Raw genomic sequence first — 62,204 nt, 5'->3', positions numbered from 1 at the left:
TTGGAGGGAACTTCCCCTTGCTTTAGTTTTGTATCATATATTAGAAATAGGCCACAGCAACCCCAAAGCTATGCTGATATGACTGGGTACTCTTTATGCAGTATATATATACTGTTTTCATCCCTAGCCAAACACCTTTGTATGCTCATTGCTCCTTTTCTCATTCTTTTTCTCATGTAGAATTTAACAGTTAAGACATTATTGCTGAACTTTTAAATCCAGAATATCAGAATGGGTTTAAAGTTAGGCAACAGGGTTTAATCACCCCTAACTTTAATTCCTTCCTTGCCAGGTGCTCTATATGTTTCATCCAGTCCCATCACAAGCCCATTCAGTATTTACATTTAAAAAAAAACTGATTTTCCACTCAGATTATGATATCCATACTCAGGACTGACTATTCATAGTGTGAGATACTATTCAGTAAGAATGCTTGTGGAGTAAGATACCACTCAATACAATCTGGCCTTCAGTGAGTTTAATTTAAACATATTACTTCTGAGGTAAGATTGTTGCATTATTTAAAACCACATATTTTTAAAAATGTTAAATATTTTCTTAAACACCCAGGTAAGGTTCAAAGCTTGTTTCCTTAGAAGATTTATAGGGGGTACTGTGACAGGTGTCACTATTTCTGCTGGTCGAATCATGCCCATAGCTGGCTACACCCTAATTGGAAGACCCAGGATTACAAGATAAGGAGAGTATTAAGGACTTCCTTTAAGCTTGTTGGAGATTCTGAAGTCAAGAGAATTATTCTACCTGCTATGAAGTATAATCTTTGAATGACCTAGTAAATTACAGGCTCTACATGAAAGACAAATGCCTTTTTTCCCTCTATCTATATGAAGGGAATAAGACTATATACTACAGGCAAGGAAAACCTACATTTACCTGGCACATTGGTGGAAATCTCTGAGAATGCTCAAGAGTTGAATTAATTTATCAGGGACCCAGAATGAGAGAACATCTCCATTAAGGAGTACCTTTCATCCAGTGCCACAAGGGCTTTTTCTTCCTATCATTGTCAATACAGCTGTGCAGCCATTTTGGGGAGAGTGGGGGAGGCAAGAAGGACTCAGTCTGATGTCCTGTTAGCTAGGGTTACCATATTTCAGCAAGCAAAAAAGAGGACGGGAGGAGCCCCGCCCCTGTCCCGCCCCTGCCCCGCCCACTTCCTGCCCCCCTCAGAACTCCCAACCCTCCCCCCCGCTCCTTGTCCCCTGACTGCCCCCTCCTGGGACCCCTGCCCCTAACTGCCCCCCCCAAGACTTCACCCCCTACCTAAGCCTCCCTGCCTCTTGCCCCTGACTGCCCCCTCCTGAGACCCTCCCCCCATCCTAACTGGCCACCTAGGACCCTACCCCCTACCTGTGCCCTGACTGCTCCAACCCTTATCCACACCCCTACCCCCAGACAGACCCCTGGGACTCCCATGCCCCATCCAACCACTCCCCAACCCCTGACAGCCCCCCCAGAACTCCCGACCCATCTAAACCCCTCTGCTCCCTGTCCCATTGACTGCTCTGATCCCTCTCCCCACTCCTGCCCCCTGACAGCCCCCCCCAGAACTCCAACCCCCCCCCCTGCTCCTTGTCCCCTGACTGCCCCCTCCTGGGACCCCTGCCCCTAACTGCCCCCCAGGACTCCACCCCCTACCTAAGCCTCCCTGCCTCTTGTCCCCTAACTGCCCCCTCCTAAGACCCCCCCCAAACTACCCCCCAGGACCCTATCCCCTACCTGTACCCTGACTGCCCAAAACCTTATCCACACACCTCCCAGAAAGCCCCCCCAACTGCCGACCCCCCCCCGTCTCTTGACTGCCCCCTCCAGAATCTCCCTGCCCCTTCTCCGACCCCCTGGCTCCCTTGTCGTTGGCCTTCGGTTCGCCTAAAGTCTCTCTGGGAGCTTGCTCAGGAACTGTCTGAGCCGTTCTCCCGGCTCGCTGGGCAGCAGTGCGGGAGGAGCTCCAGACTGCCGGAGGCGAATGCAGGGAGGGAGGGAGTGAGCTATGCTGCAGGGGGAGGAGGGACTCTCTCTCGCTGTCGGAGCCACATGTAAGTGGCACCATCCGGCTGCCCTGTTAGCCGCATGTGCTCTGCATGGGGGGGGGGGGAAGTCCGGACATTAACAAATTCCCCTCAGACGCTATTTTTAGTTCAAAAATCCGGACATGTCCGGGGGAATCCGAACGAATGGTAACCCTACTGTTAGCTATTACGAAGCAGCAAGGATGAGGTATTAGCTTTCCCCTCAATAAGGTTTTTCCTATAATAAAACCACAAAAGTGGCCATTAGCTAGAATGAATCGGTTGAAGGAGGTTTTGTTGTAGGAAGTGGGACTAAGGCCCTCTAAAAGGAGATAAGAAAGCAAGAAAAAAAAACTTAGATATTGAGCAGGTAGGAGCTGAGGGCTGTGGTAATGGGAACTGAACTAAGTTGGTAAGCTTCCTAGCCAGGAGGGGTTGTGCAGAAGCCCATGTTCTGTTATGCAGAGACAGTTGGAGCTGGTCATTGAATAAGGTCTGTTTCAAGCACCTTGGACCCACAGTAATTCCTGAACACTACATGTTACCAGGAATAAATTGAAATTAAAGAAAATAACTTGAATGGAGCAGCTAAAAGCTCCAGCAGAGCAGAAACTCTCTGGAAATGTGGGAGACAACTGTAGGAGATTTAGTCAATGCTTCATTCTGTGCCTGTTAGCAATTGGTGCCAGTGAAAAATAAGCCAATTAGAAGGTAGCCTTATTTCTGAAAATAGCAGGTTCTAATGCACTTGATGTGCTTGACAGTTTGCAGGTAATTGAGGCAGAGGAGGCCAATATGAAACAATTGTGTTACAAAAATTTGAGAAGTACTGCACTCCAGGTACAAATGAAACATATGAGAGGTGTTTCAGAGTGGTAGCCATGTTAGTCTGTTTCAGCAAAAACAACGAGGAGTTTTGTGTCACCTTAAAGACTAATAAATTTATTAGAGCATAAGCTTTCATGAGCTATGATCGACTTCTTCAGATGTATGGAGAGGTGTTTCTACCTCAGGGTACAAAAAGAAAGTGAAACTATTGAAGAGTTTGTGAGTAAGCTAAGTCTGAAAAGCTAATTTTGGAAGGCTGAGTTAGGGTTGCCAATTTGGTAATATTTAAAAACCGGACATTCCAGCAGGAGTGCCAGAACCTCTCCTGGCCCGCCTCTTTCCCCTAAGGCCCCACCCCTGCTCTGCCTATTCCCCCCCAAAATCCCAGTCCTTGCCCCACCTCTTCCCCACAAGACCCTGCCCAATCCACTCCTCTTTCCCCTCTCCCCCTCTCACTCACTGCTTTTCCCCTCCCACCCCGGTCAGGAAGGACTTGCCTGTGGAGTCAGGGCTGGGAGCTGCAGCCGCCTTCACAGGTAGGAGGCAGCCCCGGCTGAGTAGGGGCTGGCATGTGTGATCACCTGGCACCTCCCTAGCCCAGAGTAACCGGACATTGGGTGTCCAGTCAATAGATCTGACCAGACACTGTCAGATCCCCTTTTCAACCAGACTTTCTGGTTGAAAACTGGGCACCTGGCCACCCTAGGCTGAGTCCCTATCAAGATATGTCTACACACCATTTTGGAGTAAGCGGAAGCAAGCCTCCTAGCTCAGGTCAACAGACTCAGGATAGTGGGGCTCATGCTAGCGCTCTGAAAAAACGTTGTATAGACAACACTTTGAAGTTGTTGTTTGGGCTCTGAACTCCATCCCCTTCCTTAAACTAGACTTAGATTTGGGATTCTAACTTCTGGCACATAGGATTTCTTTCACTGACATATCTTCCTTCTCTCTTCCCCTTCAAGCAGCTGCAGTGAAAGTGCCTGCCTGAAACTTGCCTTGTTTTGGTTATCAGTGGGTGGGGAAGAGAGACTGAAATCTTTATTTCAGGAAGTGGGTTTACCCCTCCTTCATTTTCAAAAGTACCACTGTGTTTCATTAGCAATAAACAATGTTGCAGGCAGGCAGAGTTGTATGGAAGAGATCTTTATTCAACATACATAAAGGCCATTGTTTGTTCAATAGAAGTCTGGCCACCAGTTTGATTGCATTCTATCCTGAGCTCCTACTGGAGTCTGTCACACCAAAGTAGGTTCTTTCTGAAACCCGAGCCTCTATCTTTGTTCCTGCTCATCATACAACAGACAACAGTGAGTGCTGCATGTAGTCTTAGACAAGGCTGGAAGTTGTGAAGAACGTTTAATTATAGTGCAGCTTTAATTATCTGAAGATCATGAGAGACACTGAATAAGTTTGGATAAATCCAGGGAATTTTCACTGTATTGCAATAAATAGATTTTGAGAGACATGATCCTTTTTTTGGATAAAAATAGTTATTTAAGGTTGCGATATAATCAAATTATCTTATCATTTAGTACATGTGTAGCTAGGCCTCTAAGTTAACATACATTAATTCTAAACCTTAGATAGCTGGCTGATAGCTAGTGGTACATGAATATAAAGAGAAAGTCATTGTCTGTAAGCACAATAATATTACTTATTTTTGAGTTTCCTACAGTATGCATGGAACCTTGCAGACCAAATACTGACACGAGTCCTGCCCCAAAGAGCATAGAAACTAAAACTTACCATGACTCAACAAGGGAGGGACCTAAACAGGAGAGAGAGAGAGAGAGAGAGAGAGAGAGGTGAAGAAAGACAATAGTGAGATACATATCTTGATGGTTCCTTGTTTTGTTACCTGTGCACCCTTTCATTTGTCATACACAGGATGACAGAAGTGAGATTTAAGGAGGGAGTTGAATGTGGTGAAGGGGATGGCATTCCAAGTGTAAGGGAAGCATGGAAAGTAGGCAAGGGAGATATAAGAGGATTCACTAGTGCAGCATTTCTCAAATGCAGCTACCAGGGGTTTTTCATGCAGCCATGACAGCCTCCTGGGCAGACATGGGGGGAGGGAGCAAAGCATTGACCCCTCCCACTCTTTCCCTGTTGCTCCTGGATATGCTGCCCTGCGCTGCCTCTGGAGACAGGTGGGGCACAAGCAGGAGCAAGGTGAATTCTCCACTCACCTTGGAGGGAGGGACGGTGGGGCTCAGGCTTCATCCCTGGGGTGGTTGGACACCCACCCTTAGCCCTGGCCATGCGGCAGCAGTGGGCTCTGACCTCTGGCCCTGGCAGTAGGCTCTCACCCCCAGCCCTGGCCACTCAGTGGCAGCAGGCTCTGACCGTTAGCCCCGCCTGTGTGCTCCAACCCCCAGCTCCGGCTGCACAGCAGTGGGGCTCATATCCACTTCCCCATCATCCCTGGTCCCCGCTGCCTCCCCTGGCCCCACATCCATCGCCCCTGCTCCTTCCCTCCCTCTCACCCACCCCGCATCCAGGGCTTAGTTTGTCCTGGGGCTTGTGGAGAAAAATTATATTAATAAACATGCAAATATTATTTTTCACAGCAGACTTATTAGCTAGCTAGGAGGCTGTGAAAAATGATTCTTGTATGTTTGTTAATATAATTTATCGCTTTTCACACCCGTCCAGCTAGCTACTAAATTTGCTGCAAAAAGTGTTATTAACAAACATACAAATACACCTCTACCTCAATATAACGCTGTCCTCGGGAGCCAAAAAAATCTTACCGTGTTATGGGTGAAACCGCGTTATATCGAACTTGCTTTGATCTACCGGAGTGCGCAGCCCCGCCCCCCGGAGCACTGCTTTACCACGTTATATCCGAATTCGTGTTATATCGGGTTGCGTTATATCGGGGTAGAGGTGTATTACTGTTCACAGCATTATTTTTATTATTGAGTCCACAAAAAAAAAAAAACCTTACAAAAATTAATTACAATTATTTGGATGGGTATATGTGCATATTTATTTATTTTTCCTAAAGTTAATTAAGTATTTTAGGAAAAAGTTTCAGTGCGGCCACCAGCAAAAGTTGGTGGCTGCATTCTGAGACCACCAAAAAATGTGTTGTGAGGACCCCTGCTCTACAGGGGTGTGCACTTTGTTGCTTCTGTAGGCTAAGTGCATTGCAGGGGGGCATGGATCAGCGTTCACATTGCACTCCCCATCAGTACCCGGCCTGGGCCGGGGAAGCTAATGATCCAACTAGCGGACCAAATTTGGTGATGAATTCTGGTCATGTGCCACCTGAGGCATGTTGCATATACGCTAAGAAGAAGCGCATTGCACGCATCAGGGGCTCGTTTCCCTCCATTCCCCTGCACAAGCTGCCTGTATGCCACTATCCCATCCCGCTCTATTTCAGGGACTCCCTGCAACCCCATTCCAGCCCTCATACTAGAGGCTTTATATGTCCTCCCTATACCTGTCTGCCACATGCCAGGGGCTTTGTGCCTGCCATGCCTCCAGCCTCTCTTTCCTCTCATACCATGATTTTCCATTCTTCCCCCATCAATGATTCTGTGTGACCCCTCATTCCTCCCCATACTCCCATTCCCCTCTTCCCCCAATGCCAGGAACTCTGTATGCCCCCCATTTCCCCTTCTGCCATATGCCAGGGGCTCTGTGTGCCTTCCTACTTCACTGCCTCTTCCATTTTCTTTTCTTTTTTGTTTGGGAGGGAGTCTCTCAGGGTGTCAGCATTTAAACTCTATTGAATGATGGGCAGAGCTGAGATGGGGTTGTTGTTATCCTGAAAGTTATTAATGGCTGTCATCCACCAATTCTTTGATATATAGACCATTACAGAGATGGCTGAAGCTGGTAGCATTGCCCATCAGATGTCCAGGGCTCTGTAATCTCCCCTTTTTCCGCTTTCTTTTTTATTTTCACTATAAGCAGTGGGGTTCTACTTATTGTTGCCTGGAACATTACCTGAAATTTTGGAATTGATTGGGTGTGGCACTCAAAAGTTATCATGTTACAGACAGAGAGTTGAGTTGAGTCTCAGTCATTGCTTTGCATGGTCAAAAAGGGGGTACTGAGGCTGAAATCAAATCAGTGGTAGGATAGGAGGAAACATGAAAGGAGACTAAGTCAGAAACATCTATATGCATCCGAAGAAGTGGGCTGTAGTCCACGAAAGCTTATGCTTTAATAAATTTGTTAGTCTCTAAGGTGCCACAAGTACTCCTGTTCTTTAAGTCAGAAACATTAGCAAGAGCTATGTAATATAAGCTTTTGAAGGCAAGGACAAGAAATTTTGAATTTGTTTAGTAGTTGAAGAAAGTGATGGGAGTCAAATTTCCCCTCTCCCCCAGCCAGTTGGAATAGGGAAATTATTTCCAGCAGAACTGAACTTGATTTTTCACATGGTATCAATGCATCAAACTTTAGTACAGGTTTTGAAAGCCTCAGCTAGAGGACTTGACCTACCAACAATACACCCATATAAACCATTAGAGAGAACACCAGTGAGGGCTAGTGGAAACAGCTGCAGAGCCATGGATGTTTCCCAGAGTTTTCCCAAGGAGCAGCAATGGTCGCAAGCAGATGAACTCTCTTTTTCTCTGGTTACACTGTTGGATTTGCTCTTATACAAACTTGTCATTAGTCCAACACATTTGTTGTGACATACATTAGGAAGTCTGTATCAAGGTTGTTTCTAGAATCTGAAATAATCAGCGTCAAGACTTAATTGGCTGGGTTCTGCTGACACCTAGTGCCAGGGCTAAAGTCTAGCAAAATGACACAAGATAAGATTTTGCCATTGTAATATCTTATGTCCCAAATGACTATCCATGTAGTAGTCTTGAACTATCCATGTTCTCTGTATGTATAAATATCTTCTTTCTGTGTGTTCCATTCTGTGCATCCGAAGAAGTGGGCTGGAGCCCACGAAAGCTTATGCTCAAATAAATTTGTTAGTCTCTAAGGTGCCACAAGTACTCCTGTTCTTTTTGTGGATACAGACTAACACGGCTGCTACTCTGAAACCTATCCATGCAATGCTTTGGAGTCAAATTAGTTATCATTACTCCACTTAAAGAGGTATATATTATCTATATTTTTTATGGAATTAATAGAAATAAAGGTCAAAAACTGTGATGGCTCCTGATGTACTTGCTGTTCTTTCATTAGTAAATTACTCCAGCATAGGAGTTCATTTTACAGGAGAACAGCAACACAATAAATGCAATTAATGTTATGGCTGGAAATAAAAAACCTATGAAAGGCTAATGTTGGAAAACCTTAGCCTTTTTGCACAGAGAGAAGAGAAGGCATGATCTGAGTACAAGGAGATAGAAATCCTTGAGTAGTAATTTTGGCTCTGATACTTATTCTCTGTGTGATATTGGACAAGTCACTTAACTTCTCTGCCTTGGATCCCCATTCCTCAACTGGAGATAAAATACCTAATTTCCTCACTGGGTGCTATGAGATGTAGTTGTAAAACACTTTGAAGGATCAAGAGCTAAGCGTTATTAATAATAAAATATTAATTTCAAAAATTAATATTAGTAAAGTTAGTGTTATCTTTAAAATGATGTTAAAATGTTAATTACTCCAAATGGGAACACGGTAACAAATAATAAATTGTATCAACTGCAAACAGAACACTGAGTTTGATTTAACTTTGGAATTTGCTGTAAACAGCTTAATGCAGAGCTTTCTGGAAACAACTCAAACTCAGTGGTAGGGAACTACTTCTTGCAGGCCTTCCATTTAGCCATTAAAATAGCATTCAGAACAAGAAATGTTTTGGACACATGATACTGAATCTTAATAGCCTTCCAGCAAGCAGGGAATTAATTTCCCCATGAAGCCCAAATCCAGCAATGAGCCCCGCAGAGGTTCACCCATATGGAACTCATTGCCATAGACATCACACTGGTACATTAGGTGCAAGGCAGAGCTGGGGACTGAAGAAGCCATCAGGCTCTCCCAAGGAACACTGGAAACTATTAAAACCCCAAAAAGAACAGGAGTACTTGTGGCACCTTAGATGAAGTGGGTTGTAGCCCTCGAAAGCTTATGCTCTAATAAATTTGTTAGTCTCTAAGGTGCCACAAGTACTCCTGTTCTTTTTGAGGATACAGACTAACACGGCTGCTACTCTGAAACCTGTCATTAAAACCCCACAATTCCTTGTGGTAGGGGAGTGTGTGAACTCTGAGAAGGCGGGATCATGTTACACTCATTTGTTATAGGGCAGAGGAATAAGCAAGGCAGGAGGGTTTCTGATTCCATGGAATCATTTAGCTTGCTGCAATCATTGTAATCTAATAAAATCAAGGATTAAACCCTTGAGGAGAAAACTTGAAGACCAAAACACTGTTTTTTGTTGTTGCTTAACTAGCTGATGCACCCCTCCATCTTACAATTAAACACAGCTGACATATGATTTTTTTATGTCTTAAGCAAAATTACAGAATCTCCACCTGACCCTTCCTTACAATTTCAAAGATAGTCACAATCCAGACATCTGTCCCACATGTGCTAGACATAGTAAGTATTCAGTGATCATTTTTATTATCATCCATTTGAATTCTTGACCCACTCCTCCTAACTGGATATTGGTGAAGACAAAATAACTGAAGGCCAGAATATAAATGAGGAGATATTTAGACAAATGGAAGTGTTATATAGAGTTAACTAAATCTTTAACAACTGCTGAGATCATAGATGCCGACTCTGTGGGTGCTCCAGGACTGGAGCACCCACGGGGAAAAATTGGTAGGTGCTCAGCACCCACCTCCAGCTTCCCGCCCAGCTCACCTCTGCCTCCGCCTCTTCCCCTGAGCGCACTTCCCCCCCCCACCCTCCCAGCACTCGCTCCACGAAACAGCCGTTTTGCATGGCTGGGAGGGAGGGGGGAGAAGGAAGAAGGCGGCACGCTCGGGGGAAGAGGCGGGGGTGGGGTGGGGATTTGGGGAAGGGGTCCAATAGGGGCAGGGAGGGGGCGGAGTTGGGGACTTTGGGGAAGGGATTGGAATGGGAGTGGGGCAGGGGTGGGGAAAGGGTGGAGTCGGGGTAGGGCTGGGGGTGGGGGGCGCGAGCACCCACCGGCGCCGGGGAAAGTTGGTGCCTATGACTGAGATCGCTGATTCTGTGTCCAGTATGAACACACAAATCCACCTGAGAATGGGTGTGCCAGTGATTCAAGCTATTTTATTTTTAGGAGTTAATCTCACAGTATATTGACAATGCACCAGTCCTTCAATCTGCATGTAAGAGAGCAGTATGGATGCTAGATAACATTTGCTGTGAATATTTACTGAGATTTTTATACATGATCAATCTACACATTCCAAATCCATAATGCATATACTCTGATTTTAAAAAGTAACTGTCAAGATTTATAGCCCTAAAAAGTTATTTACCTTGACATTTGTACCATGCTGGAAACCCTGAGGGGTCCCTATTATCAATTGCTTTTTTTTTTAAAGTGCCTTTCACAAACCTCACGGATTTTTCAGGATTAAAAACTGTGGCCTTAACCTTGCAAAGAGATCTCAAATAGACCTTATGTCCATTCTAGTAGCTGAAAGCCGGTGCTGTGTCATGGGTGTAATTCATACAGTCATGTGTAAAAGAGCCAAAAATGGGAGGCTCTTAATTCCATGTGCTGTGTTGTAGTGAGCAATGTCCCTGTTTGTATGTGCTCCCCCACTTTGTGCACAGTGGCCCCATGTCTGGAGGCACAACATCTCTTTGTCCCCATGTAGCTGTTCCTCCCACCTTCTCTGATTCACTGTCACGTTACAACCGGCACAGACCCTTTGGGCCCCAGCAGTCTATCTGGTTCTCACAGGACCCAGTGATGACTGAATCTGGCGATGCTCTGAGCAAAGAGAGGTCTCAGCCATGTTGTAGCTGCTACCATCACTTCACACTGATTCAACGGACATTCTAGGCTTCAGAATGACACAGACAGAGCAGCAGTCCTGGGAGATTTGTGTGGATGGTGAAATAGGGGTGTTTGCTGCGATGAGGGGTTGTGTGTATTTTGGGTTGTTGTATACGCTGGTTGTATTGTATGGATTGTGTTGATTTGCAACTGAGGATGTTGTGCTAGAAGATTTGTGTTGATTTGTGGGGGTAGCAATTGTGCACTTGAATGGGGCAGTTGGGCCAAGTAATTTACCATCTGCGCTGTTGCCCTCATACAACCGATGAAATTATTACATGCAAATTAGCTGCAAAGTAAGGGTGGTGTTTTGTTACCTCTGATATTACAATAGTCTAGGACCTTTGGCATGACATCAGTACATGTCTTAGGGCACGTTTTTACTACCTGCCGGATTGGCGGGTAGTAATCGATCTATTGGGGATCGACTTATCGCGTCTAGTGAAGACGCGATAAAATCGATCCCTGATCGCTTTGCCGTCGACTCCGGAAATCCACCGCGGCAAGAGGCGGAAGCAGAGTTGACGGCGGAGCGGCAGCGGTCGACTTGCCGCCATCCTCATAGTCAGGTAAGTCGACCTAAAATACGCAACTTCAGCTACACTATTCACGTAGCTGAAGTTGCGTATCTTAGGTCGACCCCCTCCCACCCGGTAGTGTAGACCTAGCCTTAGTGTAGCTGTACACTGCATAGGTGTAACTTGTAAAGTCAAAACGGCTGAGAATGTAAAAATTGGACAGTAACAGACTGTGATGCCCAATGATGATTGAACCTGGTGATATTCTGAACAAAAAGTGCTCTCAACCATGCTTATAGCTGTTTCCATTGCTTCACACTGACTCTACAGGCATTTTAGGCTTAGAGTGATACAAAGAATGACATTCCTGGAATCTCATTGTATAGATAATTTTTATGGTGTTCAACTGAAGCCAGTGAAACTCCTTTGCAACTTTTGGCCTAAGGCATAAATGGCCCCAGAAGAGGGGGTAAATTAATACTTGCCGTGTTCTCCATCCATAGCCCTTCTCCGCTTTAAATACAGAGCTTATTCCTATTCTGAGCAGGAATAATATGTGGAGACAAGGGGATTGGAGGCTAGGGCTGCATGTGCACCAATATACAGACAGTTGCCTCCACAGCTGAAACCCTCTGAATAGGTTATTTTGGGGAGTCAGATTCGGTGTGTGAAATCACATCTACCCTGCCATTCCCCTTCCTGCATGTTATTTTTCTGACATGCACATATATCCCATATATTAGGCAATCAAAATTTGGCCCTTTATGTATACAGGGATCAGATCCATTGTCATCAAAATGCCACTGCCACTGGTGTGGAATGCAGCAGACATTATAGTGGCAATGATAGCACACACGGGTTTTGGAGAGGAACTGAAGAAAGAAATCTTATCCTTTGGTAACTATTGGAGAGGAAGAATTTGACCAAGATATTTGGGTTAACACTGCACCTCTTAAGAAAAGTGCTAGGTGATCTTTACTGAATGCAAGTGGTCAGGACTCAGGACCTTAGTATTAATTCAATGCCCCATGGCTGTATCAATGCAGATTTACGGCTGCCTACTGATGTCTTGTGTCCTTCCAGAATGTTGAATTCAGCTACAGTCCAATCCAAGAAAACCAAGAAATTAGGAATTAAGGTATATGCCACCCCTGCAATGCACAATAATAAACATACTTATTCATCATAATAAAGGCCCAAGCCAACTCCTATTAAAGTGAATGGCATTCTTTCCTAAAACCCTACACAACTAAATTAAAATGTGGAGGTTAATGGCATTACTGCATTGAGAGCACAATTCACATGAGTGCTCTGAAGAATATTTTAAAATTGCTGAAAACATGTATTGTTCAGGAGCTTGACTACAACTAGGGAAAAATATGAATTTTTTTTGCTTTTGTGCCATTGTGATGATTTTTTTTTTAACTTCTTATTAGCCCCTTAGTGCTGTGGGTTGATATAAGATCTGAATATTGATTAGTACTTACTGCTAGCATCTTTGGGCTAATAAGTTAATAAAAGAGCCCAAATAAGCTTTATAAATTAACTTTTTTAATGACAGGAAATGAATGCTTAATTAGTTCAGAATGGGCTAAAATGACATGGGAGCTATATATCATTTTGCACGTACATAGCCTTTCATCCACAGGTCTCAAAATACTTCTACAAATCTTAAAGGTGAACCATTTCTTATGGATAAGAACCATGGTGGATGGTGGAGTGGAGAGACACATTAATTACAAGAGCCGACATTGCACAGGGCTGGCAACTGCACCACATAACCAGGACCCCTGACTGGCTAACATATATGGTGTCTGTGGTAGATAAGACAATATTCGGGACAAAACCTTCTTGAATTAAGTTTAAGTATTTTAGGAGTTCATTATATTCAAAATGCAAATGTTGATATACTCTGGTGAGATTATGTAAAAACTTCCCTTAAGAGGTATGTGAATGCACCTGCTCCAGTTATGCAAGAACTTAGCCTTTTGAAGCTTTGCCCTGAGGGGGAACCTATTGTCTGGCTGATTAACTATTCAGAGTCTCTTCAAAGATCCAAACTGGATAATGGAGGGACTGACTCATTGATTCATGAGTGTGCTTGTTCTGAGTTGAAGCTGTGATGAAGTTGTGACAATGGGAAAAACCCTTTTGTGGGGTTTGAAGGCCTAAATGCTAACCAGGTCTCTGCCCAAGAGAGGTGACAGCTGAGGAGCTGGGAGCCCTGAGAATGGGTGCCCTACCTGGACCATAGAGGGGTAATCCAGGTACAGTTGCCCTGTACTGTGACAGTGCCATCGGTTGCAACCAATAGCCAGGGATATACATTGTTCCTTTACAAACCCCTGGTCAGAAGGGAGTAAGACAAGGGTTCCTATTCATAGACAAAAACAACAAGGAGTCCGGTGGCACCTTAAAGACTAACAGATTTATTTGGGCATAAGCTTTCGTGGGTAAAAAGCCCACTTCTTCAGATGCGCTTTTTACCCACGAAAGCTTATGCCCAAATAAATCTGTTAGTCTTTAAGGTGCCACCGGACTCCTCATTATTTTTGTGGGTACAGATTAACACGGCGACCCCTCTGATACTGTTCATAGACAGGTAATGCCAGGAGTCCCAAGACCTGACTAGGCATTCCTGGAGTGAATCATGGAGGGAGAATACAGGTGCAGTTGCCCTGAAACTGTGACAGGTATCCCCCTTGGTAATCTTCACATTTAAAACTGGAAAAGACAAAGTAATAGAAAATGTACAAAATTCTGCTCTGACTTCCTAAGGCAAATAGGCTAGGTGATTTCATTTCTATGAAATGTAGTTCAGATGTTGATAAAAGATAATGCATGCAGCTGACATTTAAATGATAAAGGCTTAGATGATTAATTCATAAGCAGGGTTTCTCGATGTGTGTTTTATCACAGTCTGTTAAAACCAAAATGGGACCGGAAAAAAACAAACCAAAAAAACCCAAAAACCTTGTAAAGCTGGCTTCAGTCCTGGTCCTTGCAAAACCTTGTAAAGCTGGCTTCAGTCCTGGTCCTTGCAAGTGCTAAGCTCTTCCAATTCCCACTGAAGTCAATTAGAACTGTAAGTGCTCATTACCTGTTGGGATCACATCCTAACTTTTAGATGTAAATTATCCCAGATGCAGAGGGAGGTGGAAACTCCCATTGTGAAATGATTCCTGTTATAACTTCCAACGTCTCAAAGCTCAAATATGGGACAAAGTAATCAGCACAAGAAGGAAGCTCAATTAATAATTAATACTTAACATTTATATAACTTGCTGCATTGATTCTCACAACAAATTAATTGAATTAATTATTCAATTAATTATTTAATGTTTGCACAGCACTTTATCCAGAAACTCCTGAGTTTTAGTCCTGGATCTAACACTAACTCACTGTGACTTCAGGAAGTCACTTAAACTCACCATGTAAATTGTAAAATGGGGATAATCGCAGATTAACAACATAGGATCCATTTCTTTAGTATAATATTCTCAGAGACAACGAGATATAGGATATGTTGGCCAGGAAGTACAAGAGCTATTAGTCACAGGACAAAGACCACAAGGAAGACCTCGAAAAAGGTGGTTCAAGACACTGAAGGGGGACATGAAGAAGGTAGGTATCATGTTGGGAGATGCACTTGAAAGGAACATTTGGAGATGAAGAAGAAGAGCCACCAACCCCAATTGATGGGACAAGGCAAAGAAGAATTATTCTCTATAAACTCTAGTCCACAATTTTACATTTCTGATGTAAATAATTTACAATAGTAAAAGTGAAATAACATTTTAAAGTGGTTCAGGTAAATTTGGGGCTAAGAATGATTTAATTCAGAGGCATGTTACCTGCCATAGATATGCAACTGTCATGTGATTTTGCAAAGTAACAACCAGCAGCTTTTACCAACAAGGCAAAGCTTCAATGAAATTAAGTAGAGTGCACTGAGGACAGTCGATGGGCCCAGTCTTGCAGCCCTAGCTCATGAGCAGTTCCATAGGTCTACTTATGAGATAGCGGGCGTATGTAATATGGGCACTTGCTAACTAGAAATTAGAATAAGACCATCATTTCACCTTTTACTGGGCACCAAAAACTGATGACTGCGGCCCTGGATTAGATTTGTGTCAGCAGCAAGGTGAGAAAGTTTGAATAGGTCTTTGACAATCACCTAAGCCATTCAGTTCTTTCTACTATGTGTTTTTGTTTTCAGCCTATATGCAGCAATGTAAATTATGGCCCCAATCTTGCAGTAAGACACAGGCAGACCTTTGTGCCCACGTGGAGCTTCAGGTGGGTGTATTTTGTTGCAGGATCTGGGCCACGGGCCTGATAAATTGACCACTGAAGAAAATGGGACCCCTTCCATTAATTTCAATGGGTACTTGATCAGCCCTATAGTTTGCACTGCAGGATATTAGCTGAAAAGGAAAGTACATAGTAGGAAGGACTGAATTAATTAAATCATGAATTCTCAACCTGGGCATCAGGACCATCTTCCTGTTCATAATGGCTAGGTGGAGGGGGATGCTGACATTTTTTTCTGTTGTAACATGGGGTTAGGGGAGTGAAAAGTTAAGAATTACTGGCTTAGACAGTTGGTAAAGGGCTATACAACTTCTTTTGAGTCATGAATTCAAATCCAGTCCAGAGCTATAGCAATCAATATATGGTGCCCTATGAAAAATGAATGAATTTGTTTCAGTCCAGTACCTAGTGAATAGGTGCCCACATGAGTTAAGGCTGCAGAATAAGGCCCATAGACATAGGGCTACAGGATTCAGCCCTACAATGATATATACACACAGGCAGATCTGTGCTGCTTCTCTGGAATTGTTTTAGTTCATGGAGGAGTTGTGATAACCCTCCCCGATGGAGTAGGACACCATCATACAGAAAACATTCATAAGTTCAATACAATGATCCCCAAAGATACTGCATGGGGTTGCAATATCTGTCACAATACCAAACTGGGTGAGTTAGAAGGAAATGAATCAAGTGGACCAGGGAGGGTCTGGGAAGAGAGAGAATGGTGGAGGCAATATTGTGGCCAAGTGCAGAGCAGGAGGAGAGGTGGACACTTTTGCTCCCTCATGACTAGAGTATGTAGCAGTCAGGGTTGGCAATTTCCTGGGAAAAACTAGTTTAGGACAGGGCACTGGTAAATACTAGCTTAAACCCAGTTTAAACTGGGAAAAATAATTGCATCAGTGTCCAGCAAGTATAGAACAATTTTTTTTTTCCAATTTTGGATACTTTCCATTCCGAACTGAGGAATAGGCTGGGTCTGTCCACTACATCCAAGTAGGTTTTCTGCTACAGACTGCTGCATGGCCAAATGGACTTGGACTAGTAGTCTGAAACTCTGCATGCTTCTGATTCATTAATGCTTCAAGCCTACAATGCTGCATTATTGTCATTTTCATAAATCAAATGTTTTTTACCTCTGTTTATATAATATTGAAAACTGAAATATGAGTCATGACATGGATAACTTCCTTGAGAAAATACCAAACCAAAATGTATAGACATTATGATATTCAGTACGATAATTACATATATTAGTATTATGCCCAAGCCAATTTTACTTTTTATTTGTACAAGCCTAAATTAACCTCTGAATCTAATCTTATGTAACCACAATTTGACTATGTAATTAAAACTAAGTGTAATGTGGTGTGTATTAATTAAACAGTTTTTAAAATAGAAAATGTCTTAAACTAGAACTAGCTAGTTGTTCCCAGGGCTGTAAAAACCATGATTTTACCTGGTAAAAATTACCTCAGGTAAATACCATGCCATCCCTGGCAGCAGTATCATGTACTAGCACCTCACTGGAACATTATCTTGTTCACCAAAATCTCAGCTTTCAGGTTTTGAAAAAACTAAGTATTTAGCTGTTTGTGAAGAAAACTTAAAAAATGTGAAGCAACGGTAACTCTTGCAGAGATGTCCACATGAATAAGCAGAGTCAATAACAATAGCTCAGAGAGGTGTGAACTGCCCCTTTCATCTTAGTGATGTTATTTCAGGTGTCCAGTGATGATAATTTAAATGCCAATACTATTACCTATGTCTCTCTGCGTTCTTACCTGAGAAATGAAAATCACAGATCTGCACAATTTACTGTGATATCTCATTTTGGTGCCACAAATAAGTGACAAATGGGAGATGCCGCCTTTTCTTTGTTAATCTCCCACCCTCCACTCGAGAAGGAGCCAAGCCCAAGGAGCCTAACATGACACTTGAATATGCTTGAAGGGAAGCCAAGCTCCAGGAGCCCAGTGGATCTCACAAAGCATGCACAATTGTATTTTGAATATTCACACAATCTACTGTGAGCAGTGTCTCATTCTGATGACTCATGGGATGGGGTGGGGCTGAGTTTGGAAGAGTATGGCCATCTTTCCCCCCTTTAATAGAAGTCCTGCCTGTGACGCCACATTTATCCTTTTGAAATACTGATTGTAGCTTTTACTAGCATCCAGAAAACTGCCCCAGCTCAAGCCTGCAGTGATTCTCATCTGCCGAACCAGTTCAGCTACCATCTGCCGCACCATGTCTAGATTGTGAGATGCCCTGTATAGATCCTGAGATGCTGGAAAATTCTTGGCCATTTCTCAGTCTAGCTCCTTTCTCAGTCTAGGTCCCTCTATCGCAACCTGTTCCCCTCCTTGCCTTGTCCCTCACCGAAGCATTGCATGGAGTCCCCATGATGCCCAGTGGCTTGCTGGGGCTTATAGAAGGACAAATACTGAAGATTCAGTACCCTCGCAAAGTGCAGCTCCTTTCTAATGTCTTCTCTCCTGCTCCACCTGTATGATTATTGCACCAGGCTTTATAACACTGGCCCTAAAGCGCCTTCATCTTCTCGTGGCCCAGCGGGCTGGGGCTCATCAGCCGCAGTCAGAGGCGGGCAAGGAGAGAGCCAGGCGTTCCTGGCCGCCGGCCGGCGACAAGGATCTGCACACTGGGAGCGCCAGTCCCCACCGCCTGTGCTGGGCTGGCTAAGACCAGGCTCTGAGTCACACTGGCCGACGGGCGTGTGTCATCTGAAGTGCAGCAGCTACCCTTCCCCAACCCAGTAAAAACGGGAAGCAAACAGGATACCGCAAAGCATTCTAGGAATTGTGTCCTCTTCCGTAAGCTTCCTCCCTTGCCGACCCGGTGACCAACACAAAAGACTACATCTCCCAGAAACCATTGGGAGCTAATCTCGCCTACCTCTCCTCTCTCCCGTACCCTTCCCAACGCATTGCATGAGGGTACTTGTAGTTCTGGAACTATCCAATCTCCTAGTCCCAACAGCCTGGCTCCTCTGCGGAGAAGACTACAATTCCCGGCTGGCTGAGCAGCGTCGCGCCTGCGCCGTCTGCGTGGAAGGCCGTTGCATTGCAGGCAACGGCCGGGGCAGTGAAGAAGCAGTAAGCGGTGGTGCCGCTGGCTTCCGCGTTCCGTGGGGGGCTTGGTGCGCCGCGGTTGGGGGAAGGGGCGGAATCCGTCGGGCTCCGGCCGTTACCCGGGGCGAGGGGATGAGCTTGTGAGGGGAGAGAAGCTAGGGGGGCAGACTGCCCACTGCGGAGCGATGTCCCAACCGCCGCCGCCTCCTCCTCCGCCTTCTCAGCAGCAGCAGCCGCCGCCGCCTGTCTCGAAAAAGCGGGACCGGCGCATCTTCTCCGGAACCTGCCCGGACCCCAGCTGCCAGGCGCGCCTGTTCTTCCCGGCCCACGGGCCGCTGAGCAGCGGCAGCATCGAGTGCACGGACTGCGGGCAGCGCCACGAGCAGCGGCAGCTGCTGGGGGTGGAGGAGGTGACGGACCCGGACCTGGTGCTGCACAACCTGCTGCGGAACGCGCTGCTGGGGGTGAGCGGCGGGGGGCCCCCTAGGAAGAACACGGAGCTGGTCAAAGTTATGGGCCTGTCCAACTACCACTGCAAGCTGCTTTCCCCCATCCTGGCCCGCTATGGCATGGACAAGCAAACGGGCAAGGCCAAGCTTCTCACTGAGATGAACCAGGGGGATATCTTTGACTGTGCTCTCCTGGGTGACCGCGCCTTCCTCATCGAGCCTGAGCATGTCGACACTATGGGCTATGGCAAGGACCGCTCCGGCAGCCTCCTCTACCTGCATGACACCCTGGAGGACATCAAGAAAGCCAACAATAGCCAGGACTGCCTGATCCCTGTCCACGTGGATGGTGATGGCCACTGCCTGGTCCATGCTGTCTCACGGGCACTGGTGGGCAGGGAGCTGTTCTGGCATGCGCTTCGGGAGAACCTGAAGAAGCACTTCAAGGAGAACCTGAGCCGCTACAAGGCTCTCTTCCATGATTTCATTGACGCAGTAGAGTGGGAGGACATAATCAATGAGTGTGACCCTTTGTTTGTCCCTCCAGAAGGTGTGCCATTGGGCCTGCGAAACATTCACATCTTTGGTTTGGCCAATGTGCTTCACCGGCCCATCATCTTGCTGGATTCCTTGAGTGGAATGCGCAGTTCTGGAGATTACTCGGCCACTTTCCTCCCTGGGCTGGTACCAGTAGAGAAATGCATGGGAAAAGATGGCATGTTGAACAAACCTATCTGTATTGCATGGAGTAGCTCTGGACGTAACCATTATATTCCTCTGGTTGGAATAAAAGGTGCTGCTTTACCGAAACTGCCTATGAAATTACTTCCTAAAGCTTGGGGAGTTCCTCAGGATCTCATCAAAAAGTACATCAAACTGGAGGAGGATGGTTGTGTGATTGGAGGAGATAGAAGTTTGCAAGACAAATACTTACTGAGGCTGGTTGCTGCAATGGAAGAGGTTTTCATGAATAAGCATGGTATTCATCCCAGTTTAGTAGCTGATGTACATCAGTATTTTTACAGAAGGACTGGTGTAATAGGAGTTCAGCCTGAAGATGTTACTGCAGCTGCCAAAAAAGCAGTCGTGGATAACCGCCTTCACAAGTGTCTAATCTGTGGTGCCCTTTCAGAGCTTCATGTTCCTCCAGAATGGCTGGCTCCCGGAGGGAAACTATATAACCTGGCCAAAAGTACCCATGGCCAGCTGAGGCCTGACAAAAATTACAGTTTCCCTCTGAACAGTTTGGTGTGCTCTTATAATTCTGTGAAGGATGTTCTGGTACCAGACTACAGTCTGAGTAGTTTGACTGCTTGTAACTGGTGTCATGGTACCTTGGTGCGTCGTGTCAGGGGAGATGGATCTGTTGTATATCTGGATGGGGACAGAACTAATACTAGATCCACTGGTGGCAAATGTGGCTGTGGATTCAAGCACTATTGGGATGGTAAAGAATATGACAATCTCCCTGAAGCCTTTCCTATTACTTTAGAATGGGGTGGAAGAGTGGTGAGAGAGACTGTATATTGGTTCCAGTATGAAAGTGATACAACTCTTAACAGTAATGTGTATGATGTTGCAATGAAACTTGTTACCAAACATTTTCCTGGTGAATTTGGTAGTGAGATTCTTGTTCAGAAAGTTGTCAATACAATATTACATCAGACTGCCAAAAAGAACCCTGATGATTATACTCCTGTAAATATTGATAGTGCTCATGTGCAAAGAGCTGATGATATACAACAAGGACAAGACTTAGATTCGCAACTTCCAACCAAAATTATTCTTACTGGACAGAAAATGAAAACTTTGCACAAGGAAGAGTTAAATATGAGTAAAACTGAAAGAACTATTCAACAGAACATTGCAGACCAGGCTTCTGTGATGCAGAAACGGAAAACTGAAAAATTAAAACAAGAACAAAAAGGGCAACCTAGGACTACTTCCCCTGCCGCTGTTCGTGATGGGCCATCATCTGCTCCTGCTACGCCTACAAAGACCCCTTATTCTCCAACTTCTACAAAAGAAAAGAAGATCCGAATAACAACAAATGATGGGCGACAGTCTATGCTTACATTGAAGTCCACAACCACATTCGTGGAGCTGCAGGAAAGTATAGCCAGAGAATTTAATATTCCTCCATACTTGCAATGTATTCGCTATGGCTTTCCTCCCAAAGAGCTTCTGCCACCCAAGGAAGGAATGGAAAACGAGCCAGTTCCCTTGCAGCATGGTGATAAAATAACTATAGAGATCTTCAAAGGTAAGGAAGAAGGTAGTCAGTCTACTTCAGCAACCTCAAGTCATGCTGTGAAACATGAAGATGTTGCAGTAACCAGTAAAATATCTTCCAAGGAGTTGCAAGAGCAAGTTGATAAAGAAATGTACTCACTGTGTCTTCTAGCAACATTAATGGGTAAGACTAACTTTAATTTGTATTTAATTTGTCTTGTGAGGTATCTCTAGTTCATACATTGTTTTTTTTAACACAATACAGAAAATACCTTCTACTCTGTGTCTTTGTGGAGCCCTCTCTGAGCTCATTCTGTTTTTCCCCCCCAGTCCCTTCTGAAGGTAAAATTTGGTGTATACATAAGTTACTCTTCCCATCCTCACCCAGACTTCAGAGGATGCAAGGATGGATGCAGGCTAAGGGGATCAGAAAATAATTAGACAGCTTTTGTTTAATTGGAAGTTTGGATGCTATCTAAACTCTTAATTTTGTACAGAGATAAAGCCTTACAGCTTGCCACTCAAAAGGTTACACTGGTCAGTGAAGTCAATGCAACATTGCACCTTGGCTAAGTTGGTGCAACTTTATATGTAGACTGAGACATAGTGAGGAACAGTAGTTGGGTATTGTAATTGGCTTAATGTAAGCAGAGGAGACGCAGTAGATACCAAAGAAAGAAGCTGAATATATTTGAGTCCCAAATTAACCAGTAAGTTGGAGAAGCTTCACTTGAAAACAATTGAAAAATGTGAATTTGAGGTATTCATAATGACAGAAGAAGGGACTCTTCACCGCTTCCTTTTTCTTGTCATTTCATTTTCATTTTTCCTACCTTGACTCAGATGACTCAGGCGTTTTTCAGTGCTTCTCTCACTTCCTGATGTCTAAACTTCTGGTGGCTGACAAGAGAGACTGTTTCTAGTACTGATAGGAAAAATAAAAACTTTCTTCTTTTTATTTCTGTTCTGCCTCCTCTTTTCCCATTGTCTCTGCTCTGTTTTTGTCCCAGTAATGTACCAGTGTGCTAAGCTGAAATGGCTTTATATTACTCAGTGCAACAATTCCTCTCACTTATTTCCAGGAATTACAGCGTTCACTGTAGTACATTAGCTGGACAAGCATACAGAGTAGTACTATTTAGAGTGTTTTGTTGGAATGGGCCTTCTCCTTTGCCTGGAATTAGTTTGGCTAACACAAAGTAAAACATAATATTTAAAAACAAAACAATTTCATAATCCCGAGAGTGCAGTGACAGAAGCTTACACCTTATTATTTTGCTTTCTTATGAGTCTGTCTACACCCAGATCTCTCCTGTATGATAGCATTTTGAACCACCAGCCAAGACATTAGCTTGGCATATGTGCTACAACCTCAAGGGCCCATTTTGGAATAGTCTAGGTTAAAAACTGCTTTCCTTTAAGATGGAGCTCTAAAATACTCACTCAGAATGTATAACAAGATCCCCAGAAAATACTCTTGAAAATGCAGTGATAACTGATACTCAAAAAAGCACTCTGGCATTCTACATTTGTTCCAATGACTTCTGTATCAAACTTGCTTTGTTTACAAGTAAATACACTGCTACCTCGATATAACGCGACCCGATATAACACTAATTTGGATATAACGCGGTAAAGTAGTGCTCCAGGGGGGCTGGGCTGCGCACTCCGGTGGATCAAAGCAAGTTCAATATAATGCGGTTTCACCTATAACGCGGTAAGATTTTTTGACTCCCGAGGATAGCGTTATATCGAGGTAGAGGTGTATTGTTAAATTCTGAATGCTGCAAGCTCAGCCTGGGATCAGAGACTCAAGTTATTCTTTGACTCTCACATCACTAGTTCAAGATTCTGCATTTGGAGCTTGGTTAACAGTTTTGTTGATGTACAAGCTAGAAAAAGAATCCAGCTCACTCTCTTGTGGCTGTATTCGCTTTTCAGGGTTAATAGAATAAATGGTAGCACACACTTGCTTTTTGTCTTAAAAGCAACAGCTATGACAGATTACACAGAACAAAGCCATTGAGTAAGATGCTAACATAGTCGCTCTTTTGATCAAAACCGTACTGTACTTTATTCTAATGACTTCTGGAGGGAATTTGTGCTGACAACTGGCTGCTTGCTACTGTATTACAGCTGTTTAGTTCCATTCATTAATTGAGCAGGCAGCTAAGACTTCAGACAATTTTATAAAAACAATTTTAATTTTTCACAGGAAAAGAATGTAATATTCTTGGGATGCAGAGGACTGGGAGCATTTCAGATGTGATGCTTTCAGCCATCATGCTATATGGGGCTATATAAGTGATAGTTTCTCAGTTGCCACCTAGCTACCGTGTTACAAATTCTGAAGCGTCTGTGCGCCTCTTTTTACAGAGTGAGAGAGGATAGCATAGTATTTGCTTTTGTCAATAAAATCCTGTAGACTTGAATTAGACGAGGTAGAGAGAGAAGAGACGTGTCTGAAAATTCTGTTTTACATTTTCATGCTTACAAGGAAAATCCATTTTGGAAAATCTGTTGCTTATCATTCTGGATGCTGGAAAACTTTTTTTCAACACTGGGGAAAACCATATCCAGGCTTTTTAATGGAAGAACACCAGTTCAGCCTATTTGAGTGACTAAAAGCTCTCTTTCTGGTGCAAGTATTTCTAGATCAACAAGTTAATTAAAGATCTTGACAAGTTCTCTCTGGAGCATTATGCTGTGTTCAACTAACTTCTAAATTGTGATGTTTTTTACAGAGCTTTAAACTGGATACTTTGCATTATTTTGTTTTTGGACTTTTGCTTTACATTTTATATCTGACCTGTGAAAAATTGGCTCTGGCTTTCTTCCCCGTTTTTGCCTGGCTCAAAATTTAGAAGCCCACACCATACACAGGAACTACTTTTTGTTCCCAAAGACCTACTCTAAACACAGAGTTGCACCGGTTTAACTAAAGGTATCTTTTTAAACCAATTTAGTTTAACCATTGCAAAAACCCTTTGTGGGCTCTCACAAGCCAGATTTAAATCTATTTAGATCGGTTTGGCTTGTGCTGGTAAATTAGCAGGTGTTGGATAAGCTGATATAACCAGGTTTAAACTGCTAAGTGTGTCAATATAGGGGCTTGCATTAGTTTAACTAAACTGGTTTTAAAACTGATTTCAGTTAAAACAAGGCAACTTCTTTGTGTAGCCAGGCCTAAGCTGAAAGCTCAGGTAGCTGACTTTTTTGTGTGTCCTCTCCTCCCAGTGCATGAACTGACTGTTGGGGTGTCATTGAAATATATATAAAATAAATATAGGTTAGGCTGTCTCATTCCTGTTGTTGAAAAAAAGCAGGTGCATATGCTTCCTGTGAATACAACACTGCCATTCTTGCAGCCATATCTGAAGTTGAAGTACAGAAGTCTGCTCTTAAGGAATCCATAACCACTGTGTAATCAGCATACTCCAACATATTACTAAGAGTATCATCTCTGATATGTGGACTCCTGAGGCAGTTTCTAAATCCTATTGCATGATCTGCCAGATTAATGGTCTGTTTCATTAAACCCATCTTCTGAGCATTGAAAAGAACCTAACCCAGCAACATAGGACAAATGTATAGACCCCAAAGGTAAGTTACAAATACTTGAATTGCAAACCGCATTATAGTACCACTAAAATAAATCTGTCCAGATGCAATGATACATTTTCTTCCTCTCATCTGAGATCTCTTCATTAAAGCATCACAACCCTTTCATATGTTTCTTCTAATGGCTGACACTATTATAGTGTGAGCTCTCTTCTCCATCCTTGTTCTTTCCTGATACATAGTCCTTCTTAATATTACATAAAAGAGCATATAAACTAAGAAACTCCTTTGCTGCAGTGCTTCAAAAATCCACTTGCTTGGGGCAACAGGAATCTTTCCTGGCTGAATGCCATTTAATTCAGCAAAATCAAAGCTTTTAGTTTAAAAAGTTTCTAGTTCTTAAGAGACTGTGGAAAGAAGAGAACCTTCCAAATATGAACAGAGTGTAAAATGATGCAGTACAATCTGTCTGAAGCCTTGTGCAGCTGTAATGCCTGCATTGCTGCTGGTCATAGTGCTCCCAAGCTGCAGCAGAGTCAAAATTATATTTCATTAGTTATCAATGTATTAGTTACTCAGAACCCTGTGGGCAACCATGATTTCAGCTTGCTGCTGCTTGGGAAAGCTCTGAGCAGCAGAGTGGTGCTCTGGATCCATAAAGGGTATGTCTACACTGCAATTTAACATCCGTGATTGGCCTGTGTCAGCTGACTTGGCCTCACAGGGCTAGGGCTAATGGGCTGTTTAATTGTGGTGTAGATGTTTGGGCCCAACTAGAGTCCAAGCTCTGTGTCCCATCTCCTCACAGGGTCCTAGAGCCTGGGCTCCAATCTGAGCCTGTATGTCTACACCACAATTAAACAGCCCCTTAGCCTGATCCCTGCGAGCCCAAGTCATCTGACATACGGGAGCCGCAGATGTTTATCTGTTAAAATTATTTAAAAAAAAAAAAATTGAATTCTGCCAAACCTAAATACAGTACAGAATGAACAGTGCACAAATGTTAGTCATTTTAAATTGCAGGAGGCATGGTAGCAAAAGTATTTTTCACCATGATTAGTAGCCTTGATCTCTAGATTAATTGATACTGATGTTAATTTTTGAAGCTCTGCCTTGCTGTAATTAATCAATAACTGTAAAAGTGTAAGATGGACTCTATGTGCTATAATTCAGAGGCATTATTCATACTTCTTGCAATTAGACTCTCTTCATACACAGTCTAGATATTTAAAAAAAGAAATAAAAAGATTGTTAAATTTAATATGAGCAGAATTGTTAGGACCACATCTTAAATAAATGGAAACAGAAGTTTTATTTCCTGGCAGTGTTGTGAACTCAGCAAGACTGTAGTGTGTAACAACTGGGAAGCAAAACTGATGAGAAAGAAAGTGAAACTATTAGGAGTTTTTTACTGACTAAGGTTAATATTCAAAAAATAAATGCAGCATATCATAAGGGTGAAAAGTACATTTAAAATGTTCTCTTTTTTTAATATGTTAAAGGGAACACTTAAATGTCATCATAATATGCCTTTGTATAAAGTGAAGAGCACCTATCTGAATTTAATTTTGCTTCTCTTTATAATGGTGCATTAGATTAAAAAAAAAACTAGCCTGTAGCTTAATGTTTGGGGATTTTCAAAGGCACCTATGAGAAATAAATTCAAATCCTTTCAATGTGATTTGGGTTCCTAACTCCCTTATTTTCCTTTAAAAATCCTAAGCTAAATGAAAATGAGTATCTATAAAGCAAGAATATTTACTGTATTTTTTTAGCTTTTCCAAGATTTGGGGTGCACTTAGAGAGGTGAGCAACCATCTGTGACAGGGGTGGGCAGACTTTTTGGCCCGAGGGCCACATCTGGGTATGGAAATTGTATGGTGGGCCATGAATACTCAAGTAATTGGGAGCTGGGGTGCAGTAGGGGGTGAGGGCTCCAGCTGGCGTGCGGGAGCAGGTGAGGGCTCCGGGATGGGGCCAGAAATGAGGAGTTCAGGGTGCGGGAGGGGGCTCCGGGCTGGGGCTACAGGCTCTGGGGTGGGGCTGGGGAGAGGGGTTGGGGGGGGAAGAAGGGTACTCTGGGCTGGGACCAAGGGGTTCAGAGGGTAGGAGTGGGGATCAGGGCTAGAGTAGGGGTTTGGGGTACAGGAGGGGGTCAGGGGTGCAGGCTACAGGTGGCGCTTACATCAAGCAGCTCCTGGAAGCAGCAGCATATCTCCCCTACGGCTCCTCTGTGCCCTGTCTGCAGGCGCCGCCCCTGCAGCTCCCATTGGCCACGGTTCTCGACAGGGGCAGCATGCGGAGCCACCTGGTTGCCCCTATGCATAGGAGCTGGAGGGGGGACATGTCGCTGCTTCCAGGAGGCGCGCGGAGCCACAGCACGCACAGAGCAGGGCAAAACCCTGGCTGGAGCGCCAGAGCGGGGCAAGCCCTGGACCCCACTCTCCAGCCAGTAGGAGCTCAAGGGCCAAATGAAAATGTCTGAAGGGCCGGATGTCGCCCCTGGGCCATAGTTTGCCCACCTCTGATCTATAAGATGGTTCCGTGGTCTTTATGATTAGTAAAAACCAGCCAAAGGGACTTTGGGCCCATTGAAAATCTCCATCAGTGCTTCACTTGAGATACTAGGGCAGGGGTCGTCAGCCTTTCAGAAGGGGTGTGCCAAGTCTTCATTTATTCACTCTAATTTAAGGTTTCACGTGCCAGTAATACATTTTAACGTTTTTAGAAGGTCTCTTTCTATAAGTCTATAATATATAACTAAAATATTGTTGTATGTAAAGTAAATAAGGTTTTTAAAATGTTTAAGAAGCTTCATTTAAAATTAATTTAAAATGCAGAGCCCCCCGGACCGGTGGCCAGGACCCGGGCAGCGTGAGTGCCACTGAAAATCAGCTTGCGTGCCGCCTTTGGCATGCGTGCCATAGGTTGCCTACCCCTGTACTAGGTATTTGCTGGCTTTGAACAGGTATTTAGAATCAAGAAACAGTCTTCTTGATTTGGAACCTCATCAACTACCAGCCCCTACTAAATATAAATATATATATTTAGTAGGGGCAGCTTTTTATAGATGCAATATAGCAAGACCTATAGTTAAGGTTGCATAAATATTTTTAATTGTAAATGGCATGTATGAGTTGCATATAACTTTCACCTGCCAGGATGAAATTTGCCAGTTCTGGTCTCAGCCAGAGGATGAACTCTGGAAAGTTTGTGCAAAAAACACCTTTCAGCCTTTGACTACAAAGAGTAGGGAAAATACACTTTTTTAAAGTGAGTTGTTTTTAAGAAGTGCAGTGGAATTTGTTGAAGTGTTAAATTGTTTGATTTCAAACCATCATAAAAGCCGATGGATAAGGAAGTATGGCATTAAAGCCATTTAATCTGGTCTGTTTTAGTTCATATACATTCTGCAACCTTATTGATTAAATTTTGGAACATTATCTTGGATTGTTGTCTTTAGAATATTATTATTATTATTTATTAATTTGTATTATCACAGCACCTAGAAGTCTCAGTCATGGACCGGGACCCCAATGTGCTAGGTGTTTTACAAACAGAACAGAAAGACACTCCCTACATCAAAGAGCTTACAGTGTCATAGTTCATGAGCATGGCAAAGCTGTGAGTTGTAAATACACCGCTACCTCAATATAACGTGACCTGATATAATATGAATTCAGATATAACGTGGTAAAGCAGTGCTCCGGGGGGGGACGGGGCTGCGCACTCCAGTGGATCAAAGCAAGTTCAATATAACACGGTTTCACCTATAATGCGGTAAGATTTTTTGGCTCCCGAGGACAGCGTTATATTGAGGCAGAGGTGTATCAGATCGTTTTTCTACTAGCTGCTAACATTTTGTTTGGATAACTTAAGGGCTTGTCTACACTGGCACTTTACAGCGCTACAACTTTCTTGCTCAGGGGTGTGAAAAACACCCCCCTGAGCGCTGCAAGTAAAGTGCCAGTGTAGACAGTGCACCAGCGCTGGGAGCTATTCCCCCTCGTGGAAGTGTGTGTGTGTTTTGTTTTGTTTTTTTCTCTCCCAGTGCTATATTGCGACTAAACAGCATTAAAGCGCTGCCAGTGAAAATGTGCCCTAAGACTTGCCTAGATTTGTGGAGCTTGCATTGCAGGAACTGTGAAATCTTATAATATAATTGCTTCTGAAAGAGTAGTGGCAACTTCTCTGATTGAAGTGATAGAAAGTATTTTTAAAACAAGTAGGGGAGAAAATATTTGAACAGAAGCAATAGTGCGTCATCCTATTTGTCGGTTGAGAGAACCAAGGTTTCTGCTCAACTCAATGGCATTTCTATCTATTTGTAACATGATAATTTTTGAACAGTGCATCTGATCAATTCCAGAATTTCAGGGAATGGTCTAGGCATCAGTTGTCAGACCCCAATTGATTTTTGTGAAAATCAGAAAAAGCAAAGGGTGGGTGTGGGTGTGGACACATTGAGCATTAGCTTCAACCCCCTCTGCAAGGGTCTATAGATCAAAGATCTGGTTGATGACAGGCATTAACAACTTCTAGCATAAAAACAACAAGGAGTCTGGTGGCACCTTAAAGACTAACAGATTTATTTGGGCATAAACTTTTGTGGGTAAAAAACCTCACTTCTTCAGATGCATGGAGTGAAAATTACAGATGCAGGCATTATATAATGACACATGAAGAGAAGGGAGTTACCTCACAAGTGGAGAACCAGTGTTGACAGGGCCATTTCGATCATGAAAGCTTATGCCCAAATAAATCTGTTAGTCTTTAAAGTGCCACCGGACTCCTTGTTTTTGTGGATACAGACTAATATGGCTACCTCCTGACACGTGACTTCTAGCATAACAATACCTCACCATCTCAACTCTGTCTCGCTTCCCAGTAGTTTTAAAATGCTGCCACCCTAAATGATTTTCTCTCCCAAACAGAAAGAAAAGAAATAAAAATGGGAGTGGAGGAGAAAGTGGGACTGGGAGAATGGGACATGCGTGGAGCCTCTGGCTTGGGGGAGGTGGCCTAATGGGTGACACATAGAACACCTGCCATGCGGTGAAGGAGGGAGCTCTTAGCATGGGTAGGTTGGGAGGGAATTGCAGGGAGTCCCTGAAATTAAGGGGGATGGGAGAGTAGCACGCATGGAGCTTGTGAACCAGGGTGGGGACATGGAGGAATGCAAGAAGCGCCTGGTGTGGGTAATGAGCTCAGCCTAAAGAAGCTATGAAGTGTGCTACTGTCTAGTTTACCTTACTTTGTTTTAGCTTGTATCCCCTGCTGACTGAAAAAGTACTGAAGGGTGATATTTTATGGCCTCTTTCATATATACTGTTTCCCCAAATAGCAGATACAGTTAACTTATTTCCTTGGTGCTATTTATTATTTGACATTGCTTCAGCTGACAAGATTTGATGGAGAGTTAAGACAGAGAAATACGTGGCTGTTTAGAACGCAAGATCTGCAGAAGGTGGCTCTTAGACTATTTTTTTTTCCTTTTTAAGTCTCTGAAAACTTTTCCATTTCACTTTTTTAGAATGAAAAAATCAATTGTCCAGTTTAAGTTTGTTTTTGGGCCAGAAGATTGGGTTCAAATTCCACTCCAGAATTTGTGCTGATACTAAATACTGATAGGCAGGGCTTTGGAGCAGAGCCCGGTGCTGGAGTGCGGAGCAGTGGAGCTGCTGGTTTTTGCCTGGAGCTGGGGCGGAGCCGGAGCACAGCTCCAAAGCCCTGTATAGGGCAGTAATAATGTCTATTGACCTAGTTGGTCACAGTACAATGTTAATTAAATCACTTCTCATTCCTGTGAGGCAGGTAAGTGGTTGGCATTTTTTTTATTTTGCAGATGGGAAATAGAAGCAGAGATATTAACTGACTTGCTGGGCTCCCTTCATAAATCATTGGCAGAGCTGGGACCAGAAGCCAGGGTTTCTGGGATTTCAGACCCTTACATGGTCCATGCTAAACTATGCTGCCTCTCTACAGTCCTAAGAGGTGCTGCACTGTTAAAGGTGGTATCCTTTGAATGAGATATAAAATCATGCCACCTGAGTTAGGAGATGGCTGGACAACAGGGTTAATGTTTCCTTTCTATTTGTGTTCTTAAGTGTAAAGAGTACTTGTGTCTGGACTGTTGGTAACATTTTTCAAAAGGTCCTAAGTTACTTTGGGTGCTAAGTCCTATCATCTTTCAATAAGTCTTAAGTTCCTAAATCCCTTATTTCAGGTTTCAGAGTAGCAGCCGTGTTAGTCTATATCCGCAAAAAGAACAGGAGTACTTGTGGCACCTTAGAGACTAACAAATTTATTAGAGCATAAGTTTTCGTGGCTACTGCCCACGAAAGCTTATGCTCTAATACATTTGTTAGTCTCTAAGGTGCCACAAGTACTCCTGTTCTTTTTGCTAAATCCCTTAGACACTCTTGATAGTGCTTAATTTGTAATGAAAAAGGTGCCAGGGCTCAAGCAATTTTTTTACATTCATAACTGATGCAGCAAGTCCAGAAGTCCCGGGGCTATGAACTGCCAAGCCTAGAGGTATTGGAGCTCAGCCCTGGTAAGCCCTGGCATAAATTAAACAGTGACTATTGAAAATTTTACCCTGTGTCATTAAATATGACTGCTTGCTTCTAACTATTACTCTATTTTTTGTCTTACAGGAGAAGATGTTTGGTCATATGCAAAGGGGCTTCCTCACTTGTTTCAGCAGGGTGGGGTGTTCTACAGCATAATGAAGAAAACTACCGGTACAGTTTGTTTCTAACTTTGAGGTTAAAATTATTAAAATCTTGGTGTGTATCTTCTCAAATCATTAAGAATGAGAAAATTGATACTTAGGTATTTGCACCTCAAGCATCCTAAATTTGTATTTTTTAATATAGTCAAGATCTTAAGCTGCACTGCCATAACACATTCTCTCAATTTAATAATGCCATACCAACTTCTAATGCTCCCTCATTTCTTAGAATAAATTAAATGGAAAAAATTAGTAAAGTACCAAAAGATGGGGACAATGCAGTAAAAAGCATGCTATTTGAGAAAACAACATTTTAAACAACATGTTTAGGTTAAAATTATTTAAATCTGTAGGACTTCACGCATCAAACATTTAGATCTGTGACTGCTGAACCATGGAAACCTCAGACCCTAGGCTTGGAACTTGCATGTGTAGATGCTGATTGTGTCCAAAAAAACCAAGGTTTAGCAAGAGTCTTTTCGTTTGCTTGGTTTTTAAAACACAATTAAAATGCACCAGGTACATATTCACTTTCTTTCACTAACTGCAATCATATAAACTGAACCAACCGATAGTTGTTTTTCATGGTAGCTTGAATAAATGCCTCTATTTCTTGAAATACTACTCTCTAACTTTTTAGAGTAAGGGTTCTCAACATTTGGATTGTGATTCACAAAGGGGGTTACCAACAGTTGTCTGTGGGATTACAAACTGGCTTCAGTTCTTGTTAGTCATGTGGAGCAGATTTGCTTAGTCACTTGAAATCAATCTTTCTCAGTCATGGAAACAACCCTTCTGAATTTCTCCAAGAAACTTTCTCCTTAAAAATGGCATGGCACTTGGCAGGATTCTGAAATTCTTACATCTTACAGGGGGAACCGGCTAAAAGTGGCTAAGTGTTAAGAGTCTGAAAATCCCATAGAATCTGGAGTAAATCACACCTCCATTGTGACCACCCATTCTTCCCTCTCAAAGTACTGATTCACTGCAACGTTAGCACTTCAGAGTCTGCAGTTGCATTTTATACTGCTTCTTAGGTTGCAGAAGAAACCAGCAGTGAAGAGGCAAACCCTACCAGTGATGGCCAATAGAACACTGTTTTTGGCCTTTTCTGTAACTTCCCTACATTCTTACTAATAGAATAGAATGTGCTCAGATGCCACAGTGATGGGCACAACGTAGGAACCTAAAGATAGTTTACATGACTAAATAATATTTATTTTAAAACTTAATCTGGGTATAATAAAGTAATTATGTATGGGATACTTTCTAATAGCAACAAAGAGTCCTGTGGCACCTTATAAACTATAAGGTGCCACAGGACTCTTTGTTGCTTTTTACAGATCCAGACTAACACTGCTACCCCTCTGATACTTTCCAATAGCAGTAAGCCTGGTAATTGTGTAAAATATTTTGAGGTTATGAAGGTTGGTGGCTGGTTCCAAGTAAAATTACACAGTCATGAAGGGAAGTTACCCAGAGTTAAGTTTCAATTCTAAAATTGTCTTGGTACAGCTATGTATAGGGCCCTACCAAATTCATGGGCTATTTTGGTCAATTTCACGGTCATAGGATTTTAAAAATTGCAAATTTAATGATTTCAGCTATTTAAATCTGAAATTTCACGGTATTGTAATTGTAGGGGTCCTGACCCAAAAAGGAGTTTGGGGGAGCGGGGGACGAGGTTACTATGGGGGGGCTTGCAGTACTGCTACCTTTACTTCTGTACTGCTGCTGGCGGTGCCACTGCCTTCAGAGCTGGGCATCTGGAGAGCGGTGACTGTTGGCTGGGAGCCCAGCACTGAAGGCAGAGCCAGCAGCAGCACAGAAGTAAGGATGGCATGGTATGGTATTGCCATCCTTACTTCTATGCTGCTGCCTGCAGAGCTGGGCCATTGTCGGCAGCCGCCACTCTCCGGCTGTCCAGCTCTGAAGGCTGCAGCGCAGAAGTAAGGGTGGCATGGTATGGTATTCTCACCCTTATTTTGGTGCTGCTGCTGGCAGGGCGCTGCCTTCAGAGCTGGGTGCCCGGCTCTGAAGGCAGCGCAGAAGTAAGGGTGGCAATACTGTGATGCCCCTAAAATAACCTTGTGATTTCCCCCTGCAACCCCCTTTTGGGTCAGGCCCCCCAATTTGAGAAAAAACTGGTGTTTCCTCATGAAATCTGTATAGTATAGGGTAAAAGCACACAAAAGACCAGATTTCATCGTCTGTGATGTGTTTTTCATGGCCACGAATTTGGTAGCGCCCTAGCTATGTATCTCCAGTTAAGCTTCCTGAGCTGCATAAATAAGGAAAATAGTTTCTGTATGTTAGCTGCTCTTCTTTGCTGAATGCAAGATAACTGGGTTTAAGTGCCATGGTTTTCATAACTTTGCATGGCATGAGGCTGCAGACTGAGGAAATAGTGACTTTTTTTTCATATATAAAGGCTTTCAAAGTTCTGTTCTTCATGCTCTAAAATGCATAGGTGATATTGTTAGTTCGTTTCCATATATGACGTGGATGTTCTTGTATTGTTGGAAAATGCCAATAATCTGATGTGTTAAAGACCAAAGCAAGAATATAAATTTGTTCTATATTCTTCAGAAACTAATTTTAGAATCTGAGAAAACAGTTGTCTACAAGTGAAATAATGTTTCCTTTTGAGAAGTTATGCTATTAATAGTACCTGATTCTCTTTAAGTTCCTTCTTTGAAATATTAGGCTTTTCTTACCCAAGTCTTTGCACTCACAGTACAACTTAGTTCTTGTGGTGTCATCTACAGTGTAGCACTCACTCTTCTGCTTTCTCACCACTTGATTTATTTCTAGATTCTGTTTTACCAATCTCAGCTAAACTCTTGATTCTGGCTTGAAACAGCTGTACCACATCAATCATCTCTTCATTGTATGTTAAATACACTTTTATCATAGTGTATAGAAAAGTGTTTTTGCTTTGAGACAGCCCTGCAACAATGAGCATGATTTATGATTAATAAAGACTACACAACTCATCCTATTCTCTTCTACAGAAATCTGTAAAGTTCATTAATACTTCAGTGATATTTCATACCCATTATTTTCAACTTAATTCTTAATCTTGGCACCAACAACTTGTAGACAAGTATCTTATGACAATCTGTTTCTTTCTGGTTTTCCATCTTTCTGCATGCTTAATCTATGCTGTGGAGAATGGTATATTGTGTGTAGCTAGTGAATTTGTTCTAACAATGGCTGATGGAGAGGACATTTCGGGGCAATTATAGAATCACAGAATCGTAGGACTGCAAGGTACCTCAAGAGGTCTAGTCCAGTCCCCTGCACTCATGGCAGGACTAAGTATTATCTAGACCATCCCTGACAGGTGTTTGTCTAACCTGCTCTTAAAAATCTCCAATGACGGAGATTCCACAACTTCCCTAGGCAATTTATTCCACCTTAGAAAAAGCTTCCTGTCAGGGTGGTTAATGTCCAACCTGCACCACCCTTGCTGCAATTTAAGTCCATTGCTTCTTGTCCTATCCTCAGAGGTTAAGGAGAACAATTTTTCTCCCTCTTCCTTGTAACAACCTTTGACGTACTTGAAAACTGTTATCATGTCCACTATCTGTCTTCTCTTCTCCAGACTAAACACACACAATTTTTTCAATCTTCCCTCATAGGTCATGTTTTCTAGACCTGTAATCATTTTTGTTGCTCTTCTCTGGACTTTCTCCAATTTGTTCACATCTTTCCTGAAATGTGGCACCCAGAGCTGGACACAATACTCCAGTTGAGGCCAAATCAGTGCAGCATAGAGCAGAAGAATTACTCCTTGTTTGCTTTTTTTGGAACAGTGTTGCACTATTGACTCATATTTAGATTGTGATCCACTATGACCCCTAGATTTCTTTTTGCAGTACTCCTTCCTATGCAGTCATTTCCCATTTTGTATGTGTGCAACTAATTGTTCCTTCCTCAGTGGAGTGTTTTGCATTTGTCCTTATTGAATTTTATCCTATTTACTTCAGATCATTTTCCAGTTTATCCAGATCATTTTGAATTTTAATCCTATTCTCCAAAGCACTTGCAACCCCTCCAAGCTTGGTATCATCTGCAAACTTTATAAGTGTACTCTCTGACGTTATCTAAATCATTGATGAAAATATTGAACAGAATCAGACCCAGAAATGATCCCTGCGAGACTCCACTTGATATGCCCTTCCAGCTTGTCTGTGAACCACTGATAACTACTCTCTGGGAATGGTTTTCCAACCAGTTATGCACCTACCAATGCTTAATTTGTAATGAAAGAAGTGCCGGGACTCAAGCAGTTCTTTTACATTCATAACTGACGTGCCAAGCCCATTGGTGGTGGGGCTATGAACTGGCAAGCCTAGAAGTGCCAGGGCTCAGTCCTGGCAAGCCCTGGCACAAATTAAGCACTGGCACCCATCTTCCAGTATCTCCATATAGGTTGTATTTCCATTGTTCATTTATGAGAAGGTCATGTGAGACCGTATTAAAAGACTTTCTAAAGTCAAGATATACCATATCTACCACTTTGCTCCTATCCACGAGGCTTGTTACCCTGTCAAAGAAAGCTATTAGGTTGGTTTGACTCTATTTGTTCTTGACAAATCCATGCTGACTGTTACTTATCTTGTTATCTTTTAGGTGTTTTCAAATTGATTGCTTAATTATTAGTTCCATTATGTTTCTGGGTACTGAAGTTAAGCTGAATTGTCTGTAATTTCCCGGGTTGTCTTTATTCTCCTTTTTATATTTGGCACTGTATTTGCCCTTTTCCAGTCCTCTGGAATTTTTCTGGTTTTCCATGACTTTTCAGAGATAATGGCTGATGGCTCAGATATCTCCTCAGTCAGCTCCTTGAGTATTCTAGGACGTATTTCATCAGGCCCTAGTGACCTGAAGATATCTAACTTGTCTAAGTAATTTTTAACTTGTTCTTTCCTTATTTTAACCTCTGATCCTATCTCATTTTCACCGGCATTCACTATGTTAGACGTCCAATCACTACTAACCTTTTTGGTGAAAACTGAAACAAAAAAGTCATGTAGCATTTCAGCCATTTCCACAGTTCCTGATATTGTTGTTCCTCCCTCATTAATAACCACTTGGAATTGAGGGCCTGCGTTAAAGGCAAACACCAGCTGGTGATTAACTGACAGGAAATGCCTGACCCAGAAGTCACTATTGCCAACTAAGCAAATATGAAAAGAAAGTGAGGGGAGAGACACCTTTTGTATTTGAATGTTGCTGCATTGCCATGAATTATTTTTCCAGTATTAGTGTCTAAAACGGTAGGCAAATAGGATAAGTATCAACATTATATTACAAATAATGCTTTGAAGTGGTATGGATATTTTAAATTGCTATGGTCATGTAACTAGTAATACACAGTGAAGGAACTTACTCCTTTGTGCAAGCTAGGGAAGTTAAAGCTGTAATTTTTGTATCATCAGTTCAAATGAGAAACAGGAGTGCACGTATTTTTAAGTTCTGTAAGTGATAGTAATACAAAATCAAGTTTTATAGTGGAGTATAGATACGGTTAATCTCTCAGATCCTGTCCATGGCCTTCAAACCGCAGGACCACTTATTCAGAGTAAATAGTTTGCTATGGAAACGTTCTTAAGACTAAATGAAAGTTGCAGAACCAGTGAAGAAAGAACTTCAGCATATGAGCTGTTTCTCGAACTGCATAGCTCCATATTTTATCAGGCTTACCTCTGGAACAATCCTGTCATCAAGAAATGAGTGTAATGTCTCTGGGTCCATATACACTCCAGATGAGTGATCTTCAGTGAGTTAGGGAAGAACCCATTCAAATTGAGAGATTTGGGGAAATATCATGAGCATGTGCGTTAGAGGCCTCTTATTTTAATCTCAAGAACCTGACACTATTGGTGTGAGTGTGTGCGCGTATATAAATCCAGGTGTGTTAAGTCTGACTGCATTGTAGGTAAGACAGAGATGTTTAATTCCTGAAGCCCTTAGAGGCCACTGAGGAGGGTAGCAATTTGAGGCCAAATTCTGCTCTTGGGTATATGTGAAGGTGTGTATCTCCCACTGGCATCATGGGAGCTATGTGCATGTAATTTTTTTGAAGACCGAATTTGGCCTGCCATCTCTGCAGCTGCAGGTCTCTGGACCAGTAGCAGTGGAGGATATTTTCAGCCAAATAGGCCCTTATATTGACTGACTTGATATGTAATAAGTGATCAACTTTTTATACTTGTCGTCTTTTCCGTGTTCAATGTTAAACAATGAATTTAACATATTTAAAATTATTTTAGTGCCTTTTTTGTTGATGCTCCCAAAATACTTGCTTGACTTAATTCTGTTTGACATAAAGAAATTGTGTGGTTTTTTTTGTATTTTTCGACCTTGAATAATTTCTACCTTTTTTCCTCAAGAATTGCAAGAGAATATAAAGAAAATGCCACAAATATGCCAATTTTTGCCGCTTTTCTATATTGTAAATTTTGTAGGTCTATTACAAGAACTGCAGTGAACAGAATTGGCTCAGGCAGTGCTGCAAAGTCTTCGTTGACGGATGGTCCCTAAGCAACAGGGCACCACCACCACTAAAATGCTGTCTTGCTTACAGTCCAGCACTGCATGTAACACAGAATAGCTCATGCAAGAATGTTCTGTGGTGACAACTAGAACATTCTGAGAAGTTGGGATATATCCCCTTCTTCCACACAGCAGCTTGGAAGCTCAATCAAAATGACTGCATGGCACTCCAACCTTGCTTGAACCAGCCCTGGCAGGAACACTGCAGAATCAGATGGGCAATGGAGCAGTAGATCACCAAACATAGTTTTATAACACAAATCATGTTTCTTTAATAACAAAAAAACTAAAACCCACACACAACTTTGTAGGCTCACTGCATGTAGTGGACTGAGACATCATTCTGTGACTCAGACATTTCTCTTTTTGAGAAGAAGATATTTAACAATTAAAATCCATATTCTTGAGGCCTAAATGCTGTCGGGAACACAGCTTACTAAAATCCTCCCAAAAACCCAGTAATATAGAAACCTTCCTGATAGCACACACTCCCTGCCCTCCTACTTCTAGTGACTGAGGGTATGTCTACAATGCAGTTAAAAACCTGCAGCTGGTCTGTGCCAGCTGATCTGAGCTAAGCGGTTGTTTAATTGCGGTATAGATATTCTGGCTCAGGCTAGAGCCTGAGCTGTAGGACTCTGCAAGGTGGGAGAGTCCCAGAGCTCAGGCAACTGCCTGAGCCAGAATGTCTACACTGCAATTAAACAGCTTCTTAGTCTGAGCCCCGTGAGCCCGAGTCATCTGGCACAGGTCAACTGCGGGTGTCTAACTGCAGTATAGACATACCCCTGTCAGTTGCTAGACTTGTATATCTACTACAGGTCTCTGACTGGAAAAAATTGACTACATTTTTTGACATTTTACCTCTGTCTGGCCTCAGTTTATAGTTAATTTTATTTCAAATTGCTGCCTCCTTGTAATACTCATCTGGAAATGTGTCATGTTCTTGTGGGCTCATGCCATTCTATATTGAACACTTGCATGTTTTAGTCCACTGGTTCTCAACCTTTTTTGGACCAGGACCCGTTTGTAAACATTGATGGCCAATACTGACCCAGTAAATAGCTTAAGTAGAAAACACAAGTATTTTGGCCACAAAATACTTATTACCCACTACATGTAATAACAGCAATAGAAATAATAAGTTAAAGCTGCTGCCAGCAGAAGCGCAGAAGTAAAGGTGGCAATACCATACCACCCAGCCAGCAGCTGCTGCTTTCCATCTGCCCAGCTCTGAAGGCAGCACCACCACCAGCAGAAGGAAGGGTGGCAATACCATTGGTATGCACAGTGTTAACATACGGTAAAGCACAAGTGTCATCTATTTAAAAAAAAAAAAGTAAAAAGTATCCAAATATGATCTATTTTTAAAATTTGTTTGCAACCCTTTCATATGTTCTTGTGACCCATTTTTGGGTCATGGCCCATGGGTTGAGAAACACTGTTTTAGACTATCCCCAATTCAACACTGCCTTACTAGTTATTTAATGTTAACTTAATATAAACCAAAAGCAGTGTTAGGATCCTGTAGATGCTCTTATGAAACTGGCTGCTTTAACCTAAGCTGTGCTGCCTCTACACATAAGACACTAGAACAATTTAAGGAAAACTGGATCTCTTCAAAATCGCTAGAATTTCAGAAAATGATTGTATGCTGTGATCTGTATAACTCTCTTCCTTGCCCTGTGAAGATGGTCTTCTGATACTTGAGGATTCTCCCTTTATTTGCCTATCTTTTATTCATCCCTGTGTTGTGGTAACTTGCTCCAGCTAATATGACTCTCTCAATCTTTGTTTAGTGATGACAATGCGATCAGTGCTGTCTGATTTATAAAGACAGAAAATCTGTGCTCCAAAGAGTTTACAATCAGAGAGAGTACTAAAAGACCCTGGATCAAATTTTTAAAAGCATCTAAGTCCCATTTTCAAAAGTGATTTAGGCATGTAGGAGGAGCCTATGTCATATTGACTTTCATTGAATTTTAGGATCCTTAGTCACTTAGGTGCTTTTGAAAACTTCACCTTCTGCTCCTAAAACTGGTAGATAGGGTCCTCAGTGGGGGACAGCCTCTAGACACTCAGCATGTTACCTAAAAAGGATTACCCAGCCTTTGGTATTCAGACTTGAATTCTAATCCTGAGCGGTAGTACATACTCTACCACTAAATCAGAGTCAGCTTCTTGAAACTTAGAACTTGTGTTCAAAAGCTGCATTATTTAAAAAAAGTCATTTCTGAAAATAAATTCCTTGCCCTGAAATCAGCTGTTTGCAGCCATTAGTTGTCTTGGTTCTTAGCATTTATTGGACTCTTGGAAGCATATTCTGCAGCTTTCAGCTTCATACCTCGCCATCTCTGTGGAGTAAGCAAATAACACATTACAGTTGTGTATCTTGCCATGTATTCTTTGTTCCAACCTGTTGTGGGGCATCTTTGTGTGTTTGCTGTAGAGCAGCACAGAATGTTTACTCCTAATGTGGTGGTCACTGCAGGAAAAGCCTGCATAAATCTTCTGATCACACTTGAATAGGTCTACTATAATCACTTTGCCATTTTCTGATACCATAACTAATATTTTGAATTTGACGGCATAATATAAGTATGTTTTTAGAAAAAATGGTCTGTCTTAACACTATTGATTTTCCCCCTATCTTTTCTATAGGTCTGGCTGATGGCAAGCACTGTACTTTTCCATATCTGCCTGGTAAAAACTTTGTGTATAATGCAGCAGAAGATAGATTAGAGCTGTGTGTAGATGCTGCTGGGCATTTCCCTATTGGTCCTGATGTTGAAGACCTGGTTAAAGAGGCATTAAGTCAAGTACGAGCAGAGGCTACTTCAAGAAGCAGGGAAGCGAGTCCTTCACATGGACTTCTGAAATTAGGTAGCGGTGGAGTAGTAAAAAAGAAGTCTGAGCAACTGCATAATGTAACTGCATTTCAAGGAAAGGGCCACTCACTAGGAACTGCATCTAGTAGCCAACAACTTGATCAGAAATCCAGGGAAACACCACTTTTAAGAAAGCATAACACAGACACAGACTTCAATCCTAGTCCCACTAAAATAGAGCCTTCTATATTCACAGCTGCTTCTGGTAACAGTGAGCTTATCCGCATAGCTCCTGGAGTAGTGACAATGAGAGACAGCAGGCAGCTTGACCCTACCTTGATTGAGGCACAGCGAAAAAAGTTACAGGAAATGGTTTCTTCTATTCAGGCATCAATGGACAGACACCTGCGGGATCAGAATGCAGAGCAGTCAGCATCAATCGATCTGCCACAAAGGAAAGTAGAAGCGGTGAGTTCATCACCTAAAACTGGCAGCATTCAGGCTAATTTGCCAGAATCTTTCTCCGTAACAGGTGGCACTGAACATTCAAATACAGAAACATCTGCTGGCAACGTGGTAAATTCAATGGGAGCAACATTCCACACAAGACCTAAAGCACAAAAAGGAAATTCTGTTGAGGAGGCTGAGGAGATGGATAGCCAAGATGCAGGAATTGCTAATACAACTGAGCCGATGGATCACTCTTGATTGATTGAAAGCTGATAAGGATAGAGATTACTGTTCAAATGTAATGTTTGTTGGCTGGGCCACATAAAATGATTAGTCATTAAATCTTGTATGTTTCAAAGATTATATCTTCTTATCCAGTGCATGATAGCAAGTGTGTGACTGGCAATAGCTTTTAATATTCCATGCTGCTGCCCAGGCTGGCTCTCAGTGACCTGTAAATTAGCTATTAGAGAATGCACTGAGATGAATATCTGCTGTAGATGTGGGTTATTGAAAGTTCTTTGTAATTTTAATTCCATGAAAGTCTTAAAATTTAAGCCCATGTGAGATTCTTAGTGCTAGTTTAAGATTACCAAAAAGGCTAGAACAGAGCAAAAATACAAAATTGACAAAGTTAATGTGTTATCCCAGAAGTCTGTGTCCACTCAACATTATAGTGTAAACAGACATTTACATTAATTTCAGAAGAGCAACTGAAATTAAATTGTATGTTAAACTTCATAAAACAATATATACAACACTTTAATTACATGATGCTGGCATTCCCTTAGATTTAAACACTTTTGCATCCATATTCCTGTATGTGCTTGTCAGAACCTTGGAATAAGAGTTACTATAATTAAGCTCTCTTTAACTTCTTCATATTGTCAGTTTGAGCAAGATTAGAAAAAAGGCTACTTAGTGTAAGATGAAGACAAAGCGAATGCGGTGCAGTTACGCATGGCTGTCTGAGCCAACACAGCCATTTCAGTGCTCTCTTAGTAAGTGATAGCATGCACTTTTTTTGCCATGCAATTTTTTTGATATTGGGGTATGGGAGAAAGAGGTTGGAAAGTGTTGTAAGAAGTTACAACAGATCAATAGCAAATCAGTTCTTAAAGATTTTGATTATTAGCACTGGTAAATGGTGGCTATAGTTAAGTAATGGCTAATATTTTCAGAGCATGAGGAATTAACAGAATTCACTAGAAAGAAATAGCTCTTGAATGAGTTGCATTGTTCTAAAATGTTCTCCAGTGATAGTTGAGCTTCTAGAAGCTCATTTTTTAAACTCCATGGAACAGGAAATATGTACTGTTTCAATGCCCATAAAGACTACTGTTTCTATTGGTTTCTCTTCAGTTTGTGATGCAAAATTCCCTGCATCAGTTCATGATAAAGCTGGTATCTGCTTAAGTAGCATATCATCAGATCTACAATGCTAGTTCTTAAGAAGCAGCCACGGTGCGTGCTCCATAAAGATGTTTATGGATGTTTATCTTTATATTGATATTTCACTTTGCCTTCTACTTGTATATTCATATTTTAAGTGCATTATTGCTGCTTCCTCTGATTTAAGCTAAAGTGGATTAGGCAAAAGTGTTAAAACAGCCTCAAAGGAAATTAGAACATTTAGATCTTGAAGTCTGTTTGTGTACACACATGGGTTTTTACTAGTTCCACAGATAGTAAGTTTTTATTATAAACATATTTGTATTCAGAAAAATATCTCCTTACTTTTTACATTTATAGTCACATCAACAGAAACAAATTCTAAGCACTGTTATGATAGAATGCCCTAATTAAGGGAGGACATATTTTTTTATATGGAAAAGTACCGGAAGCAAGTCACTTAAAATATAGTCCCAATTTAGTTAAATTACTAGTAATTAAAACATCATATATTGGCTTTCTCTTTTCATACAGGGAACAAATATTTAATAAAGTAGTGCACTACTTACATATGAAACAAAAATCATCTTTTCATGAATAAATGCTAATTTAAAAGATATCCTTTTGCTAACTTAGTCATTTGGTTGAGAATTGCAATATGTGAAGTAAACTTGGCACCAAAATTGACCTCTCTGGTGTATTGATTAACTGACCGTGCTTATCCAATGAGAAATAGGATGCACATGAAGCAGCTGGAAGCTTGCCATAACCTCAGATGTTGTATTAGTGTCCATTGCTGCAGCCTGGCTGTTTGGAGGCTAGAGACAGAAATGGAATGTGGAGACAGAAAGCACAAGCTTCCACATGGGGTGAGGTGTTAGAAAAAGGGACTAGCAGCAGTATAGTGTTCCCAGAAATCACTATAAATGAGCAGGGTTGAGAGAAGAGGTACATGGGTGGCTTTGGATTTTAGTGAATCTAGCTGATATAAGAATTTCTTAAACACACACTAAAATATCTTCAAGGAAAAGGAGAGAGAAACCTTCTCCATAAGTAAAGTATGTGTAGGGTGCTGGGGGGAGAATGAGGTATTTCTATGCATTTTTAAATTTATTACACCCCATTATTTCTTAATCCTATTCAGAGGGATGGTGTGTACCTGTCAGCTACCTATTGCATTTTCAGGGGGACTGCATAAGTAGGTGTGTGTGCACATCTTATTGCTTGAAGAGGAAGACTTTGACTTTGATTTTGTTTGGTTTATTTTGTTAAATCTTTCCACACATCCGTCCTATATAAACAGAAATTACATAGATGCAGATTATTCATTCTTTCTTTTTGGCCCACAATTAGTGTCATGTGTCTGGCACCCATCAATAATCATGTCTCTCAGAACCCTTCACTTTGTGAAATAAAGAAATATGAAGAAGGTATAGTTAAATGTTCATAAAACTCCAGGATGCATGAGAACTGTAATTGAAGCTCATTTTTTAGCTTGATGTGAGCTTCCCTAGTTTCATGCAAGCTTGCAATAAATGTGCATATTTCTTTGCAGTTTTCTTTTTCATTTAACTTTCTGATGCATTTAAACATCAGTTTCCAACATATCCAAAATGAAGTTAGATTTCATCTACACCTGGGGAGGTGTGTATCCATATGAAAGAAAATAAATAAAGAGCACTGAAACTTGTAAGTTTGGGAGAGTGTTTCATTTGAACTCTAGTGGGCCTAATAGAAGCAAATATAGTTTGAGAGATATATGTGCCTGTTTTTCTGCCACTTGTGTGCTTGTCATCTTTCCCTAAGAGTGTCAGGGAAATGCTGGGGACGGGGGAGGAGGGCATGCTGGTGGGAGGAAAGCTTTAGTAAAATAATAGTGGTTAATAAAGTTGTGTGACTAGGGCTTCTCTCTAAAGGTGCAAAGATCAGTCAGTATTGTTTATCATCAGACCTACTAGTACTTACTACAGAGTCACCAGTGTGAAATTCAGTAGCAGTTCCCACATTTTGGGACAACTGTACCAGTTACTATCCCAGCCATAGCCTGCCAACTTTTACTCAGTGTGCACGACAAATTAGACAAAGTTTTGGAGCATCCCAAGCTCCATTGCTGGTTAATGTATGTAATTTGAATGAGAGGCAAGGCAGGCAGTGGCAATATGCCAGGGCCCAGTGCAAAGCCTTGCTAACGTAGAGTTTGAAATCCAGACTATTGGACAAATGCTTTTGAATCAATATCGGTATGCACACTGGAAACCACTGGAGTACAGCATGCAGTTAGCTTTCCAGACAAATGCAAGATTTTAACAGTATTGTTATAATGGTTGGCTATGAATAAGTACTTGCTACTGTCTTATATTTCTCTGGGAATTAATATTTGAATTTCATTGCTTGAGTGAAGTAGAGATTGATATACCTTTCTTAAAATGCTGCATTAGTTACTATAATACGTTCTTTGGCACAACTTTCCTTTTGCAATCACAAAGACACTCATTCATACATGTTTTTGGGGGTTTTTTTTGAGCTTTTCAAGTTTATCAGATGTAAAAATATTGCAGAACTTAAAGGAGTCTGATCATATTTGAAATTAAAGGCAGTCCTTTATTTTACACACATATTTATTGTGTGGTTTAATACTTATGTGGAATTTTTAAAACCACAGATCAAGCATGTGAACATAAAACAGCTCTTTGTAAGAATGATATTTAGGTATGGCTGTGTTAATGTCTAAACAAGGTTTCTGTAGCCTCCAAGAGAATACTCTGGCAAACTTCACAGAAGTACACTGGCTCAAAGCTGTGTGCAACTCCATACAAAGGGTGTGTGTGTATATATATATAAATATATATTTAAAACCAAAGTGTTTAATTTAAAATCTTCAAAATATGGTTAAAAAGGGAGGGTGGGGGAAACTATACTGTCCCCTAAGACTAGCTCACTAATTCTGCCTTTTCTTTGGAACACGCTGAAATACTGGATATTACAATTCAGAATTCAATATTTAGAAGTGTGGGAGTTTCAGCACTGTGCTTCAGCATAACTGAACAAAATGTGAATGAGGAAAATGCCATTATTTGTACATTTGTTTGGCACCTGACAATTTTTTTAAATTATGGAGTCTACATACATTTGTAGTACAATATTAACATGAAGTGTTCTCCTGTTTAAGAACACCAGTAGTGATCTGTTTAATGTTGTTTTGCTTGTGAATATCAGTTATTGAGTATTTTAAATTTTAAGATGTTGCTTAAAATCTGTAGAATGCAGAATTCCCTCTGAGCCCTTATGCCTGTGGTAGAGCAATAAAAGATTGAAACATGATTGGTATTTTCAGATTTATTTTATTTTTAATGAGGATTATTGCCAAGAAACTAAAAAGAGTGCACTATTTGGAGGTAATGCTATTTAAAATATGTATAAATAAGCATTAATAGTGTATATATTTAGAAAACAAATCTTTTTAAACAGTAAGTGCTTTACATGTTGAATTAAAAATAAATTAGCGTAAGACATTGTACCATCTTCACAGCACTGGCTGTTATCCAGCACATTTTGGTTTGTTTTATTTGTGATTCTTGTACTAATTACATTTGGTTTTTATCTGTAATGTAACAATAGTGTATTATAACAGTATATAGTGTACTATACTACACTTCACTGTACAGTATTTGGAATTTCCTTTGATTGCTATATTAAAACTATAAGTTAAAATGTCTGCTTCTTTATAAAGTACAACTTTTTGTCTAGCCTTTCACATCTCAGATTTTGTTAATTTTTTTGATTAAAATTGCTTGCCTCTTTTTTAAAAAAAGTTAAGGGCGGGGTCTTAATGTCATTAATTAGTACACCTAAATTAAAATCACATGCTACTTGCACACAGTAGTAGTAATACATAAGGGGGAAAATAACTTCTCTTGTCTCATTATGTATTAGTTTGTTTAGTGACACTTCTGCTTTAAGGAAATGTTTCACTCTTTAGAATGATAGTGGGACCTTTCAACCTCACACCTATTTTGAATACTTCAATAAGTATTTAATGCAGCTACACTATGAAGGCTGTCAAAGATGCTTTAAAGATAGGATTTAATGTGCACTAAAGCTGAACTCTGAAGAATAATTGATTCAAACATTAGAAGATGTCGCTTGGAGAGGAAATTAATAAAATCAACATGAGACCAAGTAAGACATTCAAAGTAAATATGCAACCTGAGATATGAAGTAGTGAACTAAAAAAACCTTATAATTTAAAGCAAAATTTTACAAAGGGTGTGTGTGTCTAGGTAAATATAAAATAATAAAAATAGCAATGGTTTATTTTGGTGGTGGTGGGGAACCTAAACTTTAGAAATACTAGCAATACTTGGGTCATACTATGTTTGCTATATCTCTAATGCTGAAAATACCTCTGCTAGTTCCACTTGCTGTAAGTTAAATTTTCCTCTGAAAATGGGCTTGGTAAAAATGGCATTGTGAGGTTCCACGTGGGTCTGAATTAGAGCTGGTGCACATAGCTGGCTTTTTTTTAAGTTCACTGGAAATTCTGAAAAATCGTAAAAAAGAAAAAAGTTAAACCTGATCTGAAAATCCAAAAAAGTTGGTGAATCAAAAAAAAGAACAAAATTTTCATTTTGTGTTGAATGAAACATTTTGTTTGACCTGGAACAAACCCTTTTTTAAAAAACAGTTTTTAATGTAAGAGGAAAAGAAGGGCTACGTTCACAAAACTGCCAAAGGAGGTGTTTGTGTTTGAGACAAAATAGTTTGAGATGAGGGTTTTCACAAGTTTGTATCTTCCTGGGAGAATTCATCTTTGGGGTTTAAACTTTCAGTTTTTGGTCCTGGCCAAAGATGCGTTATTTTGGAAACTGGGAAAAATCTCTTCAGCCATTTTCAAATTTTGTATGGGTGGAAAAAACAGCCACACAGGTAACTCAATGAACTCTGAAGAATGGCATGTATGTAGTCCTTTCTGAGTAGGTCCAGAATCAAATTTGAAGTGGAATTAATTGCATGTTAAAACTTTGCACAACTGAAAACGATGCCCTTTTATAGAGTTGTATTTCACAGGTGTGTGCACTTAATGTATGTTAGTGGTTTAGGCAGTTTCACTAATTTCATTAGTGCAGTGTTCAAAGGTGTACAGTTAGAGGAAAAAATGCGAAAGCTAATACTCCTATGTTAACCTGGCTACATTGGTTCAACTCATAAAGCTTGTCTAAATTTTAGCTTTGGACTGGAATTGGAGGGGTAGGGCAGTGCAGGCACAGTTCTTTGACCTTGCCTTTTCTACCATAATTACGTAGTAACACATTTAAAAAAAACAACAAAGAACCATCCAAAAAACAAACTCCACTATACACCCTTCTGCTTGGAAGACGATGAGAGAACAAACTGAAACAGATATTCACGCTGCTTAACACATTACTAGAAAGAACTCAGATACCACATGGTATACAAGCCTTTATGGACTAGAAGAGCATGTGCTTGTCATGGATTGCACATTATCTCCACGTTGAGGTCAGGACTCATGTTTACTGATGTTGCAAAAGGGCTAGTTATTTATTATTGGTTTGCAGAAGCTAGTAGAAATGGTAGACTTTCCAAAAGATGTTTGGTGATGGGGGTGTTTGTGTGTAATTTTGCTTCTTGTTTCATACATACAGTGGGTTGATTTACCTATTGTAACACATCACAATTTTTACAAATAAGTCTAGAGCTTGATAGCTGCATTTTATAAACTGAAGAAATGAATATGTAATATTTGGAAGTATATATTTTATAAGAAAAATAGGAACAGAAAATACTATATAGATGGGCCTCAAGGCCAAGTTGACATTGTTGGAGCTCTTTACTTTCTGCATTCCTGACTTTTAATGATTTTCTTTCTTATTCTGATTGCAAATGACTCTACATTAATCTATATTAATCAATGTATTTGCTAATTTAGTGGTATGATCAGAATCTTACTTTGAATATAAATGTCTTCTTTATTGTGATAACCAGCAAAAAAGGTGACACAACTATTGACTTCATTGAGATCTCTTAAATTTCCTTTTAGATGAAACAGAAGGCATATGCATTAGCGATAATATAGTCGCACAAGGTTATACTGTAATTTCATGTGCTTACCATACTTTTTTTTTTAAAGAGAGAATCAGATGAACCTCCACAACTTTGTTCCAGCACTGAAACTGTTACTTCCCAGTTGTCCTCACTGTAAAGAGCCAATAAGTCAATTTTACTTCAAAAATCAGCATTAATCAGTTTGAGGGTCAAAACTGAATACAACTTAACTAATTTAGCAGAAGTTAGGTGCCCTAGGCCAGAAGCTTTTATTCAACAAAGTAAATAGATTAAAAATTAACTCTTTTTGGTAATATTGCCTCTCTCAGCCAACAGTGGGGGAGGGATAGCTCAGTGGTTTGAGCATTGGCCTGCTAAACCCAGGGTTGTGAGTTCAATCCTTGAGGGGGCCACTTAGGGATCTGGGGCAAAAATCAGTACTTGGTCCTGCTAGTGAAGGCAGGGGACTGGACTCAATGACCTTTCAAGGTCCCTTCCAGCTCTAGGAGACAGGATATCTCCATTAATTTTTTTTATTTAATTTAGTGACAGGAGTTATTCTTGTTGAAAGCAGAACACACAAGAATTATCTGTTAAATTTCAAGCTCTAGTTTAAAAAAAAAAAAACCTTTTCTTTAGATTGTTTTGAAACTCAGGTGTATATGCTGTATAGTCACTCAACATGTAAGGATTTATTTAAAACCAGAGCCCCATGCGTAGTGCAGTTACATAGTTGTAGAGATGAATGCATAATTTACCATGCATTCCACCCAAACTTTGTGCAGCAAATCCCAAAGAGGTCCATTAAATATTTTCCTGCCATCTTTCTGCTTATCTGCCTGCCATTTGCCTTTCTTCTCTGTGCCTGTGTGGCTTTTACTGTGTATTCATAATGGGAGTTTTAGTCTGTTTTCTGTACTTCTCCCCATGCTACTGTTCTAAAGACACAATGGGAGGTAGTGACAAAACGATTCTCCAAGATTCAGGCCACGAGCGAAGATGAAAGCTCAGATGCCAAACTGATTTGATCATTAGAAATGAGCGATTTGCCCTGTTGGACTTTCAGAGGTGGGCATTTGTGGAGGGTGCAGCATAGCTGGCAGGGCCAACAGAAGACTGAAATACTGCCCTTGGTGGAAAAAGGGAAGCTATCATGCAGTGCTTATAAGCCACTTAGCAATTCCACATGGCAACTATGTAGCCATACTGTGCAGCTTCTTACCTATGTGAAATTGGTGTTTCTCTGCTGCGATGTTAATGCATTTGTATTGGTTATATACTCACCTTCTAGTGCACCTTTAGAATCCTTTTGATAAAAATGAACAGAACAAATGATTTTTATAATCTGTTAAAGCAATGAAAGTCCATCATCTCCCCCCACCCCACCTCCCAAATTTCCGTGTGGCTCTTCCACAGAAATTTGGCAGGGGAAGCTTTGGGCTGAATTTAGGTCTAATATGTAGCATAGTACGTGATAAACGATTAATCATTTACACATTGCTGGACAACCATAATCTAATCCCAACAACAATCCTGTGAGGTGAGTGACAATTCACTTGAGAGAAGGGAAAACAAGCAGAGAAAGGCTAAGGACTTATTTTTCAAAACAATTCTCACATCTGCCTGCCTAATTTGTGCATTAAATTACAGTTCTTTTATCACTAAAATGCATATGACTATTTGCATGTCCAAATAGCATTTGTGTTCAATGGACCTGTGGGACACACACATCAGCCATACAGTTACACACACTTTTGAAACTAGGCCCGAAGATCAGTGGTGGTAGCTAGCAATCCTTATCCCTCTTCTTCCTTCTGCTCCCCCTCTCCTCTTCCCTGCAATCTGTATGGGGATTATTACTGGAATGCTCTTCACTCTGGTCAGGGGTGTTTGTGTTTCTGTGGCATGAGGGAGGTTGTTGAGGAAGTAGGAAGATAAAAGTGTCCTCTTCCTTCTCCCTGTCAGAATGGAAAAACAGGGATGCTCCAGTAAAGGGAAGGGCAGAAAACTAGTTTTAATTCTGCTGGCTCTGGCACTGTTTTCTGCTAGTTTCAGGCTCTCTCATTCCAATCTAGCTGTTATGCTACCATCAAATCCATTCCATTAATTGACTCTTTCAGGATTGCCAGGTGTCTGGTTTTTCGAGCAGAACGCCCGGTTGAAAAGGGACCCTGCCATATACTGACTAGGCTGTTAAAAGTCCGGTCAGCTCTGCCTGGCTCCCAGAAGCAGTGGCATGTCCGCCCTCTGTCTCCTATGAGTAGGGGCAGCCAGGAGGCTGTGCATGCTGCTCTTGCTCCAAGCACCAGCTCTGCAGCTCCCATTGGCCAGGAACCATGGACCTGCTGCAGCTTCTGGGAACTCTGTGAGGTAAGCGTTGCCCAGAGCCTGTGCCTCTGACCCCCTCCCCTGCCCCAACCCCGTATCCCAGCCCTGATCCCCCTCCCAATCCCGCAGTTCCAGCCCAGAGCACCCTCCTGTACCCCAAACCCCTCATCCCTGGCCCCAACCCAGAGCCTGCACCCCCCAGCCAGAGCCCTCAACCCCCCCATGTCCTAACCCCCTACCCCAGCCCTGATCCCCTGCCCGCCCTCTGAACTCTTTAGTCCCAGCACAGAGCCCCCTCCTACACCCCAAATCCCTCATCCCTGGCACTACCCCAGAGCCTGCACACCCAGCCCAGAGCCCTCTCCACACCCCGAACTCCTCATTTCTGGCCCCACCCCAGAGCCCGCACCCCTAGTCAGAGCCCTCACCCACTCCTGCATCCCAACCCCCTGCCCTAGGCCTGGTGAAAATGAGTGAGGGTGGGGAGAGAAAGTCACATCGGGAGGGGGGGATGGAGTGAGCCAGGGCGTAAGGCCTTGGAGAAGGGGCAGGACAGGGAGGGATCTCAGGAGGCAGGGGTGGGACAAAGGTGTTTGGTTTTGTGTGAGTAGAAAGTTGCTAACCCTATTTTTCTCCCCTGACTGAACTCTGCCTATCACCTTGCCACCTTTCCAACCTCCTCAGTTTTCTCAGAAACAGCCTGTGATGGGGTGCTCTCCCTACATTTGCCCTGAAAGGGTTAAGGCAGGCTAGTGGGGCCAGTTAGCCTATTAGACAGCAAGCTGGGGGGAATTAAGATAGTGAGAGAAAATTAGAAGGTCATCTGTGCAGGAACAGGTGTGGCCTATATAAACCAGGAAGTGGGCCACTAAAGTATCTGCTGGGAAAGGCTGCAGTCACTTCCTGGAAGAAATGTTTGGAGACTGTAGATACCCCCTGTCCTTCATGGGGATCACAGCATGGGCAGGGTTTAAACCCTGAGGGTTTGGATTCTGCCATGAGTCATGGTGGTTGGTGGCAGGCACCTTGCTATGCTGTATGCTGTATTGGGGGTTGCCAATTGATTTATCTTTCTTTTTTTATTTATTTAAAGGAACATGCTTTAGATAAAATTTCTTACCAAGTTGGCTGGAAAGAAAAATTGGTTTAGGATTTCTGAAGAGTAATGGTACACGTGTTCATCAGATTGTTTCACTGCCACCTACAGTAAAAGGGAACAGAGGGAGGGACATGGCTACCATGACCTTTATGCCTCAGATGGGAGCATGAGGAAGCACAGGGTGCCTGCGCAGCCCTGATGAACGTTGCTACTTTAAAAAAAAAAGTCTGCTCTTGTGTGCATGGGATCCACATTAAAACATAATCCTAGAACAATATTTACTGCACACCTTGGCAAAACTAAATTTTGAATATTGTGACCTTCAACTCTTAATCTATAATCAAGACTAATACTTCAGAATCTCGTGTGTGTATATTAAAATAAAATGTGTGAAAATTATATATATACTAGCGTACACCCATAAAAAGATGCTAGCTTTAATAATGAAATTTGTCTTTGCGACCCAGTAGTGTCTATTTCAGGCCCTTTGTACTTTATATCTGATGATTTTATTAAAGTATTTATTAAGTTCAGATGTTTGGTGCTGTACAAGCAGACACAAAGACATGGGAACTGCCTGAAAAAGGCAGTTTTAGTTGCATATAGATCTTGAACAAACAGCCTGTGTAGTTCAAAGGTTTTAGTCATGACCTTGATGTGTGGACACATGCTGTGGTATTATCTCTTGGGTACAGCACAACTATATCTATGCAACTAGGCACTGAACAGACATAGTACATAAGCCAAGAAAAGCTTATAAAATTGTGTGATAATTTTAAAATCAGGTTATGGTCTTGTTTTTTGTTTTTTCCTCACAGAACAATAGAACCATTTCCGCATTACTATTCTACCACAGCTTTACCTATGGAGTTTTCGGAACAACTGCTGAGAATTTAGATTCTTATTTGAAAGTGTAGGGGGCGCTACAAGCTAAGATTTACCATTTTGTTTGGTACAAGCTGCACATCTGCTTCCAATACAGAAGAAAAACTCAGAAATAAAATGTTTATCTTCCTGAAGCCTTTCACTTCTGAGCAGAAATGTATGATCCGCAGTGCTTAAAAGCATAATGTTTAGGTGAAAATTTCACACAACTGTATTTTCTTTGAGTTTCCCCAGATAAAATGTGTGTATACATTTTCCCCACAAACCATGTGCAACTTAAAAATCCTGTTAAAACTATATATAGTATATATTGCCTTGAATTACTAATGACATGATAGGATACCAAAAGGTGAAGAACTTAAACTCAGATTTATGTGTAAGTATTTTTGCTATTTGCTTAACTTTTGCACTAGTCCTGGATAATAAAAATAATTACTTTGTGTCATTGGTTTACTATCAGTTTCTAATCACTTTCACTTCAGTTTTCATAGCTTAGCATAATGTTGCAATATTTTGCTTGCAAACCTTGAAGGGAAATGTCACTTGCTATAAACAGGTACTTTATATACAAAAATTTCAGTTGGAATTTAAAAAAACAAACAAAAACATGGGCAAAAATGGTGTTACTTGTAGGATTTGTAAAAACTTGTATTCTGGGCCAAATGTTACCTAATTGCATCCCCTTAATGATGCCATAGTTTTGTTAATAACTGATCACATTTCTGGAGAACTTTACCTATAATTCCATAAGTAATTCTGCATGCTTGTTGAGAAAGGATAGACTGTAGCTTCTAAATTAGAGATTCAGGAGTGCATAACTAATTTTCTCCATTCACATTATTTTTCTTGAAGCTGGAGCAACACCAGTGACAGCACCTAAGATTACCTGCTATTTTGCAGCCATTGTGTTTTGAAAGTTGTACTGCTTGCAATAATATGGGGTTGTACCTTGTGGGTACACAACAGGAAGAGGTTAAAGCACTTAATAAACAACTGGTAAGAGGAGGCCAAATGATATTGTGTGATTGAATATAATTCCATATAAAAAGATAAATCCCTCTCCAATCCAGAGCTTTAAATGCTGCATTGGTGCCCAGATGCAGTAGCCTTTGTAAAGACTTTTCTACTTGCTGTGTTCACAGTTCAGTACCCAATCGTCTTGTTGTTCCTGCCTACGCCACCTCCTTCCCCACCCCAAAAAACTCCTCCTTTTGTGCACCAAATTGTAAAAATGGTAGTTCTTGGATATGGCCCCCTTACTTGGAATTGAGGATTGTGCCATAAGTCACTGGAATGGTAACTTTTCCCTAGGTTCATAAGACCTCAAATTTTGACTTTGTTGTAAGTTACTTATATCAATAACTTAAAGACTGCCATGTAGGGTAAAGAATAAGCAAATGTATAGTCTTTTTGTACCTTAATTTACAAAGATGAAACTCAAACTGTTGCTTGTTTACAATGCTTATACCTGTTTCTTGAACAAGAAGCTCAACTATATTTTGTAACTATAAGTAGACCTAGTTTTGAAGTGAAGAATAAACATTTGTCTTGGTGGGCTTGTACTTGAGCAGCTAGCTCATACCGTCACCTGTGTTGCAACATCCATACTATTTTTATTGTGCTAGCTCAAGCAGAGCCAGTGAGAGTTTGTTTACCTGGCAGTGTAGACATACCCTCTGAAATAAAATGCTACTGTAATACAGCATGAAACAAATTACATTAACTTCTAAAACCCTGATCCTTCAGTGTCCCCTGTGCAGGAAGATCCTGGAGCAGAGTCCTAGGGACTTCCATGAAGGAATGTGTTGGATAGAGCAATTTGTCCCTCTCACTGAAGGATAGTGACCTAACATTATTTTCTACAGAGTATTAAAACTTACCTCTGAGACTAGAGTTGTCAACTTTCTAATTGCAGAGAACCGAACACCCTTGTCCTGCCCCTGAGGCCTCACCCTTCCCCAACGCCCTGCTCATTCCACCCCCGCACCTATCCCTGTCGCTTGGTCTCCCCTCGCTCACTTGCACATTTTCACTGCAAGTCTCAAGCAAGCGCCAGGAGAAGGTCAGGAGCTGCAACAGGTTGAATGTGGGAGATGGAATGTGTGATTCAAATACGCTTCACCTCACCAGGGAGAGGATTTTAAACACTATTGTAAAATTAATTGCTGCCTAAAAGAGTCCCACTCTCTCTCAATATGAGCGACTGAAGAGAGTATTGCAGGAGCTTCATTTTTCTTGCCTTCACCCAACTGTCCCGGTAGGGGATCAGTAGAGCTGAAGTCATTGACGGACTCCTTCCCTATCTGACAATGAACTGTACAACAAGGAAAAAAAGTTATGCTGTTCCATGTTTAATGACTAGTTAAATTGTTAAAATGTATGCTTTAATAGACAATATATGTCACATGGACAAATTAATGTTATGGGAGTCTGTCAGAACCATCCGTAGGGTACAGCAAATCGGGGTGACTGCCCTGGGCCCTGTGCTTTGGGGAGCCCTATGCTTTGTGAGGAGGTGGGCAGGGAGGTGAGACAGGTGGGTGAGTGGGGGGGGGGCACAAGGAGGAACCCCTCCCCCCAGCGCCTCCTGCCTGCCTGTGGGTTCTGTCGATCAGAGGCTCCCCCTCCCTCCCAGTGCCTACCGCTGGTCAGCTGTTTCATGGCATCTGGAGGTGCTGGGGGGAAGGAGCAGGAGCAGGTGTGGGGACTTGAGGGGGGGAAGGGGTGGAGTGGGAGCGGGGGCTGGGGCTGGGTGAAGCCGGCAGGGAGCTCCTCATCTATGTCCTGGCCCTGCACGCCCCTAGGGATGGCCCTGGTCTTTGTGTTAACATTTCCTGACACTTATGTTTAAATATATAACCTTAATATTGCATTGGTGTTATTTTATGAATTCATTATAGCTCTTTAATGTTAAGAAGGTGAAGTTGCATAAAATATAATTCATGCTGACCCAAAGCAGGTTTCATAGATTCATAGATTCTAGGACTGTAAGGGACCTCGAGAGGTCATCGAGTCCAGTCCCCTGCCCGCATGGCAGGACCAAATACCATGGTTGACAGGGAATATGTTAGAATGTCTCACACAACATGACCACCTGTCCTTCGTTCGATGTCCAAAGTTCCACAGTGCACATCAAATCAATCAATATTGTCTTGTATCCACGAATAATCATACAAAGGATTGTACACTGTAATACAGTGTGTTGTTTGTATATAAATGTGTGTCACAAATAAAACATTGGGGAGGTGCCCTTAAAAATAAACTCTCTCCCATAATTTCCAAGTTGTCCTTTATTTGAAACAAAAAGGGTCTATATATGGGTGTGAGGGAGATTACCATAGCCAGGGACTAGCTCTTCTGTTTCAGGAATATAAATTCTAGTGAAGCTATGCATTCCCTGTTGCCAGGCTCCTTTTGTGCTGCCCAGGGTGTTGGCACCATCAGACCATATGACTCACTTTTTGCAGACTCCTGCAGGCACCCACCAGTGTGAAGTGCTAGGCTTTGCGCACAGTGATGTCTGGCTGCTGGCATGGTTCCTGATGTGCTCCACTGAGTAGGTGGGTTGCACAGGGCCGGTGCAAGGAAGTTTCACGCCCTAGGCGAAACTTCCACCTTGCGCCTCCGCCACCCAGCCCTGCAGCAGCTCCCCGCCGCCACCTCTGCCCTGAGGCTCTCCCCTCCCCTGCTCTGAGGCGCCCACCCCCCTGTGGCAGCTCCCCCCCGGGGAGCTGTGTGGCAGCTCCCCACCCCAGCTCACCTCTGCTCCGCCTCCAAACAGCTGATTGATGCCACAAGCCTGGGAGGCGGGAGAAGTGGAGCAGCGACGGCGTGCTCAGGGAGGGAGCATAGCAGAGGTGAGCTGGGGTGGGGAGCCCTGCGGCAGCTGCCCCCCTGCCTTGAGGCACCCCCGCGGCAGCTTCCCACCCCAAGGCTGCCCAGAGCGGGGGGCAAGTGACGCAATTTGCCCCAGGCCCCGGTCCCCACAGGGGCCCCCATGAGAGTTTTTTGGGGCCCCTGGAGCGGGGTCCTTCACTCATTCCGGGGCCCCCCAAAAACTCTCGTGGGGCCCGGGCCCCCGGAGCTGCTTCTGCTCCAGGTCTTCGGTGGCGGGGGGTCCTCCCACCCCAGGATCCGCCACCGAACTGCCCTGAAGACACGTGGCAGGGGGTCCTTCCGCCCCGGGACCCGCCGCCAAAGTGCCGGGTCTTTGGCGGCAATTCGGCGGCGGGGGCCCTCTGCCGCCGAAGACCCCAGGCCCCCTGAATCCTCTGGGTGGCCCTGCCCTGCCCCCCCGGCCCGGGAAGCCGTGCGGCAGCTCCCCACCCCAGCTCACCTCTGCTCCGCCTCCTCCCTGAGCACACTGCCCCCGCTCTAATTCTCCTCCCCTCCCAGGCTTGCGGCGCCAAACAGCTGATTGGCGCTGCAAGCCTGGGAGGCGGGAGAAGTGGAGTGGCGACAGCGCGCTCGGGGAGGGGGCTGTAAAAAAAAAATTGGGGGCACCGCTTTTTGGCGCCCCCAAATCTTGGTGCCCTAAGCAACCGCCTAGTTTGCCTAAATGGTAGCACCGGCCCTGGGGTTGCAGTGGCCAGCCCCAGTGCACTGCCCCTGGATGCCTTAATAGACACACACCCTTCATGCTCTTCCTGCAGGGAGGGACTGGCCTGCACAGCTGCTGTGTCCCGCTTGCTGGGAAGGGCTGGGGGTGGGTGTATCTTCATAGCAATTAAAGCTGCCTGCCTTCTGTCTGCTGACTTTGTCTCACTGTGGGGGTGTTTGGGCTAGCTCAATCCTAAGCTCTGAAACCCCCAAGTGGGGAGGGATTCAGAGTTCCCAAATGTCTACACTGTAATGTTACGTCCCCAGTCTGCTGAGCCAGGCCAGCAGGGAATTTAATTGCAGTGTAGAAATACCTCAGAGTGGTTGAAATGGAGGCTCCTGGGTAAGGACTACCGGGAAAGGGAGCCGCAAATTTGTAGCACGTCCACTGGACCCCTCCTCCCCAAGCAGCAGCCGCCACCTAGCTGGGGTGGTTGCTAGGAAGAACAGGAGGGTGCTTTGGGGTTAGGGGTGCAGGAGGAGCTGCGGGCTCTGGGATGGGGTCAGAAATGAGTTCAGGGTGCGGGAGGAGGCTCTGGGTTGGGGCAGCGGGTTGGGGTGCAGGAGGGGGTGAGAGCTCTGGCTGGTGGTGCAGACTTTGGGAATGAGGAGTTTGGGGTGCAGGAGGGGGCTCCAGACTGGGGAGGTGGGGCTGAAGGTTTCTGAGTGCGGGAGGGGGCTGAGGCAGGGGGTTGGAGTGCAGGGTGTGTGCTCTGTGAGGGACTTTGGGGGCAGGAGGGAATTGGGGTGAGGGATCCGGACAGCTCTGATTGGTGTGGTTTGCAGCAACCCCGGGAGGCACTCACCTCAGGCAGTCCCTTAAATAGTAGCTGCACCAGTGCTTCCCTGGCATTTCCCGGGGACGCAGGAAGCTGGATGCACCCGTGACGTCCCAGATTCATGTCCGCTGTGGATTACCGGACAATGGGAGCTGCAGAGCCAGCGCTCAGGGTGGTGCCTCTGGTTGGGGGCAGCACGTGGAGTCCCCCGGCCACCCCTCTGCCTAGGAGCCGGATATGCTGCCACTTCCTGGGAGCCAGGCAGAGCTGGGCAGGGAGCCTGCCTTAGCCCCGCTGTCCTGCCGCACAGCCCGGCCCCAGCCTAATGATGCCAACCAGACTTTTAGAGTCACGATCAGCTGTGCTGACCAGAGCTGACAGAGTCGCTTTTTGACCAGACTGAGACACATATACTACCTTCACAAGTCATGATATAATGATACTGTCCTCTTCCTTAGACTCTCTTCCTTGTCGGGGTTGGGTGTCTTATTTCTGCTCAGCCCAGTCCTCCAAATGCATACGGCTGTGAATGGGACCTGATCCTTTACACCTTAAATGTATGGGTGTTTTCCCATTGATAGCATGAGCAGGATCTGACTCAGAGTGGCTACTACCAATTCCAGTAAAGTACTGCCGATAGGACTAGTCACAGTATGAGATACTTTGCTTGGAAGAAATGTTTGCAGAAGTGCCTGTCCCAAAGAGATTACAATCTGTCTTTATCTGTACTGTATTGTAAGGCACCATGGGCATTAGATTATAAAGTAATAAATTATGTATACACACACAATTTTTCTAATTCCTGTATAGATAAGAGAAATCTGATAACTGCTCTCTTCAAATTTTAACAATATTTGGTGTCACAAGTTAAGTGGTATAGGAGCTAAATAAATGAGTTGTTCAACCCCTAAATGGCAGAAATAAAGCATTTTATTGATCACAAAGAGAACTAAGGCCCCAGTCCAGGAGCGCCGCCAGCTTTTTTGCCGCCCTAGGTGGCGGAAGTTTCTGCCCCCGAAATGCCGATGATGACCGGGGCGGCCGAAGATCCGGCCGCCGCGGTCGCTGCCCCCCCAAATGTTAGTGCCCTAGGCGACCGCCTAGGTCGCCTAATGGGTTGCGCCGGCGCTGCCCCAGTCCTCTGGTTGTCAGATGTCCAGTTTTTGACCGGAAATTCCAGTTGAAAACGGCACCTGACGGTGTCTGGTGCAGGGGCTGGAGCATAGGGTGGGGCCTCAGGGAGAGGGGGCGGAGCTGGAGTGTCCAGTTTCCAGAAATTGGAAAGTTGGCAACCCTATCCAGTCCTGAAATGACCTATGGACATGTATAGTACTGCACACATTGGGTCTGTGTGTGTGTCTGTGTGTTTAAACTAAACCATGTGCATAATTATTTTGCAAGATGAAGGCCTAAGTGTTTAGGCAATCCCCCTGTCTTAGTTTTAGTTTCCTGCCTTTTTCCTTTTTAAAATCATGCTTTATTTCATTTAAATAATTGTACAGTACCAAAGTTTGCAGATGATACTAAACTACTCAAGATAGTTAAGACCAAAGCAGACTGTGAAGAACTTCAAAAAGATCTTACAAAACTAAGTGATTGGGCAATAAAATGGCAAATGAAATTTAATGTGGATAAATGTAAAGTAATGCACATTGGAAAAAATAACCCCAACTATACATACAATATGATTGGGGCTAATTTAGCTACAACTAATCAGGAAAGAGATCTTGGAGTCATCTTGGATAGTTCTTTGAAGACGTCCATGCAGTGTGCAGCGGCAGTCAAAAAAGGAAGTTATTTATTTGCTCCCATAATATAAGAACTAGGGGCCACCAAATGAAATTAATGGGCAGCAGGTTTAAAACAAATAAAAGGAAGTTCTTCACACAGCGCACAGTCAACCTGTGGAACTCCTTGTCTGAGGAGGTTGTGACAGCGAGGACTATAACAGGGTTTAAAAGAGAACTAGATAAAGTCATGGAGGTTAAGTCCATTAATGGCTATTAGTCAGGATGGGTAAGAAATGGTGTCCCTTGCCTCTGTTTGTCAGAGGGTGGAGATGGATGGCAGGAGAGAGATCACTTGATCATTACATGTTAGATTCACTCCTTCTGGAACACCTGGCATTGGTCACTATCAGTAGATAGGATACTGGGCTGGATGGACCTTTGGTCTGACCCAGCATGGCTGTTCTTATGTTCAATTAACTAATTAAATAAAAGGTGTAAAAGCATTAGGTACTAAATGCTGTTCATAAAGGATAAAATATTTTATTTAGAGACACCATGAGTTAAAATATTTGTAAAATCCTTACATATGTGATAGAGGCGAATCAGTATATTAAGTGAAACAATTTTTAGAATTTGATCTTTTACATGCTGTTTACTACAGTAGAACTTCGGAGTTATGAACACCAGAGTTACAAACTGACCAGTCAACCACACACCTCATTTGGAACTAGAAGTACACAGTCAGACAGCATCATAAACAAAAAATAAAAAAAGCAAATACATTACAGTAATGTGTTAAACATAAAGTACTAAAAAAATAAAAGAAAAGCAGCATTATTCTTCTGCGTAGTAAAGTTTCAAAGCTGTTTTAAGTCAATGTTCAGTTGTAAACTTTTGAAAGAAAAACCATAACATTTTGTTCAGAGTTATAAACATTTCAGAGTTACCAACACCTCAAGAATGAATCATAGAATCATAGAATATCAGGGTTGGAAGGGACCTCAGGAGGTCATCTAGTTCAACCCCCTGCTCAAAGCAGGACCAATTCCCAACTAAATCATGGAGGCTGTTCGTAAGTAATGGAGGTTTTATTGTACTTTCATTTCTCTCAGGGTAGACAATAACGACAAATAAGTTTTGTTTTTAATGTCTAGTCATTTCCTCTTTAGTTTTTATAGACTATTTTGCTTGGGTTGCAAACAGTTGGTGTGGGGGACGGACGGAAAATGTGGTTAGAAAAGTTGCTTTTTTTAGACTAGGTTGAACACCTATTATTAGTGTTTGATTTAAATAAAAGGCAAAAAGATATTACCACTTTGACTTTCATAATTAACCTCCCTTCCCCAATACAAAGTACCTTATAACTGAGGAGGCTGATCTTCTGCCTTTTCTTACTCCTAATACTTTTTTCACAGGAGTAAGGGAGGGTCCTTAGGGCTTCTCTACACTTACAGTGCTGCAGCTGCACCCATGCAGCTGTGGTTCTTAGTGAAGCTATCTACACTGACAAGAGAGCTTTGTCCCTTGGCATAGGTACTCCAACTCCCCAAGAGATGGTAGCCATGTCAATGGGAGACACTCTCCCATTAATGTAGTGCTGTCTACACCAAGGGCTAGGTGGGTATTACTATTTTGCTCAGGCAATATACATTTGTACTGTAGACCAAGCCTCAGATTATACATTATATCATACCATATTATGTCAGGCAAATATACATGAACGGAAGGAAAATCTCCCTAGAGAGAATTTACTTGTTTTTATAGGGGGAAAAATTGTAAGTCTGGCTA

General features: G+C 42.5%; 1 protein-coding gene across 1 annotated transcript; it reads left to right on the top strand.

Moving 5' to 3' along the window:
• The first annotated feature begins 18,699 nt into the window (after nucleotides 1–18,699).
• On the top strand, nucleotides 18,700–46,671 carry VCPIP1 (valosin containing protein interacting protein 1). The gene is made up of 3 exons (XM_034763023.1): nucleotides 18,700–21,586; nucleotides 31,623–31,709; nucleotides 40,925–46,671. The coding sequence occupies exons 1-3, from the start codon at nucleotides 18,907–18,909 to the stop codon at nucleotides 41,797–41,799; spliced, it is 3,642 nt and encodes a 1,213-aa protein (XP_034618914.1). The 5' UTR covers nucleotides 18,700–18,906; the 3' UTR covers nucleotides 41,800–46,671.
• Nucleotides 46,672–62,204: the final 15,533 nt, after the last annotated feature.

The sequence above is a fragment of the Trachemys scripta genome, chromosome 2 (genome assembly GCF_013100865.1).
Source record: "Trachemys scripta elegans isolate TJP31775 chromosome 2, CAS_Tse_1.0, whole genome shotgun sequence".
Taxonomy (NCBI): domain Eukaryota; kingdom Metazoa; phylum Chordata; order Testudines; family Emydidae; genus Trachemys; species Trachemys scripta.
This window is presented reverse-complemented; position numbering and strand designations above follow the sequence as displayed.

Bases quoted from the DNA above. Each gene is read 5' to 3' on its own strand.
- VCPIP1 (XM_034763023.1), top strand. From the start codon at position 18,907: ATGTCCCAACCGCCGCCGCCTCCTCCTCCGCCTTCTCAGCAGCAGCAG. The intron at 21,587-31,622 runs GTAAGACTAACT...TTTGTCTTACAG, and splicing joins TCTTCTAGCAACATTAATGG to GAGAAGATGTTTGGTCATAT. The intron at 31,710-40,924 runs GTACAGTTTGTT...TCTTTTCTATAG, and splicing joins CATAATGAAGAAAACTACCG to GTCTGGCTGATGGCAAGCAC.